This window comes from Rana temporaria, chromosome 1, assembly GCF_905171775.1.
Source record: "Rana temporaria chromosome 1, aRanTem1.1, whole genome shotgun sequence".
Taxonomy (NCBI): Eukaryota; Metazoa; Chordata; class Amphibia; order Anura; family Ranidae; genus Rana; species Rana temporaria.
Genome location: NC_053489.1, coordinates 683,338,124 through 683,410,212, shown reverse-complemented (window position 1 = coordinate 683,410,212; position 72,089 = coordinate 683,338,124). Strand labels below are relative to the sequence as shown.

The 72,089-nt window shown below is 45.5% G+C and overlaps 1 protein-coding gene across 1 annotated transcript; it reads right to left on the bottom strand.

The window, feature by feature from the left end:
* Nucleotides 1-12,836: 12,836 nt before the first annotated feature.
* LOC120945815 lies at nt 12,837-51,103 on the bottom strand. The gene is made up of 6 exons (XM_040360253.1): nt 50,969-51,103; nt 45,769-46,009; nt 41,170-41,408; nt 17,885-23,205; nt 15,136-15,283; nt 12,837-13,073 (listed from the first exon to the last, which is right to left on the bottom strand). Exons 1-6 carry the CDS (start codon nt 51,101-51,103, stop codon nt 12,870-12,872), a joined length of 6,288 nt encoding a protein of 2,095 aa, XP_040216187.1. The 3' UTR covers nt 12,837-12,869.
* Between the last annotated feature and the right edge of the window lie 20,986 nt (nt 51,104-72,089).

Sequence of the window (72,089 nt, the reverse complement as noted above, 5' to 3'; positions counted from 1 at the left end):
TGCTGCTGCTGCTGCCCAGTCAAGACACCTATGTCAGCAGTTATTTGACACTCTATATACTCCTATTCCTACTGCTGTTCATCATGGCACCTCCTGCCCATGTGATATGACTCTGTATCAACTACTACTGTTAATACTACTGCTGCTGCTTCTGCTGCTGCTGCTGCCCAGTCAAGACACCTATGTCAGCAGTTATTTGACACTCTATATACTCCTATTCCTACTGCTGTTCATGATGGCACCTCCTGCCCATGTGATATGACTCTGTATCAACTACTACTGTTAATACTACTGCTGCTTCTGCTGCTGCTGCCCAGTCAAGACACCTATGTCAGCAGTTATTTGACACTCTATATACTCCTATTCCTACTGCTGTTCATCATGGCACCTCCTGCCCATGTGATATGACTCTGTATCAACTACTACTGTTAATACTACTGCTGCTTCTGCTGCTGCTGCCCAGTCAATACACCTATGTCAGCAGTTATTTGACACTCTATATACTCCTATTCCTACTGCTGTTCATGATGGCACCTCCTGCCCATGTGATATGACTCTGTATCAACTACTACTGTTAATACTACTGCTGCTTCTGCTGCTGCTGCCCAGTCAATACACCTATGTCAGCAGTTATTTGACACTCTATATACTCCTATTCCTACTGCTGTTCATGATGGCACCTCCTGCCCATGTGATATGACTCTGTATCAACTACTACTGTTAATACTACTGCTGCTTCTGCTGCTGCTGCCCAGTCAAGACACCTATGTCAGCAGTTATTTGACACTCTATATACTCCTATTCCTACTGCTGTTCATCATGGCACCTCCTGCCCATGTGATATGACTCTGTATCAACTACTACTGTTAATACTACTGCTGCTTCTGCTGCTGCTGCCCAGTCAATACACCTATGTCAGCAGTTATTTGACACTCTATATACTCCTATTCCTACTGCTGTTCATGATGGCACCTCCTGCCCATGTGATATGACTCTGTATCAACTACTACTGTTAATACTACTGCTGCTTCTGCTGCTGCTGCCCAGTCAAGACACCTATGTCAGCAGTTATTTGACACTCTATATACTCCTATTCCTACTGCTGTTCATCATGGCACCTCCTGCCCATGTGATATGACTCTGTATCAACTACTACTGTTAATACTACTGCTGCTGCTTCTGCTGCTGCTGCTGCCCAGTCAAGACACCTATGTCAGCAGTTATTTGACACTCTATATACTCCTATTCCTACTGCTGTTCATCATGGCACCTCCTGCCCATGTGATATGACTCTGTATCAACTACTACTGTTAATACTACTGCTGCTGCTTCTGCTGCTGCTGCTGCCCAGTCAAGACACCTATGTCAGCAGTTATTTGACACTCTATATACTCCTATTCCTACTGCTGTTCATGATGGCACCTCCTGCCCATGTGATATGACTCTGTATCAACTACTACTGTTAATACTACTGCTGCTTCTGCTGCTGCTGCCCAGTCAAGACACCTATGTCAGCAGTTATTTGACACTCTATATACTCCTATTCCTACTGCTGTTCATCATGGCACCTCCTGCCCATGTGATATGACTCTGTATCAACTACTACTGTTAATACTACTGCTGCTTCTGCTGCTGCTGCCCAGTCAATACACCTATGTCAGCAGTTATGGCACCTCCTGCCCATGTGATATGACTCTGTATCAACTACTACTGTTAATACTACTGCTGCTTCTGCTGCTGCTGCCCAGTCAAGACACCTATGTCAGCAGTTATTTGACACTCTATATACTCCTATTCCTACTGCTGTTCATCATGGCACCTCCTGCCCATGTGATATGACTCTGTATCAACTACTACTGTTAATACTACTGCTGCTTCTGCTGCTGCTGCCCAGTCAATACACCTATGTCAGCAGTTATTTGACACTCTATATACTCCTATTCCTACTGCTGTTCATGATGGCACCTCCTGCCCATGTGATATGACTCTGTATCAACTACTACTGTTAATACTACTGCTGCTTCTGCTGCTGCTGCCCAGTCAAGACACCTATGTCAGCAGTTATTTGACACTCTATATACTCCTATTCCTACTGCTGTTCATCATGGCACCTCCTGCCCATGTGATATGACTCTGTATCAACTACTACTGTTAATACTACTGCTGCTGCTTCTGCTGCTGCTGCTGCCCAGTCAAGACACCTATGTCAGCAGTTATTTGACACTCTATATACTCCTATTCCTACTGCTGTTCATCATGGCACCTCCTGCCCATGTGATATGACTCTGTATCAACTACTACTGTTAATACTACTGCTGCTGCTTCTGCTGCTGCTGCTGCCCAGTCAAGACACCTATGTCAGCAGTTATTTGACACTCTATATACTCCTATTCCTACTGCTGTTCATGATGGCACCTCCTGCCCATGTGATATGACTCTGTATCAACTACTACTGTTAATACTACTGCTGCTTCTGCTGCTGCTGCCCAGTCAAGACACCTATGTCAGCAGTTATTTGACACTCTATATACTCCTATTCCTACTGCTGTTCATCATGGCACCTCCTGCCCATGTGATATGACTCTGTATCAACTACTACTGTTAATACTACTGCTGCTTCTGCTGCTGCTGCCCAGTCAATACACCTATGTCAGCAGTTATTTGACACTCTATATACTCCTATTCCTACTGCTGTTCATGATGGCACCTCCTGCCCATGTGATATGACTCTGTATCAACTACTACTGTTAATACTACTGCTGCTTCTGCTGCTGCTGCCCAGTCAAGACACCTATGTCAGCAGTTATTTGACACTCTATATACTCCTATTCCTACTGCTGTTCATCATGGCACCTCCTGCCCATGTGATATGACTCTGTATCAACTACTACTGTTAATACTACTGCTGCTTCTGCTGCTGCTGCCCAGTCAATACACCTATGTCAGCAGTTATTTGACACTCTATATACTCCTATTCCTACTGCTGTTCATGATGGCACCTCCTGCCCATGTGATATGACTCTGTATCAACTACTACTGTTAATACTACTGCTGCTTCTGCTGCTGCTGCCCAGTCAAGACACCTATGTCAGCAGTTATTTGACACTCTATATACTCCTATTCCTACTGCTGTTCATCATGGCACCTCCTGCCCATGTGATATGACTCTGTATCAACTACTACTGTTAATACTACTGCTGCTGCTTCTGCTGCTGCTGCTGCCCAGTCAAGACACCTATGTCAGCAGTTATTTGACACTCTATATACTCCTATTCCTACTGCTGTTCATCATGGCACCTCCTGCCCATGTGATATGACTCTGTATCAACTACTACTGTTAATACTACTGCTGCTGCTTCTGCTGCTGCTGCTGCCCAGTCAAGACACCTATGTCAGCAGTTATTTGACACTCTATATACTCCTATTCCTACTGCTGTTCATGATGGCACCTCCTGCCCATGTGATATGACTCTGTATCAACTACTACTGTTAATACTACTGCTGCTTCTGCTGCTGCTGCCCAGTCAAGACACCTATGTCAGCAGTTATTTGACACTCTATATACTCCTATTCCTACTGCTGTTCATCATGGCACCTCCTGCCCATGTGATATGACTCTGTATCAACTACTACTGTTAATACTACTGCTGCTTCTGCTGCTGCTGCCCAGTCAATACACCTATGTCAGCAGTTATTTGACACTCTATATACTCCTATTCCTACTGCTGTTCATGATGGCACCTCCTGCCCATGTGATATGACTCTGTATCAACTACTACTGTTAATACTACTGCTGCTTCTGCTGCTGCTGCCCAGTCAAGACACCTATGTCAGCAGTTATTTCACACCCTATATACTCTTATTAAGACTGCTGTTCATCATGGCACCTCTTGCCCGAGTGATTTGACACTGTATTGTCAATGTCTACTACTACTATTACAGCTCAGTCAAGACACCTGTGTCCCAATTTTTTGGTACACTATTGACTACTATGACCACTACTGATGCTGTAAAGTATTCCCCAAGTGTTTTTATGCTATGTATTACTATTACCACTACTGCTTGTAAATCATGCCTGTGTGATACTTAGTGGGAATGCTTTAATAAGCATTCCTAGTATGGATACCCGTAAATGTATTAATCTTAATTAGTGTGAATGCTTTAATAAACATTTCCAGTATTGATATCCGTAAATTTAGTAATCTTATTATTCCTTAAGTTTTTTGGTTCTGCGTAACTTCGGCATACTTTCAACTATTGAGACCATTCAACTGTAAAAATGTTCGTCTCGTTCAGCTAATGATGGGACTTCTTCAAGTTTTTTTCTACTTTTTACACTTTTATAAATTTTAAGCTTTTAGACCCTTTTTTTAAACATTGAAGTCAATGAGAACATCCTTTTCCCCTTTGAATTCACATGCCATGCCAAAAGTTTCAGCTACTTCATACTTTCACTTACAGACACTGAAAAAACTTTAAAGCGGTCACAAAATATTTAGCTATCCGGCTATGACTTTTCAAATCGTTATCGTTTACAATTTTTTGGTGAAAACGCAATTTACGTTTTGCGAATTTTTCACAAAAATGCAATAGGTTATAATGTAATCCTATGGAGGGGATTTAGAGTCTGTCAGGTGACCTTAACATTGGAGATCTTTGTAATTAAAAATATCTTTACAAAAAGGGGAAACAAATTGGTCTCACGCCCACAAGATCTACTTTTCATACACAATTTTTAGATCAAAACGTAGCTATGCTTGTCTGGTTTATGGCAATGTGACCAATTCTGCGATACGTATTTTAGTTTTAATTATTGGAGCAACAGCCAGAAATTATGTCTCATAGACTCTCATGTGAAATTATCTAAAAAATGTTGCTGCAGAACTCACAAAGACGCTCTTTTCTAAATCGCAGAAATGGCCACATTTTTAAGTTTATCTACATAAATTTCATATCGATGCGTTTACAAGGGCCGTGTATTTCAAACGGTGTAGTCGTTGTATCAATTGCATGTACGTTTGAGGATTTATTAAGCTTTGTTTGGAGGCTTAAATCATGTATTAGATCTGTGAATTAAAAGCGTTTGTAATGTTATTTCTTTCCATAAATAACTTTCCTGACCTCAGTGCAATATTCCTCCTCACTGACCTGGGGGGGAGGGGAAACCTATTGAGGGGGGAGGGGCGACCAGGAAGTCAGCATACTCTATACTTTGCAGATAGAGAAAGAAGCTGTGTGTCCTAAAGATAGTGTAGTGGTTATGGTGAATGTCTTTGGCAAGGGGCTCACCAATTAAGCTATTCAGCATTCCCACTCGCATTTTCCTCAGGAAATGCATTGTCTAGTTATATTATATTTTAATACTCCTGCTGCTGCCTCCATGCTGAGTAAAGCTTCATGAGCTTTCTGGCACAGCGGATCCACCAACAGCCTCCGCTACAAGCTACCAGACCGGACTACCAGACCGGATCTAAACAGCAAGTGTAACTATAACAATGAACCTTATGTTAAACCCTGTTTTGCGGCATTTATACTGCAACCATTGGGCTGACTGCAAGAGCTCATCTGCATTCTCTCTCTTTCTTGCTCTCCCTCTCTCTCTCTTTGTATATATATATATATATATTGTTGCTTTTGTTATGTTCATTTTTCAACAGTTTATTTTGTGTTCGTCGTGTCTGTGTCGTGTGCTTTAGTTTGTCCTAGGTTAATGTTAAATAAAATAATAGTATAAAATGTTTTTGCTTATTATGAAGTTAAATGTGTTGATGTTGATTTGTTTGATGTGAAGTTAGATGTGTTGAAAAACCTACAACTCTATCTCAAAAAGAAATGAAACATTTCCAAAAAATAAGTTTTTTTAATACAAAAATAAATTTAAATATAGCTCTCAATCCGTTTTTGAATGCGGTGCATTTCCGCAATCTGACCCGATAGCTGCTGCTCTAGCAGAGCATTTTGTTGGTTGAGGTAGCTCATCTTACGCTGGTTCTGAAGGATCTTCTGGTGCGTCTTTTCAATGAGTATATTTTGCCTCTTCAGATCTCTTGATGCTTTTAGGATATAATAAAAAAACATTTGGATTTCAAATAACGTTACCAAATAAATAAATATTTTTTTTTGCTTATTAATCAATCATTATCATGTGTATACACTTGTTATGTGTCTAACACATCCCGGGAGTGCAGAATTATTAGGCAAATGAGTATTTGGACCACATCATCCTCTTTATGCATGTTGTCTTACTCCAAGCTGTATAGGCTCGAAAGCCTACTACAGATTAGGCATATTAGGTAATGTACATCTCTGTAATGAGAAGGTGTGTGGTCTAATGACATCAACACCCTATATCAGGTGTGCATAATTATTAGGCAACTTCCTTTCCTTTGGCAAAATTGGCCAAAAGAAGGATTTGACAGACTCTGAAAAGTCCAAAATAGAGAGATATCTAGCAGAGGGATGCAGCACTCTTAAAGTTGCAAAGCTTCTGAAGCGTGATCATCAAACAAAAGAAGCGTGTGGAAAAACAAAGGTGCAAAATAACTGCCCATGAACTGAGAAAAGTTAAGCGTGCAGCTGCCAAGATGCCACTTGCCACAAGATTGGCCATATTTCAGAGCTGCAACATCACTGGGGTGCCCAAAAGCACAAGGTGTGCAATACCCAGAGACATGGCCAAGGTAAGAAAGGCTGAAAGACGATGACCACTGAACAAGACACACAAGCTGCAACGTCAAGACTGTGCCAATAAATATCTCAAGAAAGATTTTTCTAAGGTTTTATGGACTGCTGAAATGAGAGTGAGTCTTGATGGGCCAGATGGAAGAGCCCGTGGCTGGATTGGTAAAGGGCAGGGAGCTCCAGTCCGACTCAGACGCCAGCAAGGTGGTGGTGGAGTACTGGTTTGGGCTGGTATCATCAAAGATGAGCTTGTGGGGCCTTTTCGGATTGAGGATGGAGTCAAGCTCAACTCCCAGTCCTACTGCCAGATTATGGAAGATACCTTCTTCAAGCAGTGGTACAGGAAGAAGTCTGCATCCTTCAAGAAAAACATGATTTTCATGCAGGACAATGCTCCATCACACGTGTCAAAGTACTCCACAGCGTGGCTGGCAAGAAAGGGTATTAAATAAAAAAAAGTAATGACATGGCCTCCTTGTTCACCTGATCTGAACCCCATTGAGAACCTGTGGTCCATCATCAAATGTGGGATTTACAAGGAGGGAAAACAGTACACCTCTCTGAACAGTGTCTGGCAGGCTGTGGTTGCTGCTGCACGCAATGTTGATGGTGAACAGATCAAAACACTGACAGAATCCATGGATGTCAGGCTTTTGAGTGTCCTTGCAAAGAAAGGTGGCTATATTGGTCACTGATTTGTTTTTGTTTTGTTTTTAAATGTCAGAAATGTGTATTTGTGAATGTTGAGATGTTATATTGGTTTCACTGTTAAAAATAAATCATTGAAATGGCTATCTATTTATTTTTTGGTTAAGTTGCCTAATAATTCTGCACAGTAATAGTAGTCACCTGCACACACAGATATCCCCCGAAAATAACTAACACTAAAAACAAACTAAAAACTACTTCCAAAAAAATTCAGCTTTGATATTAATGAGTTTTTGGGGTTCATTGAGAACATGGTTGTTGTTCAATAATAAAATGAATCCTCAAAAAATACAACTTGCCTAATAATTATGCACTACCTGTATACTTCTAGCATCAATACCATATTATGGTTATACAATCTGACAGGTGCGCTTTATATGTTGTCCATTTTTATATCTACATTTTGTTGTTGAAATGTTATTAATCATTGTGCACATATTTACCTTCCTGAATGAGGCTCACAGGACCGCTCTCTTCCTCCTGCTCTTCTGCTTGAGAAGTTGGGGTGGTGGGGGGGGGAAGCTCCTCAGCTTGCTCCTCAACAGGAGCTGGGGTTGGGGAGTGGGAGGGCCCTGGCTGCTCCTCCTCATCCATGTCCTCCTCTGCCGCATCCTCCTCTGCCGCATCCTCCTCCTCCTCCTCATCGGCCTGGCGCCTTCTGCGCTTGGCGCGGACAACTGGCATTGGAGCTCCTATAATAACACAATGTTCATATATTATAAAAATGTTTTCTAATGACGTATGCAAATTCTGTGTACTCTGCTGTATTGTATATGAATACAAATTGATTTATATAGACAGTTAACCAATGGGACAATGTTATATTAAAGGGTCTTGTGGGCACTACAGGGGACTGAGCGTGAGCTGGGATGCAACCATGTTAAAATGAGCTGTTTTTGTCTCCTTTGTTTTGTTCAGACCATCTCATGTTAAAAAAAGGGCCTGATGGAGCACACGGGATTACTATAACAACCCCACTCCTAACACAGGAATTTAGTGGTAATCTATATATATAAAACTCAACGTGTGTGTGTGCATAAATGTATGTATGTATGTATGTATGTATGTATGTTCCAGCATCACGTACAAACGGCTAAAGATATTTATATGAAACTTGGCACACAGGTTACTTATATGTCAGCCACAAACATAGGATAGGTGGTTTAAACCTTACCCACCCCCACTTGCCATGGTCGGGGTTTTTCTTTAAAGTCCCATGCAAAGCAATGGGAAAATTATGTTCCCACATAACTTCTGTGTTCCTGTCTGCTGCCCCATGTCTTTTTTCAACAGTACTATGAATACCTTGGCCGGTGGTGATATATGTTAGCACAACATGGCATCTTGGTTAACAACATCTGACCTTACATGAATTACATATGACCTTACATAACTGTCACCAAAGGAGCTGCGGTGGCTCCACGCGATTGCCACTGCACTGACAACTGATTCACCTCTGCAGCTAGGGGTTCGGATCCCGCTCTCGGCTACCTGTGAATTGAGTTTGGTGGTCTCAGCCCCGCCACTGGTGGGTGTGCTATGCGAGGTTGGGTTGGGAGGACCCCCTCACACCCGCCATTGCCAACCGGGGCATGGAGAAAGGTGGCAGATTGCCTCTGGGGGAGGCCTCCCAACTCCTGCAGGCCGGCTCCTCTCTCTTTCGAGTTCACGCACAAAATACACTTTTTTAAAAAAAAACATAACTGTCAACAATAACTTACCTGGATGATATTTAGCCCGAAGACGTCTGACATTACCCATTTGGCGCCTCTTGAGGTCAGACCACTTCTTAACAATGGCCTTGTGGTCATGTTGGCCGCCAAAGTCAGCGATTAGGGCGCTGACCACAGCCCTTTTCTGTGGCTGCCGCCGCAGGTCATCGTATCCTGTTTCCAGGAACTTCTGCAAGATGAAGAACAAAGTATATTGTAATACTTCTGTTGACAGCCTTATGGATATATGACGTAAATGTATGCTATTCAACAATTGGAAGCATTCTCGCCTTATTAATCAATGACAGGGGTAACATGAAAGATTTTATATCCTGCCATTTCGGTCGCCACCTTTTTTGCATAAATATAGCAGCCATTATCATTTGCATAATTATGAATATATTATTAACAACACAGGATACACGTATAGGGGAGATATGCGTTGCTAACTCTTTTCCCTGTCAGGAGCCTAACGCCCCGGGGGGTCAGAGACGGGACCTTTTTCGGAGGACCACTGACGTATGTACCAGTCGCAGTTTTTTGTGATGTCACTCTTTAGGTGTGTGCACATTTTTCACTGCATCCGGGTGGAGTTTTTGGGTTGTGTTTTGCACGCCACAGGCTTTTCAACAGGAAAAAAACAGCTGGAGGCAGAATGGTTGCAAAACACTACGTGTTTGTTACTTAACTCTGGGTTTCAAGACCAGTCCACCTCCAGCTGTTGCAAAACTACTACTCCCATCAGCCACGGTCTGTCAGTGCATGCTAAGAATTTTACTTTTGCTGCATTTAGGGTGCCACAGTTTAGAGACCCGTGCATAAAGGCCTGAAAAATGGGGGCCTGCAGAACTTACAATACTAGAAGTGCCAGCATTCCCAGGCATGCTGGAAGTTGTAGTTCTGCAACATCTAAAGGGCAATATGTATTCGAACGTCCTTGGGCCTTGAGGACACTGAAGTCAGGACGTTCGCATACGTCCTATGTCCAAAAAAATTTTAAATTCATTATGCTAAATAACAAGGAAAAGTGCCTAAATACACATTTGCCAACCAGGGTGTCTGCAGCTGTCCAGGCATGCTGGGACTTGTAGTTTTGTAAAAGCAGGAGACACATTTTTGGTTAAATACTAATATCTGATCATATATACTAACTTTTAAACTAGACTTAAATGCAGTTGAAGATGATGAAATAACAGTGGTCAAAATACTTACACAAATCAGCAACTTTTCCTCAGACTTTGAGAAATTGCTTCCCACCATGTTGCTGTAATATTGGGAAACTGGCAAGGCTCCAGGAAATGGTCGCGTGTTGTTCGCGCAATTGCGCATGCGCGATCGAAAAATCGCAATCGCAATATGTATTTTGGTTAAAATATCATACATATTCGATTTCAGAGTGCTGCTACAGCAGTTTTCGAAATATCTGCAATAAATTTCGCATTCGCATGTTGCGATATTTCGATAAAATATCAGGAATATTCTGAGCCAATCAGAGCGCTCCTCCAGCATATCTCGAAATTGCGCAATAAATATCGCATTCGCATGTTGCGATATTTCGATAAAATATCAGGAATATTCTGAGCCAATCAGAGCGCTCCTCCAGCATATCTCGAAATTGCGCAATAAATATCGCATTCGCATGTTGCGATATTTCGATAAAATATCACGAATATTCTGAGCCAATCAGAGCGCTCCTCCAGCATATCTCGAAATTGCGCAATAAATATCGCATTCGCATGTTGCGATATTTCGATAAAATATCACGAATATTCTGAGCCAATCAGAGCGCTCCTCCAGCATATCTCGAAATTGCGCAATAAATATCGCATTCGCATGTTGCGATATTTCGATAAAATATCACGAATATTCTAAGCCAATCAGAGCGCTCCTACCGCAGTTATTAAAAAAATCGCAATTATTTTCGCATTCGCAATAGCGAAAAATCGCATTCAATTAATTTCGATAAAATATCACGAATATTCGAATTTAGCGAATATATCTCGAATATTCGAATATATATTCGAGATATATCGCGAAATCGAATATGGCATATTCTGCTCAACACTACCAGGGACATGAGCGCTTTAAAATTGTATTTTATTTTTCTTATTTATTTTCTTCTTATTATTTTTTTATATTGTCTTCATAAAAAAAAAAAGATAAAATCTGATCACTTTTATTGCTGTTCAAAAGAATGTACACCTCCCTTGTGACAGTAATAGGAGGTGAAAGGTCCTCTTTATGGAGGGATCTAAAAGACCCCAAATCCCTCCTCTGCACTTCAAAGTATTCAGATCGCCAAAAACGTTGATTTTGAATACTGTCTTTTTTTTTTAAGTTGGCACCATTGGCAGCCGAGTAAACCGGAAGTGACGTTGCTTTCCGGAATTGTAGATCGGAGACCTGATCGGAGCCGAATGTGGTTTTGTTCGGGTCTCAGCCTAGCTGGTGGATGCACCGGATGAGTGCTCGGGTCTCCCGGTGGGGCGAGAGGCCCGGGAAGAGCAGAGGAAGGTGGCGGGAGGGGGAAGGGGACGTCCGCTTCTGCTGCTTTAGGATAACAGCCGAGCGGCTTTTAGCTGAATCGGTTGTTATCCCTAAAGAACCAACCGCCCGCTCTAACAAACGGTAGAGATGTGTAAATCTCAGCACTGGATGGACAGAGATACAAATACTTTGGCAGGTAAAACAGCTCCCATGTATGTATCTCAGTTGTGTGTTTAACTGTTTTGCCGCGTACACACGATCGGATTTCCGATGGGATAAAATCCGATGGAATTTTCTGTTGGAAATTCCGATGAAGCTGACTTTCATCAGTCTTGCCTACACACTATGGGCCAGATTCACAAAGCTGATACGCCGTCGTATCTCTGTTTCTATCTATGCGGCTGATTCATAGAATCAGTTACGCATAGATAGGCAGAAGATCCGACAGGTGTAATAGTTTTACACCGTCGGATCTTAGGATGCAATACCGCGGCCGCCGCTGGGGGGAGTTTGCGTCGTAAACCAGCGTCGGATATGCAAATTAGCAGTTACGGCGATCCACGAAACTTTTTTTCCCGTCGTTACGTCGCCGAAAGTGTTAGTTTGCCGTCGCAAAGATAGGGCACCTTTTACAAAGTGTAAAATTAGTACACCATGTAAAAGTATACCCGTCTTTCCCGCGTCGCTTTTGAATTTTTTTTAAATGTTTTTTTTTTCCCGGCGCAAGTCTTTTTTTCACGTCACGATTCACAAAACGTTGGCGCGTCGTAATTTCACGCAAAGCACGTCGGGAAATTTGCGTCGGGAGCATGCGCAGTACGTCCGGCGCGGGAGCGCGCCTAATTTAAATGGTACCTGCCCCATTTGAATTGGCCCGCCTTGCGCCGGACGAATTTAGGATACACTGCCGCAAATTTCCAGGTAAGTGCTTTGTGGATCGGGCACTTAGACAGAAAATGTGCGGCGGTGTAGCCTAAATCGGTTACGTTACGCTGCGCCGCCTGGCTGTGAATCTGGCCCTATCAGACTAAATTCCGACCGTCCAAAACGCGGTGACGTAAAACACTACGACGAGCCGAGAAAAATGCATTGACTTGATTCTGAGCATGCGTGGGATTTTTCTCCGATGGAATTCCACACAGACGATCGGAATTTCCTATCGTTCTTTTTTTTCCCGAAAAATTTAAAACTTGTTCTATTTTTTTTACACCGATGGAAAAAAGTCCGATGGGGCCCACACACGATCGTTTTTTCCGATGAAAAAAGTCCATTGGACTTTTTTCATCGGAAAAACGATGGTGTGTACACGGCATAAGTCTGGAGTTCCGCTTTCATGTCATTAGAAAAGTAGACCAAATGTATATTTTTTCTCCTTTTTTTTCCCATATATCCCGGTATTATGTAATGGGCCGCCATGTCCCTCCATTTCTCTCTCTGGATCTCCCGGATGATCTGCGGTAGATACTCCTCCGAATTCTCCCGGATCTGGAAAATATAAACATAGAGGATAATGTACTCCATGCAGTATCTATGACATTGATTACACTATTAACAGAAGTCTGAGAATTTTTTTTTTTAACCACTTGCCGACCGCTGCACGACTATTTACCATTTACTATTTACGTCGGCAGAATGGCACGGCTGCGCCAAGGGACGTACCTGTACGTCCCCTTTAACCACTTGCCGACTGCCTAACATACATTTACATTGGCAGAATGGCATGGGCAGGCAAAGCAACGTACCTGTGATACTGCCGCCTAGCGGGCGCGTGCACGCCCGCCGTGAGCTCCGTGCCCGCAGGACCGCGGACTCGATGTCCACCGGTGTACCGCGATCGTGTCACGGAGCGGTAGAATGGGAAGATGCCTATATAAACAAGGTATTTCCCTGTTCTGCCTAGTGACAGATGAGTGATCTACTGCTCTCTGTCATCGGAAGCAGTGATCAATGTTGTGTCACTTGTAGCCACGCCCCCACACATTTAGAATCACTCCCTAGGACACACCTAACCCCTTGATTGCCCCTAGTGGTTAACCCCTTCCCTGCCAGTGTAATTTTTACAGTAATCAGTGCATTTTTATAGCACGGATCGCTGTATAAATGACAATGGTCCCAAAACTGTGTCAAAAGTGTCCGCTGTGTCCGCCATAATGTCGCAGTCAATAAATATATAAAATTGATAAATGATAAAAATCACAGATCGTTGCCATTACAAATAAAAAAATAATAATCATAAAAATGACATAAATCTTTCCCCTATTTTGTAGACACTATGGGCTAGATTCAGGTATGAGATACGACGGCGTATTTCCGGACAAGCCGTTGTATCTCTGAGTTGCGGCGTCGTATCTATGCGCCTGATTCTTAGAATCAGTTACGCATAGATTTGACTAAGATCCGACCGGCGTCTCTTACGCCGTCGTATCTTAGTTGCAATTTTACGCTGGCCGCTAGGTGGCGCTTCCGTCGATTTACGTGAGGAATATGCTAATTAGGTAGATACGCCGATTCACAAACGTACGTACGCCCGGCACATTTTTTGACGTCGTTTACGTTAGGCTTTTTCCGGCGTAAGGTTGCTCCTGCTATATGAGGCGTACGCAATGTTAAGTATGGACGTCGTTCCCGCGTCAAATTTTGAAATTTTTACGTCGTTTGCGTAAGTCGTTCGCGAATAGGGCTGTACGTAAGTTACGTTCATGTCTAAAGCATTGACGATTTGCGGCGGAATTTCGAGCATGCGCACTGGGATTCTTTTACGAACGTCAAAAAACTTCAAATACGAGGGGTCACACTAAATTTAGGTAAAACACACCCACATCATCCAAATTTGAATTAGGCGTGCTTACGCCGAAGCACATACGTTACGCCGCCGTAACTTAGGGCGCAAGTTCTTTCTGAATACGTAACTTGCGCCCTAATTTACGGCGGCGGAACGTATCGGAGATACGTTACGCCCGCACAACATTACGCAGGGCTATCTGAATCTAGCTCAATAACTTTTGCGCAAACCAATCAATAAACGCTTACTGCGATATATTTTTTTACCAAAAATATGTAGAAGAATACGTATCGGCCTAAACTGAGGAAAAAAGTAGTTTTTTTGAAAAACAAATTGGGATATTTATTATAGCAAAAAGTAAAAGATAGTGGGACTTTTTTTTTCAAAATTGTCGCTGTTCTTTTGTTTATAGCACAAAATCCGCAGAGGTGATCAAATACCACCAAAAGAAAGCTCTATTTGTGGGGGAAAAAAGGACGCCAATTTTGTTTGTGTACCACATCGCACGACCGCGCAATTGTCAGTTAAAGCGTCGCAGTGCCGAACGGCAAAAAGGGCTCTGGTCAAGAAGGGGGTAAATTCTTCCGGGGCTGAAACGGTTAAATACCCTGATACCATGGTAACACCCAATACTGAGTGGAAACGTTGGCTGTGTCCGATGATAGTTACCCTGACCAATTACTTTTAAGCATTCCTGTTATTTACTTTTATTTTGACACACAGATGAGTTCTGTGGATCACAGCGCCACTCTCTAATACAAATACCTCGTTATGGATGGATGTCTGGATGACATCACTTCTGATCTTCCCTCCGCTGACTTGTGATATGACATCATACAGTCCGCTCCACTCGCTGCTGACGTCATCGCCCTCTGATCTGGCAGTGCGGAACTTTATTTGTCCTGAGTGAGAACTGAAGAACAATAGAAGGGGGAGCGTGAACAATAGAAGGGGGAGCGTGAAAAAAGGAACACACATAAATGGTATATGATAATAATAATAGATTAGTATAAAATACATTTATGTAACACAATAGAAATCATTATTCTAGGATTATCTTCTTAAAGTGAAGCAGTCAGGCAATGGACATTCAACTATCTGCATATTCTTTACATGCAATAAATACGCTTTTAAAACAACTCCTAACTGACCTCTGTAGCTGCAGGAACTATGGAGCAATTCATCCTTAAAGATCACAGCAGAAGCAAATCAATGAAGTGATTAAAGTCCTTCTTGCTGCAGCTTAGCTATGCTTTTCCCTACAAGCAGTGACTCAGCAGCTCATCTCAACATGATACCTTTCCACAGCAGTGACTCAGGATTTCAGCTCCCCCCGCTCAGGAGTAAATCAGCAGCTCATCTCAACCTGAATCCCCTTCCTAGCATTGACTCAGCAGCTCAGCTCCCCATGCTTCCTCCTCACAGCAGCTCCACTCTACCTGTTCTATCCTCCAGGCAGTGAGGGCAGGGACGGCAGCCTCTCAATTCCCCCCCTATGGTCAGTCGGGGCCCTGCACTTACTTCAACTTGCTAGCAGCATGGCAGATGAGCGGCAGCCATTTCTCTCTGGGCTGCAGGCTGCTTGTTTGCTGCTCGGTTCCCCTGCATGCGCCTTCTTTATTCTCTCCTCTGTGTGCCGCCTGCTGGCCTCTTAAAGCCTCTGGCTCTAATCAAGTGCTTCAAAAAAAACACCCTCCCCATTGGAATCCATGCATCTGGCACCCCTGCATGTAGATAAGGAGGCCGACATTAATGGATAAGTGGGGGCCATGCACATCCAACTGGACGGGCCGCAACTTGACTCCATGTGCTTCCCTCTCCAAAATGTGACTGAGAAGCTCAGCTCAACTCAATTCCTCTTTCTAGCAGTAACTCAGCAGCTCAAATCCCCATAGTCCCAGCTGTGGCTCTGCAGCTTGGCTTCCACTACTCCCCCCTCCTTAGGCTTCGTGTATACTGGCCTACAATTACTAAGCAGCTCAACTCATTCTGTACCTTCCTCCCAGCATTGGCTCAGTGTAGTTCCCTTTGCACCCCCCTCACAGCAATGAGAAGCTCAGTGCCATCTGTTCTTTATTCTAGCAGTGACTCAGCAGCTCAGCTCCCCGCTCCTCAGCACATCAATGACTCAGCAGCTCAACCCCCCTCCCAACACTGACTCAGCAGCTCAGCTCTGCCTACTCTTCCCTCCCAACACTGATTCAGCAGCTCAGCTCCCCGCTCCTCAACACAGCAATGACTCAGCAGCTCAGCTCCCCGCTCCTCAGCACAGCAGTGACTCAGCAGCTCAGGTCCCCACTCGTCAACACATCAATGACTCAGCAGCTCAACCCCCCTCCCAACACTGACTCAGCGGATCAGCTCTTCCTACTCTTCCCCTCACAACAGGTATTGTTCTGCACAGCACTGAGCACCGCTGCCAGCCTGCCTCCCCTGTGTATCCATCACTCTCAAAGCCATCATGGGGCCCCCAATTTTGGGGCAGCGTGGGCTCAAGGACCAGCTGCTTTGGGGAAAGTGCAGGGGCCCCCCATGCAACTGGGGCCCCTGGGCAGTGCCCAGGTGTGCCCTCTCATTAAGACAGCCCTGATTGGGGTAGGCAGGCATTTTCTTCCTGGGCCATTGCTTTTAATATATGTTGAAATAGTGGCCCTGAGTGGAGATAATTCATAATCGAGACATTAAAAGATAAGTTCACCTTTGTAAATAAAAATAATAAATGCACATCTTTTTGCAGGTAAAAACAAAATGTTCATTTATTATTATTATTCTTTTATTAGGAGCTTGTAAAGCATTGCACTCACGGTCAGCAGAACAGACTTCTGCAGACCATCAGTGTAGCTGTCTGCCCGTACCTCATACAGGCAGGCAGTGACTGAATAACAAGAAGAATCATTGAACTACCTAAACCGCTCATCAGCACCCTGGTAGTTCATTGAGAGCCATCAGCCACTAGGGCTAATGGTAGTTGTAGTTCTCCCATTCACAGAATTCCTGTTCAGAACATCTGGCAGAGGGAAGTCTTCCAGCACCGACTTCCTTTGCCGCTCTGACATGTCATGTGACCAAATGTTGAGAGATGCAATATAAGGTGATGCTGAAAAATCTTGAAATTTGTGTACTAATAAAGTGCAGGAACACTCCACTTTCCCCATGCTCACCCAACACTGCAGCACCATGGCACACTTGCATAGAACAGTTTCTTTAGCCCACAGAAATGTACCCCTACCCCTACCATGGAGGGCCAGTTGGTTGAGTCTTTCTCCCTGGGCCAAAGGTTTGCAGCCCTTCTCTGTTCCTAGAGGGCATGTATGATCAAATGTATTCTTTTCCTGGGTCTGTGTATGACTCCTAGGGAAAGGGGGACCAATCACAGTAGTGAGTTGGCAAATGGTTTCAGTTTAACAAACTTAATGAACTTGGGTATGTGCGTGTTTAGCAGTTGTTAGGTCTTCATCATATCTTGGCAAGGGTTCAATTTAATAAACTAAAAGAGAAAAACCATGTTCCTCACCTCATCTGAAGCACAATGGTCTCAGACGATGAGTTCTTTCCGGGGTAATATTCTGTGGATACTGTTGTACCATCATCCTTTATAGATATAATGTTTACTCCTCGACCCTCGATTAGGTCACCCTTAGTTAGGACATTGAGTTCCAGGTCAAGATTTTGGTCCTTGTCCATCAGAATTTTGGTTAAATGTGACTCGGCTTCCTCTGGCTTTATTTGGGTGTCTTGCTCTCCATTCCTGTTCGTTTGTTCCACATTCATTTTTTGGTTGATATGAAAATATGTCTGTGGTATGTTTTCAAACAATTCCACTGCTTTTTCTTTTATTTTTGTCACCTTTTTTTTCACATAAGGGATTTCCCATGTAGTTTGTACGAGAGATGAGACTTGGTCAACCAGTAGATCAATAAAAGTTCTGGATACATCCTCTGATACTATATCCTGCATTTCTTCTTTAAATTTGAGAACCTCTTTGAACTCGCTACGTGCGTCTTTCACACTAGAGGAACCTTCAGACATATCAGAGACGATATAAGGGATTAATTTTTCATTGATTATAGGCTGAATGGGAACAGATTTTACAAAATCTGCAATTTCTAGTCCCAGATCTGTAATGCATTTACACAGCTTAACTTTTTCCAGAATTGACGAGGAAACATGAGTTTCTAGTTTTTGTATAATAAAATTAGAAGTGGTATCCAAGTGTGATCGAATCTCATTGTAGGTCTCATGATGACTGAAGATGTCTTCTACGGCTGACTGAACCAGTTTTTTCATTGAATTTTTAATTAATTCTTTGTTTTTTTGGGGTATCACATAATCTATAGATTGCCCCTTTGCAGTCTCTGGAACAGCTTGAGTTACAATGAAGTTGATGAGACCCTCCTCCAGATCTTTATTGTTCTTCACAGTGGTGTGTATTGTCTTTGAAATGCATTCCTCCAAAATCTTTTTAAGCGCTTCTTTAAAACCTGCGTCAATTGCTTTCGATACTCCCTGCTTGACCAGTTCCATGCCAGCATATTTTGCACCCTCAAGCATGGCTTTCTTTGCAGCTGAGTTGGTGGCGAGCCCCTTGAAGGATTTAACGATTGCATCCTTCGTTGCTGAAGATGTTATTGATTTCAGACCAGAAGTGGCTGATGAAAAAAATATCTTTCCTGATTGAATTGCATCTTTAGCTAGTGAGCTGAATGTCCGTGCCCCATTGAGAAGGTCTTTGGTGATGCTGAACATTGCTTTAGCGCCTTCAAAAATTAGTTTGTACCCTGCTGTCAAGAGAGACACTCCGATACTTATGGCTTTTGATATTGCCCATTGTGCCCAATCAAAAGTACCCTTGATCATACCTTCTATGCCGGAGACCATGTCGCTGACACCTTCAGAGATAAGACCTAATCCAAACTGACTTGCTGCTCCACATGTTAGTCCACAAATCAATATCCCAGCCAGAATTTGTAATGCTCCAAGAAAAAAACAAATGAGGGCATCAAAGCAGAACTTTGGCTTTTCTTTCACCTCATAGACAAAGGAAAGTCCATAATCATAGAGAAGGTACATCTCATCTTGCTCTACTTTACTGCTGTTCTCGGTTGTAGAGAGTGTGAACACACTGGTCAACTCCGTTTCTGCATCTTTATTTCTGCTGTCCAAATCCTCCAACGTTTTTACTGAATTTTCAATATAATTTTTCCAGGAATCCAGCAATTGCATCTTTCTTTGTTTCTGCAAGTCAAAATTTGATTCATGACTGTGTTGTTCAAATCTTGAGCATTGTGACAAGTCTCCAAAGACATTAATATTGCCAATTTCAGAGGTATAAATGTCCAGAGCTGCTTCGGCTTCTCTCAGTAACGTAATAGCATTTTGTTTATAGTCATCCTTTGCCAGGTTAATAGTGATGAAGACACGATTGTAAAGGGAGATTGCCTGGTACATATTGTCAGCTTTTTCCATTTTATCCCAACAAGATAAGGCACCATAATCATTTTTCTTGTGTTTGGTGTGTAAGCATGTCCGATCCACAGCGGCCTTAACATAGTCATAAAAATTTTCACTTCTTCCTTGTAGAAGGTTCTCAGACTTGGCCTCCAGAATTAAGCTAAGATTATCTTTTAATGGCCCTAAGTCCTTGTGGTCATTGATGTCATCTTCATGAGTGGTGAGCCATAAAGCCCAGGTCTCTTTTAAGGAGTTTAGGGCCGGATGGTAATCCATTTTTGAGGTTTCCTTTACGCTTTGTTGACTAATGTTAGATTCCTGTTTCTCCTCCTCTGAATAATGACTGTCAAACTTCTTCAGGTGTTGACAGAACAAAGTAAAGAGCTCATGGCGTATGTTGACCTCCGCAAGCTCATCATTTTCCATGTTTGCAATACGTCCTTTTTCATAATTCTCCCTCAGTTTCCTCATCTCCTCCACAGTTTGTCCCTGATATGAAGCAGCCAGATCATTCTGATTTAACACCATCTGCACTATTCCTGGATTTCCTTTACGTGATGTACGTCCAAATATTTGTTTTTCTACTCGTCTGTTGCTTGGAAAATGAGTGAGAATGACAATTAGACCTCCGCTTTCGTTCACTTCTTCTGTAACTTTAAAATCTGTTCCTCGACCACCAAGGTTTGTCGCCAAAATGACTTCACCTGACTGGAATTTTTTTGCTTCTACATTGTGTTTGTCACTTCTGGTATACATAGTGATTTTCCCTGGGTTGGATATTGCCCTAAGATTGATCAACTGGCGTTGAACTTCCTCAGCAGTTTTTACATCCTCACAAACCACCAAAACACACTGTCCTTTGGTCCCACATCTTGGACTTGTTTGTTTCTCCACCAACATACAGATTTCCCTAATCCAGGCTTCCCGACCTCCAAACACTTGCAGAACTGGTAATTCCAACCTCTTAGTGTAACGATGAGTGGGCATAGGGTAGCAATATGTATTGTAATGCTTCTTCAGAAAGGTAAAATCAACTTCATCCCCTAGAGTGCCTGACACCCCGTATATTCCAGAGCCAGAGAGGTATCTTTGAAAGAAATGAAAGTTGGACATGAAGTTGGTGACACAAGATATTTGAGATAAGGCTAGTCGGTGTTTTAGTTCCAGAAATTGTTGCAGACCATCTCCCCAGCGCTTGTTTTTCTCCAACACGCCTGTGGATTTAAAGTCAATTGGGATGATGCTGTGATGCTCGGGTGAACTTGATTTGTCTCTGCTGTCTATAGTATATTCTCTACCCTTTTCCATCATGATGGCCTGAAGGGCATTCTCCACAAAGACTGGAAGTCTATTCTTGGTGTACACTTTCAGGTGTTTAGGGATTAGAATGACGCCTTCATTTTCTTTATCAGTGATGTCTTCTGGTCTGTAGTCATCAGAGTATTTAATTTTCAGAGATAATTCTTCAACTGTGGCATTCACCAACTGTTTTATTGTCATCAGCACGCATGATTGTCCTTGTGGGAGGAGGAGGACACTGATTGGCTCTCCGGAATCACAGCTGGTTTCAATAAAAGAAGCTTTGTCATCCTTTAGTTCATAAAACTTAAACTGGACGGAATCTTCCAAAACTTTGCCAAAGATTTTCAGCAGATCTTTCTCTTGCTGTGGTCCAAATTTTACTATCAGCTTTTCTAGCTCTGTCTGTTGTAGGTCACTTGTTTCAGAAGATGTCTGAACTTTAACCTCCTTTAGCTCTTCTTCACTGAGGAGACCGAGCTGCACCCCAAATTCTAGGATATGTATAGAACTGAAATGCTCAGTTGTTTCCTGTCCAAAAACAGCATCTGTGGCAAGCTTGTGAAAATATTGTATTCCTGGAGTCCAATACACCTCACCTGATTCCGCCATGATTCTTTGACACTTATGAAGTTTTGCCCAAATTGCGGTCAGTAGCTGGTCCAAGTGTCTCATCCCCGAAGCATCATGGGAAAGAAAAGTAATTTGCACTCCATTGTCCAAGGTCATATAATCCACCTCATCTATGATGGCGACATCAAACTTGCGTTTATTGCGGGTCTTTTGTCTTTCAAATTCCTGTCTCAGAATGTCCGCAGCAAAGTCTTCCACCGTTCCATATACAATGTGTGAATTATAGGCCTTACAAATGGCTGCAGTTGGGTCTTTGGAATCAGCGGATACATCTACATGGACTGGAGGAATAACACTGCAGGTTATATCAAACTTTTCATATAGTTTACTCCATTCTTCTGCATCTCGACGAGCCAGGACTGGAGAACTGGTGATAATATCTACTGTTTTTCCTCTTATTGCCTGTATCAAGGCAAACAATGCCACAATACAGGATTTCCCCTCTCCGGTACCAATTTCCAACAGACAACCTTTAACATCCTGAGAATTGGAAAGGAGCAGACTTAGGACAGAAGCAAACTGAGTGGCTCGAGGAAAATATCCCCCCACAATCTTTGTATGGTCTTCAGAAATAACACTTGTAGTGTCTTCAACTGCTACTGATAATATAATCAAAATTTTCACCATAACTTCCACACTGGGATTGGTCAGATCAAAATCTCTTATCATTGGGATTGCTTCTTCTTTCATATTGGCATCAAGATCTTTCTGTGCATACTTGGGAAGATCAGGCATCAGTTTTTCTAAGACATTTTTAAGAAAATTTAGGACATTTTCTGGATGGTTCAGCTGTCCCATTTCTTGTATTAGTGTCTTCACATCTTTATCAGTTTCCATCTCTGTGTTCAGATATTGCAGGGCCTTCTTTTTCTGTAGAACATCAATTGGCATATCCAGTCCAAGCTGGACGGTCTTTACTTGATGGAGAATTGTTTCTATGTTCTCCTGGGAAGCTCCAGCTTTGCAAGCCTCTATGTAAAATGTTAATGCCTTAACCGGATTCCAAATTCCATTGAACAGGATTAGAGACAGTTGCTCCTTACAGACATCTGAAAACTCTTGGATCATGTTCAGGACAATGTTCCCAGCTGTGGTCTTACTGTCTTGGTATAATCTTTCCACAATATGGAGCAGAAATACCGTCTTCTCTTCCATAGGTGTTTCTCCAGATGAGATAAGAGTGTCTTCCGTTGTAGCATCGGTCATGGTGACCTCTATCAGGGCTTTCAGAAGTCTAACTTGTTCTGTTAGAGACAGATTCTCATAATGAAACACACAATCCAAATTATGGAAGGCTTGAAGAGGTAAATACTTTTTTAGAGCATAAACTTGTATCATTTTATATTGCAGTGTATTGATCCTCTCAGCTAAACTTTTGTTTTGCATTAATCCATCTTCCAGGATTCCATGCTCAGTCAAGAGTTTGCTGAATGTCTCTTCTACATCTTTAACCTTTGTGAGAGAAAAGTAAAATAAACAGTTTTAGGCAAGATTTTCACATATTTTCTGTTTGAGCCATATTACTTAACGGAAAGTATTTTTTATGAACATTTAACACATTTACTGTATATTGAGTGTACTCACAAGGCTGACAGAGACCAGTGTACAAATAAGACCAATAAGTCTTAATGTAACTAAATCATCAGGATCAGATGGCTTACACCCGAAGGTTCTTAAAGAACTTAGCCATGTGATAGCCAGATCGTTATTCTTAATTTTTAAAGGTAGCTTACTGACAGTAATGTACCAGCTGATTGGTGAAAAGCAAATGTGGTACCAATTATCAAAAAAGGGGCTAAGATAGATTTGTGGAAACTACAGACCAGTGAGCCTAATATCAATAGTATGTAAACTATTGTAAATGAATGAGAAGGGACCGTATCCAAGAATTTCTGATGAAAAAACAAGGGGTCTTCAAAAAGTTTATGCACTTTTTATATTTAATAGAGTTTAAAAAAGTCCAGACACTTCTTGAAGAACCCACGTAATGTTATTTGCAGTAACCAACCTGTTAACATTCTATGAGGAGGTGAGCTGCCATTTGGATAGAGATACCTGGGTTTCACTAAGGCAATTGATACAGTACCCCTTAAATTTGTTATTTAAAAATGAATGTCTTTTGGCTCTGATAAGATTGTATGTACCCGGATAGAAATTTGGTTGCAGGAATGTGTCCAGAGGGTGGTGATTAATGGTATAGTTTCTGAATGGTCTGGAGTTGTGAGTGGTGTGCCCAGGGCTCTGTCCTGGGAACAATTCTGTTGAACTTGTTTATAAACGATATAGTGGTTGGTATAAATATTTCAATCTCAGTGTTTGTTAATGATACAAACCTAAGCAAAGCAAAAACTTCACAACAGGATATAAAAAAAATTACAAGTGGACCTTGATAAAATAGAGGGGCGGGCAGCTAATTGGCAGATGAGGTTTAATGTAGAAAAATGTAAATAATGCACTTGGGAGCTAAAAATATGAATGCAAATTACATGCTAGGGGGAGAACCTCTGGGGGAATCCAGCATGGAGAAAGATCTGGGTTGTTACGACCTGCAGTGGTCTGCGGCCTTCTTTCCATCTCCCAATCGCCAAGCATAAGTGATTATCGCTACCATAGGAGGTAGAGGGATAGTGGAGATGAATGCAGTTTCCAGGATGATTCTTCCCAATGGTTAGAATATTCCCCCAAACATGAGCCAAGACTTCATGAAGGGTGTACCAGGCATAGACAATCTTTATTGACAAGGCAGGCTCTTATATACACCAAAAAGAATACTTGCAGTAATCAGATGGACAATTACACACTGCACCCACAACATCATACAATGGGTACTAACAAGCCTCCAATACACATCCTTTAGGAGACAGACATTTACCCAGACAAGGTGACTCCGAGATAAGCTCTTCTCAACTGCTATACAATACACATTTATCATCAATAGAAATTCACACAATACAGTGTCAATTAGCATCACACAATGAAAGGTTCTTGAGAGCCAGAATAGCAAGTAGATTATGCGCAAAAAAAGTTTATCAGAGCATTGTTATAGAAGGCAGCATAGTCAATCTGTAAGGTTGAAATCAGTAAAAAATTCCAGCTGTTTGGGGTAGTGGTGGGGAATGTGCGGATATATTAGGATGGGAGTATGCACACAGGGCTGCCGTCAATAAGGAACAGAAACCATGTTCCAATCTAGCAAGCAAACAAGGAGAGAGGCGCCTCTGGGTGCATTACTTAAAACAGTTTTTAAAAAATGAATTTAAATTAAAATTAAAAAAACCACAAGTAAAAAAGAAGCCACTCACATTTTGGTGGTCAATCGAAAAACGTGTGGAGTCAATTTTCCAGGAGGGTAAGTAGGTATCGTCTGGCGGTGTCTTTTCCCTTTTGTCCCGGGTACAGCGCTCTGGGATGCAGGGGATCTGTCCTTCTGCCGCTGGTGGAATCAGTGTTTTTCGGCGGTGGGCAGGGGAATTCCTCTGCTGGCGCTGTGAGCCGTGTGTGCCGATGGACGAGCAGGGATGACGTCACCAGGAAAGCTGGTGACGTCATCCCTGCTCGTCCATCGGCACACACCAGCGGCAGAAGGACAGATCCCCTGCATCCCAGAGCGCTGTACCCGGGACAAAAGGGAAAAGACACCGCCAGACGATACCTACTTACCCTCCTGGAAAATTGACTCCACACGTTTTTCGATTGACCACCAAAATGTGAGTGGCTTCTTTTTTACTTGTGGTTTTTTTAATTTTAATTTAAATTCATTTTTTAAAAACTGTTTTAAGTAATGCACCCAGAGGCGCCTCTCTTCTTGAGAGCCAGACTAAGGTTCATTTACATGACTGTAGCAGATGACATTACCACAGCAAGCTTTTATAGTACACCCGCCCTCTCTCTGCCTGGGAGATATTGAGATCAGTTAAGGAATAAACCAATTATCTCCAGGTAGAGAGCACGTAATTTTCCCAAAAGTTGAAACACACCTTTCCACACAAGGTATCCCTACAAATACATATCCCCTGATAGCCCCGATCTGGGGGACCAACATATCCAAATTTCACCCAGATCGGTCCAGGGGTTCTTAAAAAAAAATAAACCTATGAGAAAATACAGAATAAAGTCTATTTTCTTCACATGGGGTTCCTAGTACATGACAAACTCAGCAACAACATGCATAGCCAAGCTGCAGCACGCAAGGCCAGCAGACTATTAGCATACATTCAAAAGGGGATTTATTCAAGAGATGAGACTATAATTCTACCACTTTACAAGACCCTGGTTCAGCCACACCTTGAGTATGCCACCCATTTCTGGTCACTGGTTCTCAGGAAGGATGTGCTTAAAATGTAGAGAGTCCAGAGAAGGGAAACAAAGCTAATAAGGGGACTGAAGGACCTCAGTTATGAGGAATGACTACAACGGTTCTCTCCTTGTTGGACACCAAGCAAGGGTCACATGAGAAGCCTACCCTGAGGTGGGTTCTTGTGGGCTAGGCTAGGCACTTGTAACAGGATCACTCTGCTCTACACATGGGGTACTTTTACTCTTGTACTGTTTTTACCAATGCCCTGGGACAAGACTGAGGCTGCTGTGGGGGAATACTGGACCTTAAGTCAAGCCTGAGCTCCTTTGGCTGGACTTCTCCTATGAGTCACAGGAGTGCAATTTGTTTTGCACTCTTGTGACCCATTTCAGCAGAGATCTGAAGTCCGCTCTCTTCTCATGTCACACAGATCAGACTAATCTGTGGAGCGTGTATATCTTTTATGTATCGCGTGGATCTGCTGATGGTTCATTGGTTGAGAGTCACTGCTTAAGGTCCGTGCTTGTGTTTGCTGGTTCCTGGAGAAAGCTGATTGATTACAGGCATTCTTTGATCCTCTGTTATGGGGGATCGTGGCAAGCTGGTAAGAAGTAATTTCTGCGGATTGGCGGTGGATTCAACACGGTTGCTTTTGGATACGTCATATGGACTTTCTTTCACAGAGCACTGGTGTTCAGGTTGATTTTTCAAAATATACACCAATTATTAATTTTCATGGACACATTTTTGGTTTCTAGAATTGAGGACTTTTTTTCAATAACATTTTTTATGAATTTATCACAATTTTCATATATGGGATATTTGTTTTATCAATGGTGATTTAACTGTTAGTTTACCACTCATTTATTTATTTCAACTTAATATTGAATGGTCACAGGGTAAGCGCGATTTATTTTTTCTTCCACAGCTTTTCTCTTGTAGATATGTTACATGGTAATCGCAGCTCCCAATTGAATAACTGTGAAACGGCTTTTCAGTTATTTGTTTAGTTTTTTGGCGCAGTTTCTTCTTTCTTTTTTCTAGAAGTTAAGAAATGGCTGCAATGTTTGGGTCTAAAATATTCCATGCTGTATCCCGCTCGCCTTTGGGTGGTCCATTATCGGCGTGTGCAATTCTTTGAGCCGCCTCAAGTGGCACTGGACTGGTTGAAATGTTGTTTTGTTGCCTGCTTTGTCTAGTGCCTTTGCCTGTGCTGTTTTAATAATAAAAAAAAAAATTGGGCCAGATTCAGGTACATTGTCGTATCTTTGTGCCGGCGTAGCGCATCTCATATGCGCTACGCCGACGTAACATTGAGAGGCAAGCTGAGTATTCACAAAGCACTTGCTCCCATATTTACACCAGCGTAACGTAAGCCCGCCTAATTCAAAGTAGGCAGGTAGTGGGCGTGTTGTATTAAAATGAATCGTGACCCCATGTAAATGCATGGCCGTACGAACGCCCAGCCCCATTCACATACGACTTACGTAAACGATGTAAAATACGACGGCCGTTCCGACGTTTCCGACGTCCATACCTTAACATGACTTACCCCTGCTTTTTAAGGGGTAAACTTACGCCGGACGTACGCCTCACGTAAACGGCGTAGATTCCTGCGACGGGCGTAAGTATGTACGTAAATCGGCCTATCTAGCTCATTTACATATTCGACGAGTAAATCAATGGAATCGCCCCTAGCGGCCAGCGTAAATATGCACCCAAGATATGACGGCGTAGGAGACTTACGTCGGTCGTAGGAAGCCAAAATTCAGGCGTATCTTGTACTGTGAATACGGCGCATAGATACGACAGTGCATCCTAGAACTTATGCTGCGTATCAACAGATACGTCAGCGTAAGTTCTCTCTGAATCTGGCCCATTATGTTTAGGTAGGCCAAATGGCGTTTAATTGGATATTTTTGCAAGGTCTGTATTTTAATTTTTTGTCCCCTTATCGTTTGGCCGATGCCTATTTTAGTTTTTATTTGCTGCCACAGACTGGGACATATGTATTGTCACAACCAGGTTGGTTGGTATATTTATTGATTATATGTAATCATGGTTAATCAGTTTATTTGTGTTTTCTCATGGAATGTTAGGGGCTTGAATAATGCCCTGAAAAGGCAATCAGTTTTTTTATTAAATTTCATCGTTTCTTCCCTCTTTGGTCTGTCGGAGATGCATGCCACTTGCAACACTACCAGATTTTTGCAATTTCGCCTATCGTTTGGTTCATACCTCCCATTCAAGGGGAGGTGTCTATTTTAGTCTATACAAGCTTGTCATTCTTTTGGAGTAGTGCTTTGGTGGACGAAAATGGCAAATACTGTATGTCTTTCTACAGTGTAAATTGTATGATCTGATATTTGCTGTTGTATATACTGTATATACCCAACCCGCCTCCCCCTACAATTCAGATGTGCTTCTCCAACTTGTTTCTTTTGAGGGAGTTTCAATTTTGGTGCTTGGGGGATTTTATTAAATCAGTGTTATTGGCGTGTCCTGGCTATGGAGGAGTGAGGACGTGCATCTCCTCAGCTCCGTCTCACCGCCGCACCTAGCCATCAGCTACGGGGAGAATCCTACCCCATCCGCAGCTTAAAATGTCCCAGCGAAACCGGTCCACCTCCCAGCCACCGAGGACGGACCGTACTAGGCAAGGACAGCTGGATTTCTTTGCCGGGAGCAGCACTCGCGGCCGCGAGGCTCCGAAAATGGCGGCGGCGTCGAAGGCCTCTAAGACTCCCAAGGCCTCACAGCACACCCGGTCACAGGCTCTGGAAGGATCCCTGACTCCATCCCAGGGATCGGTGAGTGAATCTCCCCCCCGGGACTCCCCAAGCTTCCCCATGCTGAGGGAGGACGATCAGGAGGCCCCAGACCCCCTGGATGACATGGACATACGGCGCCATATTTACTCCCTCCCCACCAAGGCCGACTTAGAACGGTTTGCAGACAGGGTTGAGAAGGCCCTGAAGGAGGACATAGCTCAGCTCAAGGCAGATACCACACACTTAGGGGGAAGGCTAGAATCCCTGGAACAGAGATTTGAAGAGTCCCTCCCGGCCATCTCTCTATTACAAGAGAAATGCACCGCACAAGACCACCAGATTGAGGCCCTGCTCTGTCAACTCGACGATATGGAGAACCGCAGCCGCAGGGCCAATATCAGGATCCGTGGCCTACTGGAGGCTACGGGGGCACGGGACATTATCCCTACCCTGGAGGGTGTCTTTAAAGAAATACTCGGTCTCCCAGCTACGGCCACTATTGAAATAGACCGGGCGCACAGAGCTCTGAAACCTCCCTCCCAAGATGTGAATAACCCTAGAGACATTATTTGCAAACTGCATAAATACACCCTAAAAGACCGCATCATGCAAAAGATGCGTGGAAAACCTTTTTTTGATTTTGATGGCGCGCACTTAGCCTTCTACCAAGATATCTCTAGACGCACTCTCATGCAACGCAGAGCACTGCGCCCCCTGCTGACAGCTATTCAAGACGCAGGACTGACGTATCGCTGGGGGTTCCCCTTTTACTTACAAGTCACCAAAGAGGGCAAAACTGTGACACTCCGCACTAAGGATGATGTTCCGGACTTCCTGTCCTCCCTAGATTTAGACCCAATAGACTTCCCAGACTGGAGGGGCTGGTCGGCCCAGCTGCAGCCAAAACTACCACAGTCCCAGCCATGGCAATCGACCTCACGCCGAAACCGCAGAAGAGATCACAACCGCCGCCCCACAGATTCTCCAGCAGACCCTACCCTTTGAAGAGATACCGGCGTAACTGCACAGAGATACGGTTATTTCAGCTACTAATTAAGTCGCTACTCCCCCGGTCTAAAGAGCCACAGACTATGCTTTTTCACATGGCCCCAGGATCAGACGTGCCTTACCCCCCCCCATTTGTTTCTCCCCCTTTTTATTAACCTCACCCCATCTTAGCCGTATGGATCTGTACGCTTCCTCAGGGGACACGGTGGGGGACGACTTTACCCGCTACCTTGGCCTGGACCACAAGTACTGAACTCTAATGGCTCCCAGAGGCCGGACAGATCCTTCCCCCTATGGGCTTATTCCTTTGGTTCTCCCCCCCCCCTAGTGCACCAAGTTAGGTGAGGTGGGCGGAGCTGGGAGTGTTCCCGTCTCATCCCCATGTTGACTCACGTACCCCCAATAGGCCACCCTTTTCGGGGTGATGGTCCCTGCCGGGACCCCGGGCCGACGTCCAGGAACCCACCCCCATATAGGGGACGGGGCCCTGGACAAGACCCTTAGTTGTGATGTTGAATGTAGTGACTTCGGTCGCACTGTTGAATATTTTGTTTACTTTTTACTTACCTTTCATGTTTTCCCCCCCCCGCTCTCTCTGCTCTACTCCCTCACTTCTATCTTCCCTCTACCAGGTGCGCCACACTGCCGGACTCCCACGCCGGGCTCGTCACCAGCCAGCTAGACTCATCGGTCCCCAACTTCACACATGGCTTCTCTCAAGATAAGCTCATACAATGTTAGGGGGCTTTGTTCCCCTCACAAACGCAGTAAACTGTGGTGGGAACTAAAGCGACTGAAAACACAGGTGCTCTTTCTTCAGGAGACTCATTTTACACCCCAGTCCCTCCCTAGGCTGCCCACCCATCTCTTTAACCAGTGGTTCATTAGTACCTCCCCGACGCCTAAGTCTAGGGGGACAGCTATAGCTATACATAAATCCTGCCCCTTTCAGCCCTCAGGCAACGAAACAGACCCTCGAGGTAGATACGTGTTCCTTAAGGGTAGCATAGCGGGCCAGATGTACACATTCGCGACGATCTATGCACCAAATTCAGACCAACTCACCTTTATTGACTCTACCTTAGACAAACTGACAGACTTTAGAGAAGGCCGGTTGATTATAGGAGGAGACTTTAACGTCAGCCCCGACCCCCTGCTAGATACTTCTCATGCGAAAACCCTGCATTCTTACGCCTTTCTTAGGCATTTCCGGAAAGCGCTACAGTCCCGCCTCCTCGTCGACTGCTGGCGCACGATGCACCCTACGGACCGCGACTTTAGTTATTACTCCAAAGTCCATGATGTTTACACACGAATAGACCACATATATGTTGATTTCAAAACACTGGACCTGCTCCAGACGGCAACCATAGGCAACATATCGATCTCAGACCACGCCCCGGTCACTATTGCTATAGACTTGCCGTCGGGCCTGAACAAGGCTTGGACGTGGAGGCTGAACGACAACCTGTTGGATGACCCAGTTGCGGTGAAGGGCGTGTCGGATACATTGTCCCACTACTTTGCTGAAAACTCGGCTGACGGATTGGAGGACGGTCTGATCTGGGAAGCCCACAAGGCAGTGGTTAGGGGGGAACTGATTTCACAAGGCGCGAGACTGAAGCGGGAGCGCGGCGCAGACTTTCTCAGGGTACACACTGCCCTGGGGAAGGCTGAGTTAAAACATAAGGCAAGCGGCACCCCCGAGGCCCTGAGGGAACTGACAGAATTGAGAGAATTATTTTTAAGATTATTAGATCGCCAAACCTGTAAACAATTCCGCTACGTATCCCACAAATTCTATGAACACGGGAGCAAGTGCGGTCGAATGCTTGCACGGGCTATTAGGAAACAACAGGCTACATCCCACGTGCAGAAGCTGCGCTCTCCTTCAGGGGAAATGGCGGTACGCTCCTCCACAATAGCTTCGGGGTTTCGAGACTACTACGCCAGCCTATATAATCTGAGCTCCGACACTCCCCCCGACACGCAGAATACCAGACAACAGGCGATTCAGCGGTATCTTGAATCAGCTAACCTCCCCCCACTCACAGACGACCAGTCCGCGACACTAGAACTCCCGATCACCACCACAGAGCTCGGGGCCACGGTGGAGTCCTTGCCTAACGGGAAGAGCCCAGGCCCTGATGGGTTTAGTAAGGCATATTATAAGACCTTCCTTTCCCACCTAGCGGCTCCTATGTGCAAATATTTTAACTCCTTAGCGGGGGGTAAAACCATCCCCTCAGAAGCTCTGCTTGCTCACATTACTGTGATCCCCAAAGAAGGCAAGGACCCCACCGTCCCCCAAAGCTACCGCCCTATCTCCCTCCTTAATTTGGACATTAAGCTCCTAGCAAAAGTATTAGCGAACAGGCTCAAGCACCTCCTACCCGGAATCGTGCACCCTGACCAGACAGGCTTCATAGTTGGTCGAGAAGCCAGAGATAACTCCCTGAGAGCAGTTCAACTTATCCACTGGGCCCGGACCTGCCCAACCTCCCCGTCCTATATTATTCTTTCAACTGACGCCGAAAAGGCCTTCGATCGTGTGGACTGGCCGTATATGACGGAGGTCCTGCGATCGATCGGTCTAGGGCCACGACTACTGAACATGATCTTGTCCCTCTATTCAACACCTTGTGCTCAGGTCAAAGTAAACGGAACCCTATCCTCGAGATTCCCCATTAGAAATGGTAAAAGACAGGGGTGCCCCCTGTCACCCCTCTTGTTCGCTTTAGTTTTAGAACCCCTGCTTCGGACCGTGCGAGCCAACCCAGACATCACAGGCCTACGGGTTGGACACACAGAGCATAAGCTCTCGGCATACGCGGACGATGTTCTTTTCCACCTATCGAACACGACGATATCATTACCTAACCTGATGAGAGAATTGAAACTCTTCGGGACCCTGTCCAATTTTAAAATCAACCTGTCAAAATCGGAGATTCTCCCCATTAATCTTCCCTCCCACATAGCCACGGGTCTCCGAGCCTCTTTCCCTTTCACTTGGACCACGACATCCATGCGTTACTTAGGTGTGCAGTTGACCGACAGATTTGATACCCTATATTTAGCTAACTATGCCCCATTATTAGCCACGGTCAAAAGTGACCTCCTGAAATGGACGCGATCGGCCTTCACTTGGCTAGGTCGGGTAAATATTTTAAAGATGACGGTACTGCCGCGCATTCTTTTCTACTTACAAATGCTCCCGATCCCCCTACCTAAACAATTCTTTGACCGTATCTCCAGCATGATGTCCGCTTTTATCTGGAATGCGCGTAAACCTAGAGTGGCGCTTAGGATACTGCGACGCTCAAAGCGAACGGGAGGCCTAGGGGTCCCTGACATTAAACAGTATTATCGAGCAATAGCTCTACAGAGGATCCTCAACTGGCGTTTTCACACCCATACCAAGGTCTGGGTACCCCTAGAAAAAAGTCTGGCGGGCAGGAATTTGTCCTACGCTCCGTGGTTGGCAAAGGAACACAGGGGGCTGTCCGATACAACCTCCCCTCTGACGTCTCATGTTCTGACAGTCTGGGATAAGACGAACGCCGAGATTCACTTGGCCCCCCCTGTGTCCCCACTGGCCCCCCTAGGGGGTTTCCAATGGTTCCCCCCGGGTGAGCAGATGTCTTTCTTCGAGTCGTGGGTGGACGATGGGAATGCCAGTTGTGGGAAACTTATGGGAGGTGGCAAACTCCTGAGCTATGAGGCGCTCCCGGTGGGTAGACAGGGTTCCCGTATGAACTTCTGGAAATACAGACAACTACACCACTTTTTTGAGATCCACGGTCGCAACATTAGAGACCCCTCGACACTTACCCCATTTGAACGGTTGTTCATTGACGACGCCCCTACCGCCCACATAGTGTCAGAACTATACAGTCTTCTTACCTCAGCTACGGCGCAGGTTAGACCTGCCTATGTACGACGGTGGGAATCTGACCTGGGGACGATATTTACAGAGACACAACTTACCCATCTATACCAATTGACCCATTCGTCCTCCATCGACTCGAGAACAAAGGAGACGAATTTCAAGCTCTTGTCCCGTTGGTATAGGGTCCCAGCAGACCTGGCTAATATTTACACTTCTATGTCACCGTTGTGCTGGCGGGGCTGTAACCTCAGGGGAACGCTGCTCCATATTTGGTGGGACTGCCCCTTGGTCAGACCCTTCTGGGAAGACATACGGGATCAGATCAAAGTAGTGACCAGGATGGAGATTCCTCTCTCTCCGAAACACTTCCTGCTGCATGTCCCCACGATCCCCATCCAACAGTACAAGAAGTGTATGCTACCTCACCTGCTTAATGCGGCGAGGCGTCTACTGCCGGTTCACTGGAAAACACCCAGAGTCCCTACAAGGGAGGAGTGGATCGCTGGGGTGAATGCAGTCAGAGAAGCGGAGGACTGGATAGCGACCTGCCGTGACACACGTGAACGATTCAACACCATATGGGCCCCCTGGTCGGATTACACTACCGACCCCACTTTTGTCCCTTCTAGCTTGGATATTGCCTTATTAGAACTATCAGATCCCTCCCTTAAGGCCCACAGATTAGCACAAAAATAGGAAAGAGCCCCATGCCCATGTATTTGGATGTGCTGGATGAAGAGGAACTATCTGAGGAGATTTCTCCCCGCGAAGCCGGGCCCGGCGTGTGGAAGCTAGCAGCACCTTGAGAAATCGCAAGTACACCTGGACTGTCTTTGTCTGTCTTCTTTCTTACTCTACCCCTCCCTTCCCCTCCCTGCTTTTCCCTTTCTCCCCAGTCTACCCTGTTATGCCCAGGAATATCAGTTAATATGTTATGTTAATAATGGCGCTACCGACCAAGGGGCCAATTGAGGGGTCGGGCTCAGGGCTGGAATTACAAAACTCTGGGGGCGATGGGACCGTCCCCTGATGTCAGGGGAACGAGGGTTGCCTTGTAGCTGGTCCCAATGCCCAGTGGGGGGGGCACCTGCGGCGTGGGCGGCGGTGGGGGGTGGACAGCTGGAGGCCCTTGGGCCCCCCTCCCCCCGCCCTGCCCGCGGGCAGGGGCTTCTCCCAGATATTCCATAAAGAGCAGACGCAGCAACCCGACCCCATACTGCACAATAGACAATTGCACTGCCTTTAGGGGTGACTACTACGTGAGACACCCAGTTATTGCCTGCTATTTCGGCGCTGTTTGCCAAAGTACTGCATGTTCACTGACCCCCAAGGGGCATCTTACAGTCTATGAGACCCTGCGTGGTCGCCATTCTGTTCACTATGCAACCTCCTGGTAAATGTATGTATGTGATTTAAATGTTGGAAAACAATAAAACTGATTATACAAAAATCAGTGTTATTGATTTGCAGCGTGACAGGTTTCCTCCTCCTAGATTCCCTCTGCCGAGGGCCTTTCCTCTTTAGGGGATTTTTAAAGGGAATTGGGGCTGCAGGAAGGGTGGAGACGGTTTCACCCTGATGAATGTGCTTATACGTGTTATTCTAAATTGCATAATTCTTGTTTTGTTCCCCAAAGACCTCCTGCCTTCTTCTATTGGGGCTTTGCTGTCAGTTAATGTGGGTTCTACTTCACCATGGGTGGTATGGGATGCTCTTAAGGCTTTCCTTCAAGGACTGCTAATCCAACAAGTCAGTGCCAAGCTGCTTTCCGTAGGGAGTTGAGATTTGTTAAGGTGGGGACCTCTGCGGGGGAAGCCAACTATATTCTGGACCCTATCCCAGATAATAAACTTAAATGGTTGTCCTCTTAGAGAAGGTTGAATGAGCTGCTGAAGTTTAGGGCCAGGAATAAAAAGTTTTTCCGAAAGAGGCTGACCTGTGTTTAACCACTTGCTGCCCAGACCAATTTTCAGCTTTCAGCGCTGTCGCACTTTGAATGACAATTGCGCGGTCATACAACACTTGATTCTCATGATGTGGGCATAACAGGGATCATATGTAAGAATATATATATATAAATATATGGCTGAAAGATCATTTGCTGTTTGGCTCTGATGAAGACGGAAATCCCTTCTAAATGCATCAGCCTGCAGGGACCCCAGTGATGTCCCATCTATGCTCTGGTGGTCATCGTTGATTCTACAGGGAGTGCAGAATTATTAGGCAAGTTGTATTTTTGAGGATTAATTTTATTATTGAACAACAACCATGTTCTCAATGAACCCAAAAAACTCATTAATATCAAAGCTGAATATTTTTGGAAGTAGTTTTTAGTTTGTTTTTAGTTTTAGCTATTTTAGGGGGATATCGGTGTGTGCAGGTGACTATTACTGTGCATAATTATTAGGCAACTTAACAAAAAACAAATATATACCCATTTCAATTATTTATTTTTACCAGTGAAACCAATATAACATCTCAACATTCACAAATATACATTTCTGACATTCAAAAACAAAACAAAAACAAATCAGTGACCAATATAGCCACCTTTCTTTGCAAGGACACTCAAAAGCCTGCCATCCATGGATTCTGTCAGTGTTTTGATCTGTTCACCATCAACATTGCGTGCAGCAGCAACCACAGCCTCCCAGACACTGTTCAGAGAGGTGTACTGTTTTCCCTCCTTGTAAATCTCACATTTGATGATGGACCACAGGTTCTCAATGGGGTTCAGATCAGGTGAACAAGGAGGCCATGTCATTAGTTTTTCTTCTTTTATACTCTTTCTTGCCAGCCACGCTGTGGAGTACTTGGGCGCGTGTGATGGAGCATTGTCCTGCATGAAAATCATGTTTTTCTTGAAGGATGCAGACTTCTTCCTGTACCACTGCTTGAAGAAGGTGTCTTCCAGAAACTGGCAGTAGGACTGGGAGTTGAGCTTGACTCCATCCTCAACCCGAAAAGGCCCCACAAGCTCATCTTTGATGATACCAGCCCAAACCAGTACTCCACCACCACCTTGCTGGCGTCTGAGTCGGACTGGAGCTCTCTGCCCTTTACCAATCCAGCCACGGGCTCTTCCATCTGGCCCATCAAGACTCACTCTCATTTCATCAGTCCATAAAACCTTAGAAAAATCATTCTTGAGATATTTCTTGGCCCAGTCTTGACGTTTCAGCTTGTGTGTCTTGTTCAGTGGTGGTCGTCTTTCAGCCTTTCTTACCTTGGCCATGTCTCTGAGTATTGCACACCTTGTGCTTTTGGGCACTCCAGTGATGTTGCAGCTCTGAAATATGGCCAAACTGGTGGCAAGTGGCATCTTGGCAGCTGCACGCTTGACTTTTCTCAGTTCATGGGCAGTTATTTTGCGCCTTGGTTTTTCCACACGCTTCTTGCGACCCTGTTGACTATTTTGAATGAAACGCTTGATTGTTCGATGAGCACGCTTCAGAAGCTTTGCAATTTTAAGAGTGCTGCATCCCTCTGCAAGATATCTCACTATTTTTGACTTTTCTGAGCCTGTCAAGTCCTTCTTTTGACCCATTTTGCCAAAGGAAAGGAAGTTGCCTAATAATTATGCACACCTGATATAGGGTGTTGATGTCATTAGACCACACCCCTTCTCATTACAGAGATGCACATCACCTAATATGCTTAATTGGTAGTAGGCTTTCGAGCATATACAGCTTGGAGTAAGACAACATGCATAAAGAGGATGATGTGGTCAAAATACTCATTTGCCTAATAATTCTGCACTCCCTGTAGAAGTGTAAAGCCACGGAGAGTGGCCTGATGAGCACTATTACTACCTATGCTTGTGAGTAGTTCTTTTCATTGTATTTAAATTTGTGGGATAATGCACTAGGCCTGTGCGCCCTCTTTTGTTTGTTTTTTTCTGGGCTCCTTTTCCAGCATTTGCTGAAATAGCGCTACGCTGCAGATGCTTGAACAAATGACTCAAAGCTCTTCTTGGGTGCCCAAGTGGCAGAGAGCAAACCTATAGGCAGACTGGTACCACATCCTGGTGTCAGTTAGCGTTGACACTCTCTTCAATGGGAGCTGGTGACTTGCCATGGTGGCAACGTACATGGAGCATCTGCGCGTCGTTCCAGGTGTGGTTGCTATATACACCCATTATTGGGAGATCCACCATTTAGGAGATGGAACCTTCTACAAGAGCCAATCAGGAAACAGGCATGTGTTGTTAATGTGGAGTTTTGCCTGAACAAGTTCTAACTAACTAACTAATGCCATGGTCTCATTAGAGGTGGTCTTTAAAGGTATGCAGTAGGCGTAGCTCCACGTTGTGAGGCAAAATACGTAAGGGAAGGGTGTGTGGGTGGTCATCATGTCCTCCATGTTTCCCTCCTCGTTGGGCACCAAGCAAGGGTCACATGAGAGGCCAACCCCAGGGTGGGTTCTTTTGGGCTACGCCAGGCACCTTTAACCAGATCCCTCTGCCCTACACATGAGGTACAGTACCTTTACTCACCTTTAGTAATTTCAGACCAGACGGGAACAGCTATGGCTCAGTGCAGCTAACTCGCAATTATAACATTTTGAATGAAAAAGTAATGCACTTACATCACACATAAAAACAAATCGCCTTTGGTATATGTTAGGTTCTTCGGGTTCTAAAAAATGATGGCCCGGATTCTCAAAGCACTTATGCCGACGTATCTTTATATACGCAGCGTAAGTACACAGATGCGCCGTCGTATCTATGCGCCTGATTCCTAATGCTAGATACGCCTGAAATGTGGCTCCATCCGACCGACATAAGTTTCCTACGTTGTCGGAGCCTGTGCGCATATTTACGCTGGCCACAAGGGACGCTTCCATTGATTTATGCGTCGAATATGCAAATGACCGAGATGCGCAGATTTATGAACGTACTTGCGCCCGTCGCTGTAGTATACGCCATTTACGTAAGGCGTACGTCCGGCGTAAAGTTATTCCACCTATAGGAGGCGCATCCCATGCAAAGGTATGGACGACGGAACAGCCGTCGTATTTTACGTCATTTACGAAAGTCGTACGTGAATGGGGATGGGCGTAGGTTATGTTCACGTCATAGGCATTGAGCCGTCGTATCTTAGGGAGTAAATTCTACGAGATTGTGAGCATGCACGCGCATGCGCCGTTCGTTCGGACCATCATTTGCATGGGGTCAAGCTTCATTTAAATGGATCACGCCCACTTCCTTCCTACTTTGAATTAGGCGGGCTTACGCCGGACAATTTACGTTACGCCGGCGCAACGTTGGGAGCGAGTGCTTTGTGAATACTGTTCTTGCCTCTCAATGTTACGTCGGCGTAGCGCATATGAGATGCGCTACGCCCACACACGATCGTTTTTAATGACATAAAAAAAATCTAATTTTTTAGAACCCGAAAAACGGTCGTGTGTACCCACCATGAACTTAACATATACCAAAGGTGATTTTTTTTATTTGTGATGTAAGCGCATTACTTTTACATTAAAATTGTGACCGAAGAGGTTTTTACACTATTGGAGGAATCGGGCCCCATCGTTGGTGTCATTGGGAGGAATTGAACACCATTATTAGTGTCATTGGGAGGAATTGTGCCACCGCTATCGCAACAGAGCGGACCGGTCTGCGCTCCGGGTCATCGGGGTACACCTGTATTCCAGTCTACCGGGAGTTGAAGCGTGGCGCGGCAGTGACATTTCCACAGGACACAGACATCAGGGAATTCCGGCTGGAGCCCTCCATCCATATGATGTTCCTACTGGTCAGTATTGCTGAGTAAGGATGAGCTTCGAGTTCGAGTTCGAGTCGAACATTGCCTGTTCGCCTGTTCGGCGAACAGCGAACAATTTGGGGTGTTCGCAGCAAATTCGAAAAGCCGCAGAACACCCTGTAAAAGTCTATGGGAGAAATCTAAAGTGCTAATTTTAAAGGCTTATATGCAAGTTATTGTCATAAAAAGTATTTGGGGACCCGGGTCCTGCCCCAGGGGACATGTATCAATGCAAAGTTTTAAAAACGGCCGTTTTTTCACACAAAATTAAAAACTGAAGTTTTTTTGGGGAGCAGTGATTTTAATAATGCTTAAAGTGAAACAATAAAAGTGAAATATTCCTTTAAATTTCGTACCTGGGGGGGTGTATAGTATGCCTGTGAAGCAGCGCTTGTTTCCCGTGCTTAGAACGTGCTTTTCAACGGCTAATGGAAAGAACAGTAGGAGACATGAATCTTGTGGAAGTGCTGGAGTAGCTGGATGACATCTTTGTGTTCGAAAGAATGCTAGAAAAGCATGAAACTCGGCTGGAAAAGGTATTTTCCCGCCTCCATGAAGAAGAATTGAAGCTGTCGTTGGAAAAATGCCAGTTCTATAGAACCTCACTCACCTATTTGGGTCATGTTGTCTCTGCCGGAGGGGTTGCTACAGATTCACAGAAGTTGGAGGCCATTATCACCTGGCCAAGGACTGTAACCAAACTGAGATCTTTCCTGGGATTTTGTTCCTACTATAGACGGTTCATGGTGAACTTTGCCAAGATTGCTTGGCCCCTCAATGAGCTGTTGCAAGTGGCCACAGGTGAAGAAGATGGAATCAAAATTAAGAAGGGTGGTACTTGCAGGAAGGGAGAGTCAGTCCAAGGACAATGGACCTCTCAATGTGAAAGAGCATTCTGGCAGCTGAAGAAGAGTCTTACGGAAGCTCCAGTTCTAGCTTTTGCTGACCCTGGCCTGCCCTATGAACTTCATGTGGATGCCAGTAAGGGATAGGAGGAGTCTTATATCAAGAACAGAATGGAGGACTAAGACCAGTGGCTTATGTGAGTCGAAGCCTTACCCTATCTGAGAAAAATTATCCCATCCATAAGCTGGAGTTTCTAGCCCTTAATTGGGCGGTGGTGGACAAGTTGAAGGACTACCTATATGGGGCTGAGTTCATTGTCAAGACCGATAATAATAAATTGACGTACATCTTGACTTTGGCTAAATTGGATGCTACAGGAGACAGGTGGCTGTCAGCCTTGGCAGCCAAGGCTGACAGCCACCTGATCACCTAATCACATCGCAAATAGTCAATGCTTTCGACGTGGACGTAATTTACGCAAAGCCCTATTCGCGAACGACTTACGCAAACAACGTAAAATTTACAAAATTTGACGCGGGAACGACGTCCATACTTAACATTGGCTATGCCTCATATAGCAGAAGTAACGTTACGCCGGAAAAAGCCTTACGCAAACGACGTAAAAAAATCCGCCGGGCGCACGTATGTTTCTGAATCGGCGTATCCAGGTCATTTGCATATTATACGCTTAATTCAACGGCAGCGCCACCTAGCGGCCAGCGTAAATATGCACCCTAAGATACAACGGTGTAAGAGACTTATGCCAGTCGGATCTTAGCCTAATTTTAGCATATCTTGCTTTCTAATATGATGTGTATATATATATTTATATGTTACCTCAGTTATTTGGATGGGAAGGGCATCATCTTCTACCATGTGGCGAAGGATATGAGTTTCCTTCTGTCTTTGTATGTTTCTGTTTCTTCTCATCTCCAGCTTCTTATTAAACTGGACCTGTTTTTCTTCTAGAGCTTTACTTTCCTTCTCAATCTCCTCCTGAATCCTCCTCTCTCGCTCAATCTGCTGCTGCCTCCTCCTCTCTTCTTCTTGAAGTCTTCTGTCATTTTCTTGTTTGCCTTAAAAAAAGCACATTACATATAATGAGAATTCTCTAATGGTGAGGGAATGATGGTAATTCATGGTAAGTACAGTTTTTACCCACCTACACATGAGGGCTGTAGCTCTATATTTTAAGAAAGGCCCCTTTCTGTGTTTTGGGCCTTTGCTAGGGATGAGCTTCGAGTTCAAGTCGAACTCATGTTCGACTTGAACATTGCCTGTTCGGCGAACAACGAACAATTAGGGGTGTTCGCGGCAAATTCGAAAAGCCGCGGAACACCCTGTTAAAGTCTATGGGAGAAATCTAAAGTGCTAATTTTAAAGGCTAATATGCAAGTTATTGTCCTAAAAAGTGTTTGGGGACCCGGGCCCTGTCCCAGGGGACATGTATCAATGCAAAGTTTTAAAAACGGCCGTTTTTTCAGGAGCAGTGAATTTAATAATGCTAAAAGTGAAACAATAAAAGTTGAAATATTACTTTAAATTTCGTACCTAGGAGGGGGTGTAAAGTTAGCATGTGAAATAGCACATGTTTCCCGTACATAGTGTCATTTCTGAAAGGAAAAAAAGTCTTTTAAAACCAGACTTGCGGCTATAATAAATTGTCCGCTCTGGCAATTCAGAGAGAATTCATTCATAAAAAAAGAAAAAAAGCGTGGGGGTCCCCCCAAATTCCATTACCAGGCCCTTCAGGTCTGAAATGGATATTAAGGGGAACCCCGCCGTCAATTTAAAAAACAAATGATGTGGGGTTCCCCCCCAAATATCCATTCCAGACTCTTCAGGTCTGGTGTGGATTTTAAGGGGAACTCCACCCCAAATTTAAAAAAAAATGGCGTGGAGTTCCCCCAAAAATTCACACCAGACCCTTATCCGAGCACGTTAACCTGGCCGGCCGCAGAAAAGAGGGGGGGACAGAGTGCGGCCCCCCCCCCTCTCCTGAACCGTACCAGGCCACATGCCCTCAACATGGGGAGGATGTCCCCATGTTGATCGGGGCAAGGGCCTCATCCCCACAACCCTTGCCTGGTGGTTGTGGGGGTCTGCGGGCGGGGGGCTTATCAGAATCTGGAAGACCCCTTTAACAAATCGGACCCCCAGATCCTGGCCCCCCTATATGAATTGGTAATGGGGTACATTGTACCCCTACCATTTCACGAAGGAAGTGTAAATAGTTGGAAAAAACACACACACACACCGTAGAAAAAAAGTCCTTGTCCCCATCAACATGGGGACATCCTCCCCATGTTGAGGGCATGTGGCCTGGTACGGTCCCCCCCTCTTTTCTGCGGCCGGCCAGGTTAACGTGCTCGGATAAGGGGTCTGGTGTGAAATTTTGGGGGAACTCCACGACATTCCTTTTTAAATTTGGGGTGGAGTTCCCCTTAAAATCCACACCAGACCTGAAGGGTCTGGAATGGATATTTGGGGGGAACCCCACGTAATTTTTTTTTTAAATTGACGGCGGGGTTCCCCTTAATATCCATTCCAGACCTGAAGGGCCTAAACGCTATTTTTTTTGTTTTATGAATGAATTCGCTCTGAATTGCCAGAGCTGACAAATCATTATAGCCGCAAGTCCGGTTTTAAAAGTCTTTTTTTCCTTTCAGAAATGACACTTTGTGCAGGGACAGTTCTATGTACTGGAAACATGCGCTATTTCACAGGCATACTATGGACACCCCCCAGGTACGAAATTTAAAGTAATATTTCACTTTTATTGTTTCACTTTTAGCATTATTAAATTCACTGCTCCCGAAAAAACGGCAGTTTTTAAAACTTTTTTTGCATTAATACATGTCCCCTGGGACAGGACCCGGGTCCCCAAACACTTTTTAGGACAATAACTTGCATATCAGCCTTTAAAATTAGCACTTTAGATTTCAAATGTTCGAGTCCCATAGACTTTAACAGGGTTCTAAAGTTCACACGAACATTTGGTGTGTTCGCAAGTTCTGGTGCGAACCGAACAGGGGGGTGTTCGGCTCATCCCTAGTCTCTGCATTAACCACACATATTCGAACTAGGAAGTTGTTGGATCAGATCCTGGAACTGGTATTTTCAAGCATTTGTTGTTTTTAACCCTTGTGAGAGTTTAGTTCTATATTTTTAATAAAATCGCACATATGGTTTCAGGCCTCGTACACACGACCGTTTTCCTCGACAGAATTCATCAAGAAACTTGGTGGCAGACCTTTTTTGCTGAGGGAAAACGGGCGTGTGTATGTTTTTCGTCGAGAAAACTGTCGTGGATCTCGACGAGAAAAAAAGAGAACAAGTTCTCTTTTTTCTCGTCGGGAGTCTTAATTTCCTCGTCGGGCTGGTTTACGACGAGAAACACGTTCGTGTGTATGCTTAGAAACCCGCGCATGCTCAGAATAAAGTATGAGATGGGAGCGCACCTTTGGTAAAAGTAGGGTTTGTAATGGAGATGGCACATTCGTCACGCTGTAACAGACTGAAAAGTGCAAATCGTCTCTCCCCAAACTTTTACTAACACGCAGTAACATGAGATTAGCAAAAGCAGCCCCAAGGGTGGCGCCAGTGGAATAGAACTTCCCCTTTATAGTGCCGTTGTACGTCACCGCGTTTGAGAACGACGAGATTTTGTCTTGACAGTGTGTATGCAAAGAAAGCTTGACAAGATTCTCGACAAGCCTGACAAGGAACTCGTCGAGGAAAACAATGTTTCTTTTACGACAAGATTTTCGGTCGTGTGTACGAGGCCTTACACTATATGGGTTTCCCCAATTTTGTTTTTATATCCCGGTTTAACATCTTGTATCATTGGATAGGAGGTCTTGATGACTACAGGTGGTTATGTGGAGATGATACAAGATCTCCTACAAATTACTAATTTATTTAGAAAGCTCGTATTACTCTTTTCACAAATAGTTCACATGTTCCGGTAAGAGTCCTCTGTATCTAAGGTGGTGGTACACTTTGGTGAACCACCTCTGAACAGAAGGATTTCCTCCCATCACTAGAGATGGGCCGAACATCCCCCAGTTTGGTTTGCACCAGAACTCCTAAACACCTGGACGAACCCCGCGAGGAAGCCGCAGATGGACACCTGGACGAACCCCGCGAGGAAGTTGCAGAGGTACACCTGGACGGACGCCGCGAGGAAGGCTGGACGGACCCCGCGCACGGCCGCAAATGGACGCCGGACCGAACAAGGCCGCCGATGGATGCCGGGCAAGACACCAAAACTGTAAGTAATTCATTTTTTTTTTCAGGAATTTCCCTTCTAGATTAGGGGTGCGCGCTATACGCCGGTGCGCGCTATAGGCAGATAAATACGGTAAATGATCCAATGCTCTTAAAGCGGAGTTTCAGGCTTTTTTGTTGATTAAAAGTCAGCAGCTACAAAAAGTTTAGCTGCTGACTTTTAATAAACAGACACTTTTGCGAGTAACGCGATTAACGAGCGTTTTGCAATACGAGCACTGTATTTGAAAAAATCCTAACTTGGTTTGCGATGTCTCGCAAAACTAGCAGGATTCAGGCCAAAGTGGTATGCAGTACCACGTTTGGCCTGAGGTGGGGGGGGCGCCGGAGCCGAGTGGAGCCGAACAGCACTGATCGCAGCCGATCGGCGCGTTTGGAAAGACACGGAAAGGCTTAGTTTATGAGCCTTTCCGAGGTTTGCTGAGGTCAGCCAAGGTGTCCTCGTGCCTTTCCGGCCGTTTCCGAGGCTCTCCGGCGCCTTCCACATATGGCCGCATGCGGTATTGCATGCCACTGAAGTCAATGCAGAACAAATTATTTTTGTTTCCATTGACTTCAATGGGGAAACTCACTTTGATATTTTAGTTCTTTGGATTAAGAGCATTCTCCTGGAACGGATTATATCCGAGGTTCCACTTGAGGGCCGCTGCACGACGATATACGTAGACAAAATGGCACGGCTGGGCACAAGGGCCTACATGTACGTCCCCTTTAAGAGCCCAGCCGTGGGTCGCGCTCGTGACCTGGTCCTCTTCTCAGTGACCGTCCCCGCGAGAACAGCAGGCCTGTTCGCTGCCGATGTCCTGCGATCGGGTCACAGAGAGGAAGAACGGGGAGAGGTAAGTGTAAACAAACCTTCCCTGTGCTTCCTAGTGAGCCTGTAACTGCTCGTCTGTTCCCTGTGTTTTCCTGGGCCATTTTTTATAAATTGTCCCCTTACACTATATGCAAAGTAATTGACGTACTCTTTATTGTTTCTAATTTGAATAAACTGAAATGCAATCTGAAAAAGAATGATTGCAGCCTCTTACCTTTAATCTATGTTATGTTGTTCCTTTTACATAAATTGTGGTGTCCCATTATCCAATAACCGGTAATGAGGCTCTGCACACTGCAGTACATTCCCCAACGATTGGCTATGCTTACCATAGTTTGGGCATGTAGGACTATCTCCTCCTTTGTTACTGGTTAGCTGCAATGATGACCTGCTCGCGCCATATTCCCGGATATAGAAGGTGTGATGGTGGATGGCATTGTAACCTCGGTGCAAATCTGCACGGTGACGGGTGTCATCTTTTGACTGATATCCATATTTCACATAAATATGACTGGGTAAAGACTTCTGCTTGATGACTACAGTAGCCCAAGGTCCAATATAACTGTGTTCCTGGAACAAAGTACAACATAAGTAGAAATTATAAAGGACAACTGTCGGTGGTGAAGGAACAGGAGTTGTACAGTACCTGTCACGAGAATGTGTTTCCAGCACGACAGCATCGCGCTGATTCTCAGCGACAGGGTGCCGACATCTCGCACTCGCTGGAATAGAAAAAGCACATTCCAGCGATCGCGTCATAGAAGCGACGGGGATCCGACTTGGAAGAGGCCCTGTCCTTATCAACATGGAGACAGGGTGCTCTGGGGTGGGGGGGCGGTTGAGGGCATGCGGCCTGGTACGGCTCAGGAGGGGGGGGGGTGCTCGCTCGTCCCCACTCCTTTCCTGACTGGCGGCGTGCTTTGGATACGGGTCTGGTATGGATTGTGGGGGGACGCCCACGCCGGTTTTTCGGCATAGGGGGTTTCTCCTTACAATCCATACCAGACCTAAGGGCCTGGTATGCTCCTGGAGGGGAACCCATGCCGTTTTTTTATTTAAAATATGGCGAGGAGTTCCCCCTCATGATTCATACCTTTTGCCGCGGGGTAGAATTGGCGGGAATCCAAGTTGGATCCCCGTCGCTTCTATGAAGGCTTTTTCCCCATCGCGGCAAGCCGGCTCGGCGCTGTCTCCCGCGATGGGGCTCAGAGGTGGTCAATCTCCCGAGAAAGGGAGCGAGATTGACACAATATCGTGGTCACCCACTGTAGAAGTTGCAGGTGTGAATGGACCCCTTCTTCGTGGTAGTGGGTTCCCAAACACCTTTTTTGTTCCAAAATCCAGGCATTTTACAATTTTTTAATTATACAAAATCTTTGTGAAGATACTACAATATATGTACAATATATTAATGCAAATACTTTACTTAACAACATTCATTGTAAAAAATAAATACGTTTATTACCTTTTTATTGAGTTTTAATCTGTGGTTACATGACTCTGTTCTGTCTGTTTTCCTCAGTGTGTGTGTGTGTGTGTGTGTGTGTGTGTGTTTAAGTCCAGCAGCTGCACTTTTGATTGGCAATCAATAAGGTTCCAGCAGAACTACAGTCATTCAACAGAGCAGTCCTGGGCGGGGGAGTGGCTGCTGTCATTCATAAGAGCAAGGTATGGTATGAATATCAAGAACAAGGAGACCCCCAGATCCCGGCCTCCCACCCTATGTGAGTGGGTATTGGGTACATTGTACCCCTACCATTTTACCAAAAAAGTGTCAAAAATAGTAAAAAAGACAGTTTGGGACAAATCCTTTATTAAAAAAAAAAAATGTTCTGCGATGTAAATCCATCTTTGATCACGCCGCCAGATGAACCGAAAAAAAAGGATTGGTCCCAAACTGTCTCTTGTCATTTTTACTATTTTACACTTTTTTTGGTGAAAAACAATGTACCGGATACCCATTCACATGGGAGGGCGGGCTTTGGGCGTCCCCTTGTTCCAGATTCCGATAAGCCCCCCGCCCGTAGACCCCCACAACCACCAGGCAAGGGTTGTTGGGATGAGGCCCTTGTCCCCATCAACAAGGACCTCATCCCCACAACCCTTGCCTGGTGGTTGTGGGGGTCTACGGGCGGGGGGCTTATCGGAATAAAAAAAAGCAAAAAACCTCAACCATCATCAGGACCCTAAGAATTATTTATGAATAGTCACATCCCTGGATGTTTGGGTCCGACTTTGTTCGGTCACATCCAGTGTCCAGGAACATACTTCCATTAGTGTGCATTACTTATGTAGAGCCGCCTATGGTGTTCCATGCAATCAAGGCTGTGTGGGGTACAGTAGACACCGTTTATATGGTTCAATATGTATCGCAACCTTCTGTGTTAGTATGGTAATTAATTTGGGTCCCACCTTTTTAATTTGGTTTTATTACATATCTGTTTTGTTCCGTTGGTCCTATAAACGTATTTATTTGTGTTCTGTATTGGGGACACGGAGCCATTATGACCACTTCCGGGTGTTGGGCGCCTGCACCTTGCACCAATTGGTTCTCCTGTCCGTGGGGTGGTTCCAGCTCTAGTGAGTGAGGATAGGATGTTCATCTCGCAGTGGTTTGCATATGAGGCTTGGTTGCCTCGGTGGGACAATGCGCATGCGCTCCCCGCCCGGAACGAGGCTTGGTTCAATTGTATTGTTTGTTTTCCTATATGAGGGGATGACGCAGCATGCCGCCCGTGCCCCGAGACAAAGTGACCTATCACGAAACGCGTTGGGCGGAGTGAGCGGTGTGCGGACGTCATCACCCTCATTCGCTTGTTCTCTACACGGACATGTTTTGCCTGTTTAGCGTCCGGCCGGCGCTACAGGCTCAAGGCTTGTTTATGTCTACAAAAATGTGAGTTGTATACTTTTTATCTTTTACCAATAAATCACCCTGGTTTTATCCCATGTGAGGCTTCTCCTTCTTTACATGAACGAACTGCCATGAGAGTTTTTCTTGGAGTCCATCTGACATTTGCCAAACTGGGGACACAGTATCAATCGTCCTGCTGGATTGTTTATATGCTGTATTTGGTCCGTCAGGACCTGAGAATCTGGTAAGCAGATTACTTCACTAATGGTGGCGGATTCACATTGGGCTTCATGCGGAATCACAATATTGTAGTCAATTGGAGTATGCACAGGTGCTTTCAACAAGACACACTACTTTATGGACTTGTTCTTACCTATCTCATTTGATGGACTTTTCACTGTTTTTATATATCATTTATTCATTAGACACACTGGGATTTTTCCAATTCCAATCTGCCTATATGGATTAAGCACTTATACTGTTATATTATGGTATACACCACTTGGCTTTATATGCACATGTTATGCTTTTCAGTAATAATTAATTTGTGTTAGCCAATATTTTTAGGTTTATTTATTATTAGGTATCTATGTTATTAACATCACAGGTTTAACATATGCATTAGATATGCTCCCTTAGTGGTAGCATTCATGTTTATCACATGATTTTTCTGGTATAGCGCAACTACTTTTTTCTCAATAACTTGTATATATGCCTTTAAAATGAGCATTTTTAATTTTTCATATTCGTGTCTCATAGACTTTAACGGTGTTCGCGTGATCAAAACATTTTTGCCTATTTGCATTTTCTGCTGCGAACCGAACCGGGGGGTGTTCGGCTCATCACTAATATGTGATGTAGAAAGGTATCACTTTCTATGTGATTCAAAGACTACCATTTATAGATATAGAAGGAACTCAGCTCCCTCCGGTGCTCAATTGTTGGATGGCCACCTTCTATTTAGTTTTGCACTGGTACAACAAGGAATGAGGAATTTTCTATTGGGTTCAGGTCTGGAGACTGGCTAGGCCAAGCCAGGACCTTGAGATGCTTCTAACAGAGCCACTCCTTAGTTGCCCTGGCCATGTGTTTTGGGTCGTTGTCATGCTGGAAGACCCAGCCACGACCCCTCTTCAATGCTCTTACTGAGGGAATTATTTGCATACTCGACGTGGAAGCGCCACATAGCGGCCAGCGTAAATATGCACCTTAGATCCGACGGCGTACTAAGACGTACGTCAGTCGGATCTAGCCCAGCTTCAGGCGTATCTTGTTTTGTGGATACAAAACAAAGATACGACTGCGCATCGTAGAACTTACGCGGCGTATCAATAGATACGCCGCCGTAAGTTCTTTGTGGATCTGGCCCTACGTGATTTTCTGGATTCACACAGTTGAAGAGTACCTATAATACCTATTTTAAGTGTTTGTTCCTTTCTTCATATACCTTGTTGGATTACAAATACTCAAGTGCACCAACAAAAGCTAACAGAAGATGACTTTGAACTTGAAGGCTTGAAGTTTGTTGCTTAAAGGGGTTGTAAAGGTTTGTTTTTTATTTTCTAAATAGGTTACTTTAAGCTAGTGCATTGTTGGTTCACTTACCTTTTCCTTCCATTTGCCTTCTAAATGTTTTTTTTCTTTGTTTTCTTTGTCTGAATTTCTCACTTCCTGTTCCTCCTCAGTAAGGTGTTCAGTAAGCTGTTCTAAATGACTTTCCACCGCTCATATGATGGTGGAAAGCTTACTGAGTTGAAACAGGAAGTGAGAAATTCAAACACAGAAAAAAATTTTTAGAAGGGAAATGGAAGGAAAAGGTAAGTGAACCAACAATGCACCATTTTAAAGGAACCAATTTAAAAAATAAAAGACGAACCTTTACAACCCCTTTAAGCTGACGCCGATATAACGTTTTTTGCACGGGCATTCCAAAATATAGAGAACCTGTGTTGTGGCACAGTTGGTACATTTCTTAATCTCATATTCATGTTTCACTTCAGAGTCAGTGAATACCTTCGAGCCTTCAATGTAACTACATGTCCAACAGTGGCCACACGGATACATGCCTTTCAATTTGGGCATATCGGTGAGCCATTTTCTATTCTGTGGGCGTACAAACTCAGACTGGACCAGTGTTTCATCTAGGTTCCTCGCTCGTTTTGCTACCATGTGGGGTCTAGAGCCGACTATTTCCGCCATGCCCTTAGAGCGCGTTAAAATATTCCAGTGGTCCCGTAAGATTAGATTGATCTGGTCCCACCGTATGGAGTTATTAGCCTCACTGGCACCTCTACTTCAGCAGTTGTCTTTTTATGAGGTGACAAAAGGTCAGCTCTGATCTTTTGTCCTCCATTTTTTTTTTTGGCTCTTCTAATGGTGCAATGGGAATAGCCTCTTTCCCAGGAATCTGCAATATAGCTGGTCAGATTCATACCGGTAATCTTCTATGGTGGAGAAATTCCTCCGTATCCTAAGGAACAGTCCTACCGGGATCCCTTTGTATAAGTGATCTGGGATGATGGCTGTCCACTGAGAGAAGGGTATTAGCTGCTGTTTTTTTCCGGTAAGTCTTAGTTACCAGTTTGCCCTTTTCTAGTCTAATGGAGAGGTCAAGGAAGGAAATTTCAATGGGGGTCCAACACATAAGTTAGACGTATATTCTGAGTATTACTGACCAATTCATCCATGAATTCCTCCAATTCAGTGCTGGAGCCCTCCCAGACCATCAAAATATCGTCAATGAACCTTAGCCAGGTGCAAGCATGGCCAAGGTACATTGACAAAGCATAGACAACCTCCTCCTCCCACATAATTGCTGATAGTTGTGATTCCCGAGAATTGGAAAAAAATTATGTTTTAATGCCAATTCAAGGAGCTCAAAGATGAACTTGCTCTGTGCTCCCATAGTGGAGAATTTCTTGTCAAGGAAATGATACACGGCAGAAATGCCCCATTCATGTGGTATAGATGTATATAACGCCTCCACATCAATCCCAACAAGGAGAACATCCCCAGGAAAGGTCAGGTCCATGATATTATTAAAGCGGTGGTTCCCCCTTAAAAACGACTTTTTCTTATTCCACGGCCCCCCCACATTCCATCACGATTAAGGCTCTTATTATTTTTTTCCTGCTGTACATACCTTAGTACAGCATATTCACCCGTGCATCCGGGTTGCGAGTCCCGCGGGAGTGGGCGTTCCTCACATGCTGTTGATTGACGTTTTGCCCAAAAACGAGCTCCCCCCTGTCGCGTAAGCCGCGTCACAGTTGGCGAAAGGAGCCGAACGGCGAGTCGGCGCTATACTGCGCATGCGCATCGCCGTTCGGCTCCTTTCGCCAATCGTGACGCGGCTTACGCGACGGGGGGTGAGCTCGTTTTTGGGCAAAACGTCAATCAACAGCATGTGAGGAACGCCCATTCCCGCGGGACTCGCAACCCGGATGCACGGGTGAATATGCTGTACTAAGGTATGTACAGCAGGAAAAAAATAATAAGAGCCTTAATCGTGATGGAATGTGGGGGGGCAGTGGAATAAAAATAAGTTGTTTTTAAGGGGGAACCACCGCTTTAAGTACATCTCCTGTATCGCGCACATACGAAGGCAGTACACTCACCAGATCCTTAATAAGGGAGTCTATGTACTTTCCGACCCGCTCAAGTGGGCCCCTAATTGCAGAGACAATTGGCCGTCCCAGGGGGTCCTCCCTGTTTTTATGGATCTTGGGAATTATATAAAACGTTAGTATATTGAAATCGTCCACTTTTAAATAATCTTTTTTGGTAATTAGGTCCCCCTCTAAAGCCCACTGCAATTTATTATTGATGAGCATGACGAGTGACAAAAGGGGGTTGTAGTCCAATTTACTATAGGTGGATTCATCCGACAGAAGACGGCACACCTCTTTTTCATATTTGTCAATTGACAAAAGCACCACATTCCCCCCTTTGTCACTTGGTTTTATAACTATTGCATCCGCATTCTGAAGTTCCAATGAAAGATTGTCAGTGGCTATTAATGTCCAATCGACTTTCTTAAGGTCTTCCTGGACCAAGTCCAGAAAGACACATAGCCACTTCTTCTTTTCGAAATTGGGGCAGGGTTGTTGATCGTATATTCAGATAGGGGTTCCTTCTTCTCCAGGGTATTGTGTCGAGGGGTTCATCATCATCTGATAGTAGTCTACCCTCCTTCAGTAGTGACACTAGTTGGTCAATGGCTTCTATATTTTTTTTGTTGGTTTCCTGAATGGGTTCATTGTTAGCCTGTTTCCCTGAGAAGAGCATCCTGAAATATACTCTCCTCAGGAACAGACAGAGGTCCTTGTATATCTCAAAATGATCCATTCTGGATGTGGGGGGAAAGGACAGTCCCTTTATAAGTAAATCGAGATGTCTATCTTCAAGTTTGAAATATGAGAGGTTAATAACCTTCATGTCCTCAAAGGATGTAATTTCGGACATGTTATGTGTTATTTATCGGGGATGCTTCTGGCTCCCTGTTGTGGTCCGATCAATTCTCAAAGGATCCCCTATTGCCTTGTGTCTTCCTTTCCCTTTTCTTTTTCCTCCTTCTGTTATACCTGGTTTGCTTCATTTTAGTATACCCCTGGATTGAGGAGGGTCCCCCAATTCCAGCAGATCCTTTTCTAAAAAAAAGTGACCGAGTGGTGTGATTCATCCTCACTACCGGATGATTGAGCACCAGCATTGGTACCAGAACGTGAAGGAAATTTTTGATGACTTGATCGGCTTCTACTACCTCTAGGGGTGAGGTTAAAGATCTCACCCCTAGCCCAATCATCGAGATCCCTCTTTAATTTATTCTGTTTGGTAATTTTGAGATTTGTTTGTGTTTTATCAATTTATTTTTTGAGGAGGTCAATAAACGTATCGAAGTCAGGCATATCTTTGAAGGGTTCAAGTTTGCCACTGCTCTCGATAATTTGTGTCTGCAGTGTTAGTAGTTGCTTCTTCTCCTCCTCAACTAAAAGTTTCATGACCTTGAGCCCATGATCTATACATTGTTTCTTCCATTCATCCTGAAATTTCTCAGTCTGCAAGTGAGTATTAGGTACACGATGGTGGAATGCACTACCAACCACCATCCGACTGGAGTCGGACCACTTGGCCTTCAGGAGAATGATTAAAACTCATCTCTTCTGAGGGAAAGGGTTTCCTTACAGAAGGAATGGAAACAGCGCCCAGAGGCGATTCAGTTCGCAAGTGTTGCGCTCTATACGTTTTTCACTCACTCACTCACTCAACCTTTTCCCTCAGACCTCGAGGGAAAATCCCCTTACTAATATAGGATTCAAGTGAGAGAATATCCCACTTGCGGTTTAATGATCTAATAATGATTTTTTTATGTTCCTTAAACAAGGGCCTAATATAATTTTGGACCTGTGATTCAGTTTCAGCTGTTTCCAGGTTCGTCATCAAGTTCATCACCTAATATATATGCCATTATCACTCTGTTGCCCATATCAAATTGCCAGTAAATGAAGATAGTAAACAGAAAGGTAGTAAATAATTATCTCCCCCACTGCCTGAAGCCAGGGCCGTCTTAATAGCATCATGGGCCCCTGGGCAAAGTAATGCTCTGGGGCCCCTACAATGATGACAGTGCAGGTAAACAGACATCAAGTAGGTAGGAGGCAGACTGCCTTCCCTTTGCATCTATCACTCTCAGTGCCATCATGGGGCACCCAATTCCGGGGCAGCATGGGCTCAAGGACCAGCTGCTTTGGGGAAAGTGCCCAGGTGTGCCTTCTCATTAAGACAACCCTGCCTGAAGCCTCATCAGAAACAAAAGCTTCCAGGAGTGTCAATCTCCTGTGTTCCCTCCCACTAATCCCTATGTCACTACTGTGTCCTCCCACACTTTAAAAAAGGAGAAGTATGGCCAAAGCTCTTTTAGCCCTACTTCTCCTGGGGGAGTCACAGGAGTGCCCTTAGGTCTACACTCCTGTGACCCAGATTCAGCCGACAGCAGGCTTTACCCGTCACACAGCCAGTCCAGGCTCTAAAGGGATGATGACAATAAAGTCAGGATCCGCCCAGAAGCCTGGCCAGCAGCTGGCTCAGCCTCTCAGCCTGCTTCTGAGAGCCTGGGACAGCTGCTCCTCCCTTCACAGTCATGTGCTCCAGTGAGCGCTGTAGGGGCGGAGTATCAAGCTGGGGATTGACAGTTACCTGCTCTCTGTTCACTGAACAACGAGAACTGAACGATCAGTGGCCTTTGATCGCTCCGTTCTCAGAGTTGAATGAGCGGGGGACAGAAGCAGCATTGGATCGATCAATGCTGCATCCACCTAGGTGTGTATAGTTTTTTATATTTATATTTACCTCACACTTTACTTACCCTGACATTATTCAGAGCCGCTTTGTATGAAAAGCAGTAGGAATACCTATATGGAGTCTCATTTTTAATTGTTGCAGACATTTTCCGCTCTCCTTCCCCGGTGATGGAGGATACTTAACCTCTGAAATTTGGATCTGGGAAAGAACAGAACAGAGTTATTTTTTTATTTTTTTATATTAAATTAATAAACAGAGATTAAACTTTTCTTTTTAAATCCTTTCACAGAAAACAAAGTTCACAGTACAGCAATTCAGAAATGATGGGTACACAGAGACGATATTGTCAAAAGTATTGGGACGCCTGCCTTTCCACGCACATGAACTTTAATGGCATCCCAGTCTTAGTCCGTAGGGTTCAATATTGAGTTGGCCCCGCCCTTTGCAGCTATAACAGCTTCAACTCTTCGGGGAAGGCGATGCGCTAGCGGGAGAGAAAAAAATCTCCTGCCAGCAGCATCTTTGGAGCGGTGAGAGAAGCGGTGAGAGAAGCGGCTTGTATACCACTCCTTCACCGCTCCTTCCTATTTAAAACAATGGGAAACCGCGGCAATACCGCCCGCAATGCGCCTCTGCAGAGGCGCATTGCGGGCGGTATTAACCCTTTATCGGCCACTAGCGGGAGTTAATACCGCACCGATAGCGTTCGAATCCCGCGGCAAATCCGACGGTATAGCGCCGCTATTTTTAGCGGCGCTATACCGCCACCACGCCTCTCGCCCCAGTGTGAAAGGGGCCTTAGATTGGTGCTGCTGTCTCTCCTTGTATTTGCTTGTAGAGTTGCTTCTGACAGCTTGCTGCCTATACTTTGGCCCGGATTCTTAAAGCACTTACGCCGACGTATCTACTGATACGCCGCGTAAGTGCACGGATGCGCCGTTGTTTCTATGCGCCTGATTCTACAAGTAAGATACGCCTGAATTTTGGCTTCATACGACCGACGTAAGTTTCCTACGCCGTCGTATCTTGGGCGCATATTTGCGCTGGCCGCAAGGGGCGCTTCCATTGATTTACGCGTCAAATATGTAAATGAAGTACTTACACCCGACGCAGTAATCTACGCCGTTTACGTACGGCGTATGTCCGGCGTAAAGTTAAGCCTCATAAAGCAGGTGTAAGTCATGTTAGGGTATGGACGTAGGAACAGCAGTCGTATTTTACGTCATTCACGTAAGTCGTACGTGAATGGGGCTGGGTGTAGGTTACGTTAACGTTGTAGGCATTGAGCCGTCGTATCTTAGGGAGTATATTTGACGTGATTCTGAGCATGCGCATGCGCCATTCGTTTGGCCCTTCATTTGCATGGGGTCACGCTTCATTTAAATGTATCACGCCCACTTCCTTCCTACTTTGAATTAGGCGGGCTTACGCCGACCCATTTACGCTACGCCGGCGCAATGTTGGGAGCAAGTGCTTTGTGAATACTATTCTTGCCTCTCTATGTTACGTCGGCGTATCGCATATGAGATGCGCTACGCCCGCACAAATGTACGCCGCTCTATGTGAATCCGGGCCATACTGTATAAAGTGTGTTCCTGGGATTTTACTATACAAGGACTTTTCCTGTATGCTATGGACATTTTAACATATGGATTTTATTTTTAACCCTTTACCACTCACTCCTTCTTTGAAAGGGTGTTTGTTCAGTTAACCTTCCCCGTCACACCTCCCTGATATTTCTCCAAGCGCTTTTCAATTCCTTTAGAGTGCTTTCACACTGAAAGCGCCGGGTGTTGGCGGTAAAGCGACGCTTTTTTTTAGCAGAGCTTTAGCGTCGTTTTTGCAGTGCTTTTCGGTCGCTGGAGGGGTGCTTTTAACCCCCGCTAGCGGACGAAAAAGGGTTAAAAGCAACTGTAGCGGTGCTTTTCCGGCAGTTTGGCGGCACTGCCCATTGATTTCAATGGGCAGGGGCTCTTTAGGAGCGGTGCAAAGAAGCTGCTTGCTGGACTTTCTTTGCAAGTAGTTGCTAATACGTTGTTGAAGCACCTTTTGGTTTTAATCCAGCACTCTTTTTGGGTATGAGCAGGGCTGGACTGGGACAAAAATCTGGCCCTGGACTTCATCCAGACTGGCCCACTTTGACAGGTCTCTCCCATGGCAGCCAGACAACTCCCCCCCCCCCCCCCCGCCCGGCTGTCCCACCCAAGCCCCCTCTACCCCTTCACTAACCATTAGCCGTTCTACTTTATTAGAGTAGAACGGCTGGTACTGGTACTCTTAGGCTGCTTTCACATTGAAGCGTGGAGCCGCGGTGACGGTATAGCCGCGCTATTTGTAGCGCCGATATACCGTCGTATTTACCGCGATATTCAGGCGCTAGCGGTGAGGTTTTAACCCCCGCTAGCGGCCGAAAAAGGTTTAATACCGCCCGCCTTGAGGGTGGTATTACCGCGGTATTATCGCGCTTTCCCATTGATTTCAATGGGAAGGCACGGTATAGGAGCAGTGAACACACCGCTCCTATACCGCAGTAAAGATGTGGCTAGCAGGACTTTTGGAGCGCTCCTGCTAGCGCACCGCTTCAGTGTGACAGCCTTCGGGCTTTCACATTGAACACTACAGGGCATGATTTTTCATGCGGTATAGCAGCGCTATTTTTAGCGCTGTACCGCATGAAAAACGCCTCAATGTGAAAGGGGCCTTACTCTTATAGGCAGTACCAGTGGGGAAGCTAGACATTATTTCACACGGGGCAAAGAATCAGTTCAGTGCCCCCCCCCCTTATGGGACAAGATTAGGCAGAAGTGAGAAACTCCCAGGCCATAGCTGTTGAGTCAGCTGTCTGTCCCCTCCCCCGTGCTCCTTCTGGTCCCCCCCATGCTTCTCTGTTCCCCCACATGCTTCTCTGTCCCCCCCCCCATGCTTCTCTGTCCCCCCCCCCAGGTGAGCGCTGTGGGGAGGGAGAGACAGAGGAGCGGAGGGGGGCGGCGGTCCGCTGACACTGAAGCCGGCCAACTGAGCCATCGGCCCACCGGGAAACTTCCGGTAGTCCTGATGGCCAGTCCATCCCTGGGTATGAGTCTATCAGCATGGCACATCTTGACTTGGCAATAACACTCCAAATCTGTCAATATTGCGAGGACATCTTCTGTGCAAAAATGTTAAAAACCACACAGACACAATTGGGATAAGTCCTTAAGGACCGGACCAATATGCTGCTAAATGACCCATGGGGTTTTTACAATTCGGCACTGCGTCGCTTTAACTGACAATTGCGCGGCCGTGCGACGTGGCTCCCAAACAAAATTGGCGTCCTTTTTTCCCCACAAATAGAGCTTTCTTTTGGTGGTATTTGATTACCTCTGCGTTTTTTATTTTTTGCGCTATAAACAAAAATAGAGCGACAATTTTAAAAAAAATGCAATATTTTTTACTTTTTGCTATAATAAATATCCCCCAAAAACATATTTAAAAAAAAATGTTTTCCTCAGTTTAGGCCGATACGTATTCTTCTACCTACTTTTGATAAAAAAAATCGCAATAAGTGTTTATCGATTGGTTTGCGCAAAATTTATAGCGTTTACAAAATAGGGGATAGTTTTATTATTTTTTTTACTACTAATGGTGGCGATCAGCGATTTTTTTCATGACTGCGACATTATGGCGGACACTTCGGACAATTTTGACACATTTTTGGGACCATTGTCATTTTCACAGCAAAAAATGCATTTAAATTGCATTCTTTATTGTGAAAATGACAGTTGCAGTTTGGGAGTTAACCACAGGGGGCGCTGTAGGAGTTAGGGTTCACCTAGTGTGTGTTTACAACTGTAGGGGGGTGTGGCTGTAGGTCTGACGTCATCGATCGAGTCTCCCTATAAAAGGGATCACACGATCGATGCGCCACCACAGTGAAGCACGGGGAAGCCGTGTTTACATACGGCTCTCCCCGTTCTTCAGCTCCGGGGAGCGATCGCAACGGAGTGGCTATAAACGAATAGCCACGCCGTCGTCCCGGATCGCTCCCCGAGGTAATCCGACCGCCGCATGTAGCGCGGGGGGGTCCTGATCGGACCCCCGACCCACGTCTAGGCAGGGACGTACAGGTACGCCAATGTGCCTGTACGTGCCATTCTGCCGACGTACATGTACATGCGGCGGTCCGGAAGTGGCTAAAAAGAAAAAAAAAGAAAGAAAAACTCCAACAATGTAATCCTCTCTCGAGCGATAAAGAGAAAAAAAAAGCCGACTCGATCCTCTCTCCATGGGAGGTACCCAAGGAATGACGCTCTCCCTCCGTGACAGTTCTTTTATAGCTGAGGGCGGGGCCACCCGTCACTTGTGCAGGTGACCCCACCCCCTCTGACACAACGGGGAAATGCAGAGGTTACCAAATGACATGTACGGGTGACAGGGACACCCGCACAAGTGACAGATGGCCCCGCCCTCAGCTATAAAAGAACTGTGACGAAGAAAGAGCGTCATTCCGTGGGTACCTCTGCTTTTTTTTTATTTTAATGTAGAGTAGATAGTGCAGTCGTAGTGTATATAATACAGTGGATAATATATAGTATAGTCAGTGTAGTGTAGTGTATATAACACAGTGTATTGAAGTGGTTAAGGGGAACCCTGCGCCAATTTTTTTTTTTAAATGGCGTGGAGGCCCCCCCAAAATCCATACCAGGCCCTTCAGGTCTTGTATAGAATTTAAGGGGACCCTCGCCCCATAATAAAAAAAATGGCGTGGGGTCCCCCTCAAAATCCATATCAGACCCTTATACGAGCATGCAACCTGGCAGGTCTGGATAGGGGGGACGAGCAAGCATCCCCCTCCTGAACCATATAAGGCCACATGCACCTTGTTCCCATATTGATGGGGACAAGGGCTTCGTCCCGACAACCCTGGCCATTGGCTGTCAGGGTCTACGGGTGGGGGTTGTAACGGTCACCACAGTTTACGACCTTTCATCCCATCCACGACAGCTCATCTGACACTCCAACCGCCCAACAGACATCAGACATCCCAGAATAACGAGACTTGCTCCATTACTGGTTTCAAAATGAAGACAACTTTTAATGGTTTCTTCTCAGCTTATATACAGTACAAGGCATGGAAGTATTCAAAGGGACAATGAAATCTCCACCCCCCTAATCACACACTAAGGCTAATTACTAAACATTCCTTCATTAACAGCATAACAAACAAAACATCATCACACAATGATCTCCTTCCAATCCACATCCCCAGACAGACACTCTGTCTCCGACAAGTACATTCCACACATAAACAGTATTTAGCATACATAATTAGAGGTCTGGGAGCAGACCTGGATTAACACCTTTACACAAGGGACAATGAAATGTCTTCCAGGCCCTGACTCAATTAGCATGTCACTAGTCAGGGCTAATCATAGAAATTAGTCATTCAGGAATATACTGTAAATCACTGTCCACGCCAAAACAATCCAACATGTGTAACCCATCTCCTGGCTCAATCTGTGCCCAAAAGTCACTCCTGTTACAGGGGTCTTATCGGAATCTGGGATTAGGGAGTTGTATCTCCAATATAGTGCATATGTGCTTGGTATCCTGCTGGTCTGAATATGGGCCCAACTGCAGCTGAGCAGGTGCTTGCTTACAAACTAGCTAAAACGCACGACTGCTGGAACACCCAGTTGCTAAAATGCTCAGATGCTGAAACAGCTGCTGAAGATAACTGTTTTTACCAGTTCACATGTTTGCATAAGAATATATGATCATGGGTGTACAAAATGCATGTTTCGACATGTTTGTGTAAAAACAAAAAACAAAACATGTTTATTGTCGATCACATAAAAACACGTAATCGCATAAGGTGACAGGATCACTTAAGGATACATGGTCACATAATGATGCATGTTTATGTTTGTAAAGATATACATGGTTTTTACATAGTTGCATAAAAATGCTTGATCACATAAAGATGCTTAGTCGCAATAAAGATGCTTGATCGCACAAGGATGCTTGATCGCACAAGGATACTTGATCACACAAGGATGCTTGATCACACAAGGGTACTTGGTCGCGCAGAGAGGCTTGATCACGCAGAGATGCTTGATCGTGCAGAGAGGCTTAATCGCATAATGGTGCTGGATCGCATAAGGATGCATGATCGCCTAAAGATGCATGGTTGCATAATGAGGCATGTTAATACATGTTTATTTAAATATACATGTTTCCTCATGACCGCATAGGAATACATGTCTGCATAGATACGTGTTGCATAATGGAGCATAACACGTTTCATAAATGCATGCTTGCTTTGCAAAGATGTTTGTTCCATGGCACACGTGCTACATGAATGCGTGTGTACAGCGCACACTTTTCATATTTTGCCTAAAAGCATATTTGTATGGACTCATGAATGAATGAATGAATGAAAAAACTTATATAGCGCGGCACATGCGATCTGAATCGCTTCTGGGCGCTTGATGTTTCGTGTCTCATGACATCAAAAGAGCAGAGTTTTGATCTGTCTTCTGAAAGTCAGGTGGTTTTCCTCCAACCGAATGCTGGTTGGTAAAGCGTTCCATAGTCTAGGACCTTGAAAAGCAAACCTTCTTTCTCCTTTGGACTTGTATTTGGTTTTTGGCACCTTGACCAGATTTTGGTCAGTGGATCGCAGAACGCGATTAGAATTGTGAGGTTCTATCTTGTCGCAAAGATATTGCGACGCCTTCCCATGGATGCACTTATGTGTCAGGCAGAGTGCTTTAAATACAATTCTGTCTTTTACTGGCAGCCAGTGAAGGGTTCTCAACGAAGGTGAGATAGATTCCCACGTTTTTTTCCCCAGTCACCAGTCTGGCGGCCGTATTCTGAACGACTTGCAGACGGGAGATTTGGTACTTTGGGAGCCCGAGGTAAAGGGCGTTAGCATAGTCCAGTCTGGAATTCACGATTGTTCCCACCACGACTGCTACGTCTTCTTTGGGGATAAATGGAATAAGTCTGCGTAGTAGGCGCAACAAATGGTGCGATCCGCTGACTACTGACCCTATTTGTGCGTCCATTGTCATGAAGGTGTCAAAAATGACTCCTAGACTTTTGACTTTGGAGCTAGGGGTGATGATTTGGCCCAGAATGGGCGGCGGTGTCCAGGTTGTTGCCAGTTGACTCTTTCGGCTGGCGTGAAACAGGAGAAGTTCTGTTTTGGAACTGTTGAGTTTAAGATAACTCTTAGTCATCCAGTTTTCTATTGAAGAGAGACATTTCTCTAAACTGAGATGATGATCCTTTTTGTTGCAGATGCGAAAATACAGTTGCGTATCGTCTGCATTAGAGTGATAGAGTAGTTCTTGGCTACTGATAATATCAAAGAGAGGGCGAAGATAGATGTTGAAAAGCACCGGCGACAGGGGGGATCCTTGGGGGACTCCACATGGCACCGTGCGTTTTTCCGACGTGAAAGATCCCAGTTTCACTGTTTGTGATCGGTTTTCAAGAAAGGAGGAAAACCATGGTAAATCACCTTCTGCGATTCTGGCTACCTCGGCCAGTCGCATCAGTAACATTTTGTGGTCTACTGTGTCAAAGGCTGCGCTTAGGTCCAGCAGAACCAGGAGACAGGATTCTCCCTCGTCTGCGGCCTCGAGGGCATCGTCCCATATTTTGAGTAAGGCCGTTTCTGTCCCGTGTCCGGGACGGAAACCTGATTGAAATGGATCGAGTAGATTGTGGGTATCCAGATGCTGTTGCAGCTGTTGTACCACTACTTTCTCCATTATCTTGGAGAGAACATTTAGGCCTGTTATGGGGCGGCGGTGAGTTGGGTCCTTGGGATCCAAGTTAGGTTTTTTCAAGATGGGCTGGATTGTGCCCTCTTTCAACAGGGAAGGCACTGTGCCTTCCTTAAATGACTGATTTATAAGCTGTGTGATGGGAGGCGCCAGAATGTCGGCGCATTCCTTCAGCAGCTTGGTGGGAATGATGTCATTGGGTGCTGTGCTGTTCCGCAACGCACCAATGATATTTTTGGTGGTATCGATGGAGATGGGTTCCAGAGTGAACTTAGTTGATTGTAGAAGGTTTCTGTTGGTGTTTTGTAGTTGATTGAAGAGGGGGCTGAGGGGGGTATTATTTTGCAGAATACTTACCCGGATTCTTTCGATTTTGTCGATGAAGAAATCCGATAGTTCATTACAGAACTCTTGGGTGTCTGAATTGGGGACTTCAAGACATCCCGGATTCATGGTCTGGGTGACCATCTTGAATAATTCTCGGGGGCGGTTCATGGCGCTGTTAATCGTCATAGAAAAATGATGTTTCTTTGCTTTGAAGATTTCTTTATGATATTGTGTTGTTATTGCCTTGTAGATGATGAGGTGATCTTCTGAAGGGCTTCTTTTCCAGGCGGCTTCTGCCCTTCTGCGCTCTTGCTTCAGTAGGGACAGCTGGTTGTTGAACCAGCCGGACTTTTTTTTCCGGATGCGGACTTTGCGTTTCGGTGCTACTAAGTCGGCTGATTGTAGCAGAGCGGCATTTATGGCATCCAGTGTATCTGAAGCTGTTAACTGAGGATGAATAGTTTCGATTCGGTTTCCCAATGTAGATTTGAAGAGTTCCGAATGGAGCTTCTTCTGAGATCTAGCCCAGTGTATTGTCACCGGCTTGGGTGCTTTTATCACTGGTGGAATTTTGGAAATTATGAAACTAATTGCATGGTGGTCTGTCCATGGCAAAGGTTCATTTCCCAAAATGTTTATTTTCAGATTTTGTCTGAAAATTAGGTCGAGTGTGTGACCTGAAGCATGCGTGGGTCCGCATATAAGTTGCTGTAGTCCTAACCCTTCCAGGTGGTCGATGCAGGCGTCCGCAATGGGATCCTGTGAGGAGTTGGCCCACAGATTGAAGTCCCCGAGCAGCAAAAGATGTTTGCTGTTAAGGGTATAAGTGGATATGAACTCCGTTAATGATGGTAGAAGCTGCGATTTTGGCCCAGGTGGCCTATAGCAGAGGAGAATGTGAACAGTCTCCTGGGGGTTAGTTTGAAGTTGAAGAGTAAGGGTTTCCATAAATGGAAGAGGATTTTGAAGGACTGGCTTAGTGATTGCAATATGAAACTTATGGATCACCGCCAGGCCTCCTCCTCTTTGCCCTATTCTGTTTTCCGTTATAATGCGATAGTTTTCTGGCACCAATTCTCCGAGAATGGTGTTGCAGTCGTCTGAAAGCCAGCTTTCTGTGATAAAGAGGCAGTCTAGATCGTTTTGTAGTAAGAAATCGTGGATTTCTGATCGGTGTTTTACTGCCGATCTTGTGTTGATCAAAGCACATGATATGTGCTTGAGCTGGGTTAAATGGTTGAAATTTTTGATGGTCGATCGTTGATCGAATCTCAAAAGTTGGTCTATTTTTAAGGCCTTTTTGGTGACGGCTGGTAATACTGTTGCGAATTGTCTCAGACCCCAAATCGTTTCTGCAGAGTATCGCAGTTTAACCATTGTTGCCAGTCACCGGGGGGGGGGGGGATTAATTGCAATAGAGGGAAGATTCGCTGAATCCTCTCGCTTGGCCTTGGTCCAGAGGAAGGCAAAAAAACCCTGGCAGTGCTAAGCCAATTTGCTGCCGCAGGGAAAAAAATTCCTTCCTGATCCCTGAAAGGCGATCGGACGAAACCCTGGATCAAGTACTGTTTGGAATGGGGGGAAGGGGGGGAAGAAGGGTGTCACTGTAGCTGAGGAGTACCAAGATGGCCGCCGACCGGGCCACAGGCCTCAGGTTTGGGGGCTGTTTGGCTTGGTGGGTATGAGCTGGTTGTTAATCCAGGGGAGGATGGGATCCTCCAGGGATAGGGGGATGATCCCTGACAATTCCAGGAAAATTTCCAGGCTGTCAGTGCTCCTTTTTGCAGCGCACCGCTAGGCCGTGGCTGAAGCCGGGGTCTTTCCTAATTGCGGCGGCCGCGAATAAGGCCTGGTCTGGCGCGGATGCGGGAAAGAGCCGCAGATCGCCAGAAAAAAGCGCTGCTATGCGCGGCGGGTGGCCGGGGTGATTATGGGTGACTGATTGGGGTGCATGCGGCTCTAAGAGAAGGTAAACAGCCACAATTTGGATCGCTGGAGTGGCTGTCCTGAAAAGGACGGTCACTAGCGATTCCTGGGGGTGGAAAGATGGCCCTGAAAGACAGGGTCTTGCCTGAAGAGAGGGGCCCACGAAGGGAAGGAAGGAGCCGGTCCTATGGGCTGCAAGTTGATTCATGCAGCAAAGATTGTAGGAGCCTGCCTGTCTGCGGTGTCTAGCTGGCTATCTGTCTGGTCCCTGGAGAGAGCAGACTCGTCGGGAAGCGTCCTACTCCCTCACTGAACTGACACTGACTGATTATCCAGCTAAGCCTTGTAGCTTCCATGAACGCACGCTACATACATTAAAGCTGTATACCTATGTACTTTTCTGGAAATATTTACTTATGTGTATGGGACTACAGAAGGGCCTGAGGGCAGAAGCCTACAAAACCAGTGTCCCAGGGCCTCCTTATGAAGGAGCGCCCCCTCTCGATCGAGGTGAGGGGGAAGACTTCTGTGGTTTTCAGGGGCTTGGCAAGAAGAGATCCTTGATGAATGGGTCATCTCTGTGGTAGCCCTAGGCTACTCCCCAAAGACCCAATCAAAAGAAGGTCTTTATTTCTGGCGCTAGGCCGATTGATGTCTCAGGGTGAAATCATAGAGACCCCCTCAGAGGACCAGGGTATGTGGTTTTATTCAAATCTCTTCACAGTCTACTATTCATTCTTTAGAATGGGGGCATGGGCATCCGCTGAATTTTTTTCAGGGGGGGGCACTTTGGCAGCGGCTATACAGTCGCATTTAACCCTTTCTTCAAACACTAGCGGGGGTTAAAAGTGCCGCTAACGGCAGAATAGCGCAGCTAAAATGATGGTAAAATGCCACTTTTTAGCGGCGCTTTACCGATAACGCGGCCAGCTTCACTCAATGCCCGTATAAATATAGCCTAGAGACCCCTCCTTTCAGCACAGATGGACCCCCTTTAAGCACAGACCCCCCTTCAGCACAGATGGACCCCCCATTCAGCACAAACCCCCCCTTCAGCACAGACAGACCCCCTCCCCCATCCCATTCAGTACTTCAGATCAGCCATCAGCACGGCACAGGCAGCAGGTTCCCTCTCCCTGTGTACACCTTAACATTGGAGGGGGAGGCGGCTTCACTCTGCTCGCTGTGCCTGTGTGATATCCGGCCCAGGACTGCTCAGACAGCCCGCAGCCGCGAGACTCTTCAACACCTTCTTGATTTTCCGGTCATTTGCCCCCCCCCCTTGCCCTATGGAGTGGGCGCCCATGAATGGGGGGCCTGTAGCATTTACCTTTACTATTATTTCCCTATTGTTTCTTCCCTTTGAAGCTCCAGCCACAAGGATTCCACCCCTCCATTGACTCATTGCAATGTCATCCTCTGTGTTCACTAGTAAATCACTTTTGATTAACCCCTCCCCCCCCTCTACCCCTCTTTTACTTTCCCTGTCTCTTCAAAACAGGGAGCGCCTCTGGACAGTCGCAAGCCAGTTGTAAGTACAGTCAAACCAGGCCTCTGATACTCCATTGAAGTTGAAATCCTCCTAATGCATCAGTAGTTCCAGTTCCTCCATTTTGTTCACCAAACTCCTTGCATTGATAAACATGTGTAGCACTACCCCCAGTGGAGCTGCTGGATTTTTGGGTGGCGTGTTACCTCGTGGCTCCTCCGAAATTCCTAGGGGTGAGTGATGCGTATTGCATAAACAGAAGTAAAGGAATGTCCAGACAGGTGCTCTTTGCTGTGCTCTTTATTACCCATCCGGGTAAAAACAGTAAACTTCTGGGGCCAGATTCACGCAGCTCAGCGGATCTATAGATCCGCTCGATCTACGTGAATTAAGATCCGCTCCTGCAAGTTTAGGAGGCAAGTGGCTAATTCACAAACCACTTACCTCCAAACTTGCGACGGCGGATCCTAAATCCCCCGGCGGAATTCAAATTCCGCGGCTAGGGGAGTGTACTATTTAAATCAGGCGCGTTCCCGCGCCGATTTAAATGCGCAGGCGTTGTCCGCGAAATTTCCCGGCGTGCATTGCTCCCACTGACTTCGCTAGGATGTCAGTGGTTTCGACGCTTACGTAAACGACGTCCGTCCGTATTCGAGAACGACTTACGCAAACGACGTTAAAAAATTCAAATTCGACGCGGGAACGCCGGCTATACTTAACATTGGCTGCGCCTGATAAAAGAAGGGGTAAGTATACGACGGGTACGCCGCTACGGAAACGTCGTAAGAAGACTGCGTCGGGTCCGCGTACGTTCGTGAATTTGCGTATCTCGCTGATTTACATATTATTTATCGTAAATCAGTGGGAACGCCCCCGGCGCCATTTTTAAATTGAAAAAAAGATCCGACAGTGTAACACTGTCAGATCTTAGCCCTATCTATGCGTATCTGATTCTATGAATCAGGCGCATAGATAGGACCAGTGTAAGTCAGAGATACGATGGTGTATCTGTAGATATCTGTAGATACACCGTCATATCTCTTTGTGAATCTGGCCCCTGGTGTTGAAAGTAAAGTTGAAGAAGAATAGAGAATAGCAGATTCAGGCGTAATGATAGGAAACAGTCCTTCTCCCAAACGTAACACTTCTCTGCGCCACTCCCGCCGGAGTGGGTTCAGTGTACCCGGACAGGCCTCTCTCACTGACCTGGTTGCCGGAGTATCCCTCGGACAATTGTAGGATAAAATCTCTGCCACCAGACCCTCCTTGGTGAACTTGAACTTGAGGAAATAGTCTCTGCCACAGACCCCTCTCAGTGAGCCTCAGAAGATACCTCTGCCACTGGTCCCCTCTGGGTTGGATTATTGGAGATATCCCTCCTTAGATGAATTACGTCTGGATCTCCTTCTTAATGTCGCCCAGGTACCGACTGACAGGTGATCAATGCCTCTGTGTCCGGCTACCTTGATCCCCGGTGGTTTGTCCAGGCCCTTTTGGACCGCCAGCCTCTCAATGGCGCTCCTCAGACTGACTCCCCACCGAACAGCAGTACAGCTTGGGATACTCAATATGGGAACCCAGTCGCTCACTGGGTCCCTGCCGCTGTTCAGATGCTCCGGGCCAACATGGTGTGGCACGCATGTCCCGGCCAGGCAGGCCATAATGCCGGGGCGCCGTGATGTGGCCACCCTAAAGGTGGGTGCCACACTGGACAAAGAAGACCCAGAACCAATGGCGTTTGCCTCATAAATACCCTCCCCAGCATGCACAGCGAGGACAAACCCTTGTGATTGGCTGCTGGGAAAGAGCACCCAAACCTTGACTCCACTGCTGCCACCTGCAGCACCGGGGCTGTAAGAACACCCCAGTAGAGCAGAATGGACTCACAGCACAGCCAAGCTGAGACAGAGACCGCATTTTGCTACCAACAATCTGGATCAGAGTTTAACTACACTCTGATCTGCCCTTAAATTTAACTAGCACCGGTACTGAAAAGTACACAGGCGCTACACATGCTTTTTAGTTTTGTACAGCCTAATATTATTTTATCAAGAGAAAACTCGCCCAAGCTCTACCACTGTATGATACAGTAAGGGCTCTTTCACACGGGCGGCCCGTTCAGGTCCGCCTGCCAGTTTTTTAGGCGGACCTGAACGGGCGCTCCGTGCTCCTCTATGGACATGCCCGCTGACATCCGACCCGCTCCGATCCGTCAAAGTGTGACGGAGGAAAAACCTACTTTTCCATCCGTCTGGCGGATCGGAGCAGGTGAACACGGACAGACGGCCCGTGTTCATCCGACCCCCCCACCCCCATAGGGGAGAGCGGAGAAAAGACAGGGCGGTCCCTGCACAGTGTGCGATCCCCGCTGAGCAAGCCCCGTGTGAAAGGGGCCTTAGTGTGCAGAGTGGTCGGCGCTCTGGCTGAGTTCACAGTGAATCCATAACAAATACAAGCCGGCAACTCGACAGCTTCTCCATAGAAAATGTTATTGTAGCTTTATAGCAGTAACATCATCCAAAACACGTTTTGGCCTAAGTCCTAAAAAAATAATAATAAAAATGCCATAAATCTATTCCCTATATTGTAGACGCTATGGGCCAGATTCACAAAGGTTAGCGGATCTTTAGATCCGTGTAACCTATGTGTTTTAAGATCCGCCCTCGCAAGTTTGTGAGGAAAGTGTCAAATTCACAACACACTTACCTCCAAACTTGCGACGGCGGATCCTAACTCCCCCAGCGGAATTCAAATTCCGCGGCTAGGGGAGTGTCATATTTAAATCAGGCGCGCTCCCGCGCCGATTTAAATACGCATGCGTCGTCCGGGGAATTTCCCGGCGTGCATTGCTCCCACTGACGTCAATAGGACGTCAGTGGTTGCGACGTGAGCGGGACTTGCGACGCGCGTGTTCGTGAATCGGCGTACGCAAACGACGTAGGAAATTTCAAATTCGACGCGGGAACGACGGCCATACTTAACAATACTTACCCCTGCTTTTAGCAGGGGTAAGTATACGACGGGTACCGCGCTACGGAAACGACGTAAGAACACAGCGTCGGGTCCGCGTACGTTCGTGAATTTCGCGTATCTCGCTGATTTACATATTATTCAGTGTAAATCAGCGGGAACGCCCCCGGCGCCATTTTTAAATCAAAAAAAAGATCCGACAGTGTAACACAGTGTGACACTGTCGGATCTCAGCCCTATCTATGCGTATGTGATTCTATGAATCAGGCGCATAGATAGGACCAGTAAAAATCAGAGATACGATGGTGTATATGAGATACTCCATCGTATCTCTTCTGTGAATCTGGCCCTATAACTTTTGCACAAATCAATCAGTAAATGCTTTTTGCGATTTTTATTACCAAAAATATGTAGAAGAATATATATTGGCCTAAACTGAGGAAAAAATTACGTAAGTAATGTTTGAGAATACACTTAAACTTAGGACGGCGCAGATTCCGAGTTAGGTCGGCGTATCTACTGATACTCTACTGATACACCGACCTAACTCTCTCTGAATCTAGCTATATGTTGTTTGAGGTTAAAAAACAAAAACAAAAAACAATGAAACAATTGCCAAATGCCCGAATGAGTAAAAAAAAAAATAACGACATAAATAAAAACTCACCGAAAACTATGCGATAAAAGAGACTCCAAGGCTGTGTCCATACATGACCAGATGAATCTCTTGTCTTTGCCAGCTGTGGATTAACCAGAAACTGTCTGCTGTGTCCATAAGAAAAAGAAGGAGCAACTAAATGTCTGAACTTTTAAAACCTTCATAAAGATTCCCAGTCATATCTTTTCCTCAGATCACTAGAGAATATCATGAAAAGATCAGAGCAAAGGTGACACATTGTAAAGCTTTGGTAGAGTTGACATATCTACAAGGACATTCATTGACATTGTTAGTCAGGTTGAAAAAAGATACAAGTCCATCCAGTTCAACCATAAAAAATTTAATAATAATATTATCACACAATCCCATATACCCAATTCTATACCCACAGTTGATCCAGAGGAAGGCAAAAAAAAAACAGCAGAGCATGAGATCCAATTTGCTACATCAGGGGAAAAAATTCCTTCCTGATCCCCCCCCGAGAGGCAATCGGATTTACCTGTACATCTAGGAAATAATCCAGGCCTTTCTTAACCACTTCAATACCGGCCGATAGTCATATGATGTCCACAGAGGGGATCTCCCATCCTGGGTGGACGTCATATGACGTCCTGGGCTTTGCCGGGGGGGGGGGGGATATCTGAATAATGCCTGCAGCTAGAGGCATCATTCAGATATCCATGGGCCAGATTCTGCAAATGAGGGAGATAGGGCGATCCACAAAATTAAGTGTGTGCGCCGTAGATTACGCCCTGTGCGCTTCTGTTAGTTTCCCGGAGCAATTTTACACTTTATAAAAGCAGCCCTAATTTTACACCTGCCGTGTAAAGGTCTGCTACAGCAACACCATTAAGGAAGAGCTGAGCACACACACTTGCCGGACTACAATCTGTCTGCCAACATGCCAGGGCCATCCATGATCATAACTGCACTAGTGACTTTAGACGCGCGCAGAAGGAGGAGGGAACGGAGGAGGGAACGGAGGAGGAGGGCACAGGAGAGGGTCTACCGCAGATGCCTAGATGTGTTTGGCATGACTGCTTCTGAGGTGTATCGCAACTTCAGATTCAACCGTGAAGCCATGCTGGAAATAACCACAACCCTGCAGGATGACCTCACCAGCCCAACACAACGCTCACATGCAGTGCAGCCACTGATCAAGGTACTGGCAACACTCCATTTCCTGGCCACTGGCTCTTTTCAGCGCACAAGTGGAGGTGTGGCTGGGATGGCACAATCTTCCATTAGCAGATGTGTGCACCAGGTTGTCCCTGCAATCCTCAGATGCATGGCCAATCAATTCATCAAACCCTCCCAGGAGGTCCAGCGAATGGACACAATGACCAATTTTTTCCAAATTGCTGGATTCCCACGCACCATCGGGGCAATTGATTGCACCCATGTGGCACTACAACCCCCCCATGAGACAGAGCACATGTACCGAAATAGGAAGCACTGGCATTCAATCAATGTCCAGGTGATAGTGGATGCCCAATACCTCATATGGCACGTCTGTGCCAAACACCCAGGATCCAGCCATGACAGCTACATATACCGTCACAGCAACATCTCCAGAGAATTGGAACAGAATGTGTATGGGGACAGCTGGCTGGTTGGTGAGTGACATGGGTGTCAGGTATGACTGTCCCCCCCATGATGCAGACATCACGAGGGGCACATGCATGACTAACATCCTCCTGTCTTTTCCCTTCCAGGTGACTCTGCATATGCACTTGGACCCCATCTCATGACTCCATTCCGGAACCCCCAAACCCCAGGAGAGGAAAACTACAATGCTGCACACATACTTACCCGTGGAGTGGTGGAACGCACATTTGGCCTCCTGAAGTCACGTTTCCGATGCCTGGATAAGTCTGGGGGTACCCTGTTGTATTCCCCAGACTTTGTGTGCCAGATCATGGGTGCATGTTGCATTCTGCACAACTTCGCAGTGAGAAGGGGCCTGGAGATTGACATATGTGATGACCTGACCCCTGAACCAGAAAATCCCCCCCAACCAACTCTACACGGTCTGCTGAGGGCACAGCAGCCAGGAGACGCCTCGCAGAAGGCATCTTTGCACAGTAAACGCACATTAAACATGTCACAATGAGAATGCATCCTTGCACAGTAAACGCACATTAATTATGTCACAATGAGAATGCATGAATGCACACCACTGTGGTCCCTAGCACAGACACATCACATGCACATCGAATTGGATTAGATCCAAGTACCCCCCCCCCCAATGGTACTTAGGAGCAGTAACGCCCCGCCACGGCTCCAATTATGTCACTGTGCATTCATACACCATTCAGGGACCTGTGATCACTTCTCCCTGGTCCTGG

Bases quoted from the DNA above. Each gene is read 5' to 3' on its own strand.
- LOC120945815 (XM_040360253.1), bottom strand. From the start codon at position 51,103: ATGTGGGAGGAGGAGGTTGTCTATGCTTTGTCAATGTACCTTGGCCAT. The intron at 46,010-50,968 runs GTCAGTAATACT...ACTTTGTTCCAG, and splicing joins AGGAATTCATGGATGAATTG to GAACACAGTTATATTGGACC. The intron at 15,284-17,884 runs GTGAGGAACATG...ATTGTTCTTCAG, and splicing joins ACCATTGTGCTTCAGATGAG to TTCTCACTCAGGACAAATAA.